The sequence below is a fragment of the Rattus norvegicus genome, chromosome 8, assembly GCF_036323735.1.
Source record: "Rattus norvegicus strain BN/NHsdMcwi chromosome 8, GRCr8, whole genome shotgun sequence".
Lineage (NCBI taxonomy): Eukaryota > Metazoa > Chordata > Mammalia > Rodentia > Muridae > Rattus > Rattus norvegicus.
In genome coordinates, this window is record NC_086026.1 from 29,018,032 (window position 1) to 29,090,120 (window position 72,089).

Sequence of the window (72,089 nt, forward strand, 5' to 3'; positions counted from 1 at the left end):
AATCTCCATCAAAATTCCAACTCAATTCTTCATTGAGTTACAAAGAAAAATTTGCAAATTCATTTGGAATAACAAAAAACCCAGGATAGTGAAAACTATCCTTAACAATAAAAGAACTTCTGGGGGAATCACCATCCCTGACCTCAAGCTGTATTACAGAGCAATAGTGATAAAAACTGTATGTTATTGGTACAGAGACAGGGGAGGCAGATCAATGGAATAGAACTGAAGACCTAGAAATGAACCCACACACCTATGGGTACTTGATCTTTGACAAAGGAGTTGAAAATTATCCAGTGGGAAAAAGACAGCATTTTCAACAAATGATGCTGGTTCAACTGGAAGTCAGCATGTAGAAGAATGCAGATCGATCCATCCTTATCACCCTGTACAAAGCTTAAGTCCAAGTGAATCAAGGACCTCCACATCAAACCAGACACACTCAAACTAATAGAAGAAAAAGTGGGGAAGAGCCTCAAACACATGGGCACTGGGGAAATTTTTCTGAACAGAACACCAATGGCTTATGCTCTAAGATCAAGAATCAACAAACGAGATCTCATAAAACTGCAAAGCTTCTGTAAAGCAAAGGACACTGTCATTAGGACAAAATGGCAACCAATAGATTGGGGAAAGATCTTTACCAATCCTATATCTGATAGAGGGCTAATATCCAATATATACAAAGAACTCAAGAAGTTAGACTTATGAGGATAAAACACCCTATTAAAAATGAGGTACTTATCTACACAAAGAATTCTCAGCTGGGAATATCAAATGGCTGAGAAGTACCTAAAGAAATGGTCAACATCCTTAGTCATCAGGGAAATGCAAATCAAAACAACCCTGAGATTCCACCTAACACCAGTCAGAATGGCCAAGATAAAAAAAAACAAAAAAACAAAACAAAACAACAACAAAAAAAAACAAAACAAACAAACTCAGGTGACAATGGATACTGGCAAGGATGTGGAGAAAGAGGAACACTCCTCCATTGTTGGTGGTATTGCAAGCTGGTACAACCATTCTGGAAATCAGTCTGGAGGTTCCTCAGCAAATTGGACATAGTACTACCTGAGGACCCAGCTATACCACTCCTGGGCATTTACCCAAAAGAGATGCTCCAACATATAACAAGGGTACATGCTCCATTATGTTCATAGCAGCCTTATTTATAATAGATAGAAGCTGGAAAGAACACAGATGTCTTTCAACAGAGGAATGGATACAGAAAATGTGGTACATTTACACAATGGAGTACTATTCAGCTATTAAAAACAATGACTTTATGAACTTCATAGGCAAATGGATGGAACTAGAAAATGTCATCCTGAGTGAGGTAACCCAATCATAAAAAACCACACATGGTATGCACTCACTGATAAGTGGATATTAGCCCAAAAGCTTGGATTACCCAAGATACAATCCACGTACCTCATGAAGCTCAAGAAGAAGGACTATCAAAGTGTAGATGTTTCAGTCATTCTTAGAAGGGCAAACAAAAATACTCATAGGAGGAGATATGGAGACAAAGTTTGGAACAGAGACTAAAGTAATGGCCATTCAGAGCCTGCCCCACCTGGGGATCCAGTCCATATATATACAGCCACAAAACCCAAACAATATTGCTGCTGATGAGAAGTGCATGCTGACAGGAGCCTGATATAGCTGTCTTCTGAGAGGCTCTGCCAGAGTGTCACAAATACAGAGGTGCACGCTTTCAGCCAACCATTGAACTGAGAACGTGGTTCCCATTGGAGGAGTTAGAGAAAGGATTGAAGGAGCTGGAAGAGTTTGCGACCCCAAAAGAACAACAATACCAAACAAACAGAGCTCCCAAGGACTAAACCACTAGCCAAAGAGTACACATGGAGCGACTCATGGCTCCAGCTTCATATGTAGCAGAGGATGGCTTGTTGGGCACCAAAGTGAGGAGAAGCCCTTGTTCCTACCAAGGCTGGACCCCCCAGTGTAGGGGAATGTCAGGGTGGGGAGCAGGGTGGGTGGTTGGGTGAGGGAAAAGGGATAACATTTGAAATGTAGATAAAAAATATCCCAATTAAAAAAGATATAATGAATCATGAGATGTTAGGGTAAAAGCATGCATCAGAAAAACAAAATCCTTACTGAGGTAACCCAGACCCCAAACAACAAATACAGTATGAATTCTCTTATATGTAGATGTTACCTTTTAAGCCTTTGATAGGCATAAACACAGAGAATACGTGCAGAGTGAAGGCAAGGGGAAGGGGAGGATGTCCCAAGGAAGGGAAAATAGAAATACAATTATGGAGATTCAGGGGCAGCCTGGAAAAGGACAATTAAATGGGGACAAGAGGGAAAGGGGGATTCAGAAGGCAATAAAGGAAGGGATACCTAATACTAATTGCCCATTGATGGATCATATGGAAACTTACTACTATAAAAGTTTAAGGAGCTAGAGAGACGGCTCAGAGGTTAAGAGCACTGACTGATGGGGTTGGGGATTTAGCTCAGTGGTAGAGCGCTTGCCTAGGAAGCGCAAGGCCCTGGGTTCAATCCCCAGCTCCGAAAAAAAGAACCAAAAAAAAAAAAAAAAAAAAAAAAAGAGAGCACTGACTGCTCTTCCAGAGGTCCTGAGTTCAATTCCCAGCCACAACATGGTGCCTCACAACCATCTATAATGGGGTCCGATGCCCTCTTCTGGTGTGTCTGAAGACAGCAACAGTGTACCCACATACATAAAATAAATAAATACTTTTTTAAAAGCTTCTTAAAATATATTTATATATGAAGTAAATCTAGATGGAGTTCCCAAATAACAGGGGAGAAAAATGCCCCAACTATATACCTCTCATTACCAAGTAAAACTTCAAATGTCAGGAATGGGTTACATTTAATTGAATTGTTGGCCAAAAGGGAAAGAAACCTCCAAACTACTCAAACTTTTGCCAAGGCTATGGGTTGCTCTTCTCAAACTGTAGGTTAGGCTCTATTCCTGAAGACAGGACCTCCAAAACTCATTGAACATAGAGAAATGAGGCGGCTGCCTAACTGGAGCCATCTCCTCACTGGCTAAAGCTTAAGGGACTGGAAATCCAGGTGCTACCAGAACAAATAGGTAAACACTAACCAACTAGAAACCCTTCAACCTACAGTGGTGACCTGTCTGCAAAATACACAAGTGCAGCAGTGGCTCGACGTTTGTAGGAGTGACCAGCCCCTCTCCATGAGATGGAACTCATGCCTGACTCTGTTCTCCTGGCCAACAAACTGAGACTAGGTAGGCCATGGTCCTGGGGAAATCCAAATACTATTGTTCCACTCAAGGGACATAGCAGTAAAATTATTCAGAATGATATCCTGCTAATCCCATAGATCAACATCTTGCTCAGCCATGATCAGAGAAGCCTCCTCTTGCAGCAGAGGGGAACTAACAGAGACCTGCACAGCCAATGTGCAGAAAGTGAGAGATTGTGGAACAGTCAGGATCCTTAAATAGGATGTCTTTGCCAACCCCTCCCCTCGGGGTTCAGGAAGATATATAGAAGAGGTAGGAAGATTGTAAGAGCCAGAGGGAAGGATGGGTCTTCAAGACAGGGCAGGAGTGCTGCTCATATGCTCTCCAAGATTCTCTGGCAGTAGATACGGGGTCTGCACAGGGCCCAACCAGATGGAATCCTGGCACTGAGAGGGCAAACAGACATGAGCTCCCATCTCTAAGAAAAAAAACTATCTGCAATGGATAAACCACTTGTAGAGAAAAAAATCCTTTTTCTCCATGGAGTCTCACTGCATGTAGAAATCACACATGAGCATGCCCAGCAGTAGATGGCAACCACAAAAAGGGCCCATTGGTGCTTTTGTAGATTTTGTTTGTTTCATATTGTTTTGGGCATTTTTTAATCTTACAGGTTTTTGCTTATATATTATGGTTTCTGATACTGTATTGGTTTTTTTTTAAAGATTTATTTATTTATTTTATTTGAGTACACTGTTGCTGTCTTCAGACACACCAGAAGAGGGTATCAGATCTCATTACAGATGGTTGTGAGCCACCATGTGGTTGCTGGGAATTGAACTCAGGACCTCTGGAAGAGCAGTCAGTGCTCTTAACCACTGAGCCATCTCTCCAGCCCCGTATTGTTATTGGCATGTTTTATGTGTCCATATGTGTTTCTTGTGTTATTTTGCTGTGGTCCCACTGCCACCCATTTTTATATATTTGCCTGATTGTGTTTTAATGAGAGGCAGAAGACATGGGTATAGGTGGGTGGAAAGGTGGGGAAGATCTGAGGAGATGTGTGAGAGGAAACCATGGTCAGAATATTGTTTATGAATTTTCAATAAAAATAAAAACTCTTGTATGAAAATATTTCAAATAAAAACAAAAAAGAGAGTGACAACAATAATAGCAACAACAGCAGCAACAATAGTGACAATAGCAGCAATAATAGTGACAACAGCAACAACAACAACAGCAACAACAGCAACAACAGCAACAACAGCAACAACAATAGTGACAACAGCAGCAATAATAGTGACAACAGCAACAACAATAGTGACAACAGCAGCAACAACAACAGCAACAACAATAGTGACAGCAGCAGCAACAACAGCAATAACAACAGCAGCAACAACAACAACAGCAACAACAATAGTGACAACAGCAGCAATAATAGTGACAACAGCAGCAACAACAGCAGCAACAACAATAGTGACAGCAGCAGCAACAACAGCAATAACAACAGCAGCAACAACAACAACAGCAACAACAGCAGCAACAACAGCAACAATAGTGACAGCAGCAGCAACAACAGCAATAACAACAGCAGCAACAACAACAACAGCAACAACAATAGTGACAACAGCAGCAATAATAGTGACAACAGCAGCAACAACAGCAACAACAATAGTGACAGCAGCAGCAACAACAGCAATAACAACAGCAGCAACAACAACAACAGCAACAACAGCAGCAACAACAGCAACAACAATAGCAACAACAGTAATAACAACAGCAACAACAGCAACAGCAACAATAATAGTGACAACAGCAGCAACAATAGTGACAACAGCAGCAACAACAGCAGCAACAACAGCAACAAAAGCAGCAACAACAACAGTAACAACAATAGTGACAACAGCAACAACAGCAACAACGACAGCAATGACAAAAACAACAACAGCAACACATCTTATCTTCATAATTCCTCGACTGCTTTCCCCATAACACTCATATGGAAACTATGATTCTGTTCTAAACTTCCAAGACTTTCTCGTTCTTTCATGCACATATGTACGATATGGGACTTCCTGACTTTCAGCTCCAAAAGTTCTGGAAAGCACCACTGTATTCCTCTCACCACACCATCAACAGAGGTCACACTGGCAGATCTCTATGACTGTGGAACACAAAAATTCCCAGAGAAGGAAAATGCTTCTGTATGGTAGGGTGGGAGGTTATATATGTCGTCATATATATTTTTGTAACTATATGTACACACACACACACACACACACACACACACACACACACACGTGGATAGAGAAGCAACCAAACATATTCTAAACTAACACTTTTTAGTGACTAGTGAATTTCATGGCTAAGACTATACCTCTGGTAGACTGTCTTGTATGAACAAATTCTAGCCTTGAACTTTAGTTCCACAGAAAGTAATATTAGTGTATTGACACTGTGTCACCAGGGTTTGCATGTAGCACACTTAAGCAGAATGTTAAGAGAGAAAGCGGGGGTGGGGGGAGATGACTGAGTAAACATGATAAATGGGAAAACAGTATACTTTCCATTATTACTTTAAAACAGACACTGACTTCTGTAAAACTACTATGTCTTCAGAAGTAAAGTCACTTACGACGACGACTACTACTACTACTGCTGCTACTACTACTGCTACTGCTACTATTACTACTACTATTGCTGCTGCTGCTGCTGCTGCTACTACTACTACTACTACTACTGCCGCTACTACTACTACTACTACTGCCGCTACCACCACCTACTAAATAAACAAGTGCTTAGCAGTTAAAAGTGTGCATTGATTTTAGTGAGGACCAGAGTTTTGTTCTCAGTACCCACATCAGGTGGCCACCACTGCCTGTAATCTGAGCTCCAGTGATTTGATGCCACCTTCTGGCCTCTTTGGGTACTGCATTGATGTGCACAAACCCACTTGTGTGCACACATATATACATAATTAAAATTAAAATAGACAAAAACTCACCAGGCATGGTAGTGCACACCTTTAATCTCAGCACTTGAGAGGCAGAGGCAAGTGGATCTCTGGGAGTTCAAGGCCAGCCTGGTCTAAAAGATAGAGAAATATTGTCTTGAAAAGAACCAAACAAAACAACAACAAAAACAAAAAGAAACAAACATTGTTTAGTCACTTAGCACCTCTCTCATGGAGCATTGAAACTGTGGGATATGCAAGCATGGATTGTATATGTGTAACACACATTGAATAACACATTTTTGTGAAAAAAAGTGAATACGACATAATTGTATATGTACCCCTGTTTATGATTATGAGAATTTGACACTAGGTTTCATAATATTGATACTTTTAAAACAAACGCCTAACATTGATCATTACATGATGCCTCACCTCTATGCATATCACCAACAGCATGGCCGGACATGGGATTTATTTTCTGAAAATACCAAATAACCTTAGCATCCCTCCCCACTACACACACCGCAGATCATCTATTTTAAAACATGAATTTATGTCTCCTTGATATTTGCTAGAATCTTCATCCATGGCTTCTAAATCATTATTTATTGAATTCATTTAAGAAGAGACTCACTGTGAAATAAGAGAAGTGGGGTGACTCTAACTCAAATATTACTAAGACTTGAATGGACCCAACAATCTTATCCTCTACCACAGGATGGGTAGACCAGAGAAGCTCTCACTTTTGAACTCCTGTTGTTCAGATCTGATCTCTGGGAGAACGAATCCCTGAGGCCACTCTCCTTGGGGTACTTTGTTATGTAGCCAAAGAAACAAAGACACAGAGCAGAGCCGTGAAACAGGAAAGAACACTTAGTGGGCACAGGGCAGAGGTCATGTGTGTTCCAGATGAAAGCAGTTGAGAGGGAGCGGGCTCACACGACACATGTCTTGGGGTTCCATAGTAGGTCTTCTGGCATTAGCGAGGAATGGCACCGGCATTCAAGCATTTGAGGAATGTGAAAAAGGCATGTAAACCAATCGTTTTCTTGTCCATGGTTGTGGTGTTCATCCTTTAAGAAAGAAGGTGCTTGGTTGGAGGGATGGCTCAGCGGTTCCAGAGGTCCTGAGTTCAATTCCCAGCACCCACATGGTGGCTCACAACCATCTGTAATGAGACCTGATGCCCTCTTCTAGTGTGTCTGAAGATAGCAACAGTGTACCCACATACATGAAATATAATAAATAAGTCTTTAAAGAAAATAAAAAGGGAAGAAAGTGTTTTCAAGAGTTTAGATCTTAGGAATGTAGATTGCCCCCTGGAAGTTTGGAAGGAATGTGTTCTTCTCAAATTCATAGCAAATCCATGGTAATCCAAATTATGCTTTAAAATCTTATTCCTAGTTTTATTTTAATCAATCATCACTCAATTATAAACAACTTGCGAATTATAAACATCACACAATGAGATTATCAGACTCAAGGTCTGTTAATCTCCATGAAGTTCTTTACAGTTAGGACCGCTGTTCTGAAGCCATGGAGATTCACTTTGGTTTTTTGGTCTTTTACTGCCACAAAAGACAGACAATGTGAAGATGAAAAGCCATTGACAAAGTCAGAACTAGGAAAACATCATCTTCTATGGCTCCTGTATCCTTTCTTTTATACACTATACGTAAGATCTGGATGTGTTGGGGAACATGCTGTGTTAACCTTCTTGAAATTGAGTAACCTCGCTTAATGATATACATCCCACATCTATCCATTTCCTGCAAATCTTGTGGGTTTCTTCTTTAGATCTGAATAGTATTCCACTTTATATACATGCCGGGGTTTCCTTATCCACATCTCTGCTGAGGGACCACTGGATTGGTTCCATTACCTTGCTATAAGGTAGAGCACATATAAACATGGTGTACACATACCTCTCTGGTAGGGTGTGGAATTCTCTGGGTGTATAACCAGGGCAGAAATAGCTGGCTCATATGGTAGTTCTAGTTTCAATTTTATGAGAAATCTCTAATCCGATTTCCAAAGCAGCTGCACTAATTTACACCCCTGCCAGCAGTGGGTAAGGGCTTCTCTCCACAGCCTTTCTGATATTTGTTGGGAGATTCTAATGACGGTGAGGTAGTGTCTCCAAGCAGCTTTAATTTGTGTTTCCCTTGTGGTTAGAGATATTGAATACTTAAAAAAAAACAGTTATTAAGCCCTTCTTGTTTCCCTTTTGCAAAAATTCCCAATCAATTCATTATCCCACTTGTTGATTGAAGTTGTTACTTCCTTGATATTTGATTCCTTGTAAGTTCTGGCTATCAGTCCCCTGTCTGAAGCATAGCTGGTTAAGCTTTTCTCCCATGCTGAGGGCTGTGTGCTCTGCCGGTAATTACCTTCACTGTGCAGAACGCTTTATTTCACGTGGTCTCATCCGTCGATACCAAGGGTTGATTTCTGTGCTATTGACGTTCCGATCAGAAAGTTCTTCCAACCCCAAGGTCTTGAAGAAAATTCCCTATGTTTTCTTTCTTTCTTTTCTTTTTTTTCCTTTTTCTTTTTTTGGAGCTGGGGACAGAACCCAGGGCCTTGCGCTTCCTAGGCAAGCGCTCTACCACTGAGCTAAATCCCCAACCCCTCTATGTTTTCTTTAGGTTTGGTTTTTGATGTTTTCACTACTACAATATGTCACTGAGAGTTTCTTCTGTGGCTATGTCTAGGTGAAGTTCTCTCTTGTGCTTGGATGTCTACTTTCTTCCCCTCTGGGTTTGGGAGTTTTCTACTACACTCGCTTGGGAGACTCTTGTAAAGATCTTGGGCAAATTTCCTAAATTCTTACATCTGTTCATTAGAAAGGCCCATATGACTGTTACTTCTTTTAAAAAGTAATGCTCAGAATTCTTTCTCTGACATTTCGACTGTCTCTGTAGTTGAGATTCTCTGTAGGGGAGTTAGAAGTTTAGGGACGGGTTATGGGTGGTGGTTGTACCATGTTCTTTGTTGGTTGTGTTTCCTGCCTCTGTTTCAGATTTGACCTCCTCTTCTTCAGGCCTGTTTGGACTTTTTGTTCTCTGTGACTCTTCCTAGAAAGACTGCACCAAGTTCAGCTGTGGGAACTGAAGAAACTTGGTGTTGATCATCAAATGGAGGCTCCGAGGTGACTTCCTCTTTGCATGACGAAGGATGGGTGAGGCTGGACACTAATCCTGAAGGCTTAGTGGGAATATCAGAGAAGAGCTTGGGCTCTGCCCTGCTCTCTGGGGATCTGGTGCTGGAGGGCTGCTTCAAGCTGCTTACAGATTTATGAGAGCTGGAGACCCAATATCCAGTGTACTCTTGTTCCACAGAAGACTGAGAGCCAAATCATAGTTGAAGGGTCTAGAAGCAATGTGAGTCATTCTTTCCAGCATGCACCGATGTCTTCCTCTAGCTTCCTGGGAATTAGTACGGATGCCAGGCCGGTGCCTCTGTGAAGTGTGTGAGTTGCTACCTCTGCCCTAGCCCCTGCATCCGATCACCTTCACATTGTACTGAATCAAAACGAAGTGTCAAGAGCTTCCTGACTGTGTTATTACAGTCTTTATTAAAAGCCAGTTGACATGGAGTATTATGAAAGTTTGCCATTACTCTGACAAAGTACCCACAGGAAAGCTTTAGTCTGGCCTATGGCTGTCAGCGTTTGACTTTGATCCTTTGGTGAGGAAAGACTTCTTGGAAAGAGCACACAGAGCTGCTCGACTTCTGATAGCCAGGAAGCGAAGAGAAAGCTGAGAAGCTGACAAACTAATGTCCCTTTGAGGGCATTTCCCCATGGCCTTGTTTGCTTCCACTGGGCTTTATCTGTTTAAGATCATCACAAAACGGGTGCCAAAAATTTAACATGGATCCAAAACTTAATACCAAATACCCAGGCTTCTATATTTAGATTTCCCAACCTTTGTTTTAACTTAAAGTTTTAAATTTTCATAAAATTTACAAAATTTGCTCCCCATGGCTTGCTCAGGCTGCTTTCTTATAGCACCCATGGCTACTTGCCCAGGGGTGGCACCAGCCATTAACCATGAAAGTGTCCCATAGTGCTGCTTCAAGGCCAATCTGATGCAAGCATTTTCTCCATCAGTGTTCCCACCTTACAGATAACTCTAGCTTCTGCCTATTTGACAAAGAACCAGCCAGCATGTGAGAACCGCATTTACACCATTGCGGCCTCTCCCTCCTCCAGCTACTCCAGGCCCCCTCAACTCTCTCAGATCCTCTCTCAAGATTCTAAGGTTTCTGTTAGAGCTTATGGCCTCTCCAGCCTAGGTTTCTGAATGGGTTTAGAGTGAAGCAGGCCTCAGATCCAATCAGAGCTGTTCATTGCTCACATAGAAAGACAGGCTACAATTGCACCAGTTGGCCTTTCGTGCCTGGCTGGTTGGTGTTGTAGGTTGTAGGTGTCTCAGTTCTTGTAGGTGCTGATTTCTTCCCTCCCCTCATCCTATCACCTTCATAACATCTTGATACCATGAAAGCCATACAACAGCGAAAAAGTTCCAGCTCAACTCTATTTATTTAATTTTGCAGTGCAGAAGTGAGCTATCCACAGTGACACGGTCTCACTAGCTAGTTCTGACGGTCAACCCAGAGGAGCAGCAAGAGCTCATTGTTCAGTGGGCCTCTAAGTTCTCCCTTAACAAGCTGCTCACTCGTTACTGGGATTTCTGTCACTGCTTCTAGGAGAAGCATTATTTAGCCACACAGGGTATCTCCCTTCAAAGCACTACTTGTACTGTACTTTCAATTGGCTGCAAGGTAGGTTTCCCAAATGCCCCACTACCTTCCCTGATGGAAACTTTCCACTCTGCTTTCATTTGACCCATCTTCTGGTATTCCTCTGCCATTAAGGCACCCACCACCGTCCATTTCTAATTTACTGACTTCCAGGAGTGCGCCGAGTGAAACACACAAGATTAAATACTAGGAACCAGAGTTCACAGATGAAAGAGAACACAAGCTATGGTTTTATTGCTGTGAAGAGACACCATGACCACAAAACCCTTAGAAAGGAAAGCACTTAATTGGGGCTGGCTTACAGCTCAGAGGGTCAGTCCATTATCATCATGGCAGTAGCCATGGCAGCATGCAGGCAGACAAGGTGCTGGAGGAGCTGGGAGCCCTATATCTGGATCAGCAGGTAGCAGGAAGGAAGCGCTCCCCCTGGGTCTAGGTTGAGCTTCTGAAGGCTCAAAGTCCAGCCCCATGACACACGCCCTTCAACAAGGACACAGCTACTCCAACAAGGCCACACCTCCTAATAGTGCTACTCCAAGAGTGTAAGGGGGCCATTTTCATCCAAACATCACATACAGCATTCATTTCTCTAGGTCTGGATTAGTTTAATTACCATATTTTCCACTTCCATCCATTTGCCTGTACATCCCTTTTTATCTTTGGAGCTGAATGAAAAAAACTCCATTTTGTATACATTCCACATTTTCATTATCCATCCATTCAGTAGTAGACAGACACGTCGGCTGATTATGTCTCCTGGCTGTTCTCAATGTGGTAGGATATAGAGTCCTTTGGGCAAGCATGTAGGATGAAGACAAGCTCTGTTTTCCTGATAGCCAAGCATGTCTAGCATTTGTGTAGGTGCTTGTCAGCCATGGGGAGGCCTACTTGTTTCTTTGTTTATTTATTTATGAGGTGGGTTCTGTCTATGTAGTCTTTTTTTTTTAAAGATTTATTCATTTATTATGTATAAGTACACTGTAGCTGTCTTCAGACACACCAGAAGAGGGCATCAGATCTCTTTACAGATGGTTGTGAGCCACCATGTGGTTGCTGGGAATCGAACTCAGGACCTCTGGAAGAGCAGTCGGGGCTCTTAACCACTGAGCCATTTTTCCAGCCCCCTATGTAGTCTTGGAACTTACTAAACAGACTAAATCAGTCTGGAACTCAGAGATCTGCTTGCCTTCCAGTGCCGGCATTAAAGGCATGAATGCCCTTCTTCCTTCAATGTAAATAGATTTTAGAAACTATTTACAGTCAGGGGTGTATTCGTGTGTGCTCAGTCTTGTGAACATGAGTGCAGACACCCTCAGAGGCAAGAGGTGTTGGATCTGTGGACCTGGAATTACACGTGGTGCTAAGCCATCAAATGTGGGTGCCGGGGTCAGAGCTCAGGCCCTCTGGCAGAGCAGTGAGCGCTCTTAACTCCCGAGCTGTTTCTCTGGCCTCTGTCTTTGTTTTGTAATGTTTACAGTTTTTAGTTCTTGTACATTCTCGACATTAAAGCTCTGTCGGATGCATGACTGACAGTTTGTCACAGACTTTGGGCAGCCTCTTCACTTAGCTGACATTTCCCTTTGCTGTACAAGAGGTCTGGAAGTTCAAGAAGTCCCACTGGATGATGGTTGGTTTACTTCCTGTGCTGCCAGACTTCTAAGCAGGAAGTCCTTATCTGTTCCTGTGTGTTGAAGGACATTTCACATTTCACTAGCAGTTTTAGAGAATCAGGTCTTATGAGGTTCTCAACCCTCTCAAGTTGCACTTTGTGAAGGGTGAGAGAAAAGGGCATGGTTCATTTTCATACATGTTGTAATCCAGGTTTCTCAGCACTGTATATTGAAAAAGCTCTTTCTCAGATGTATGATTGCTTTAGAGAGGATGGTAATTTACAAGACACTAACTCTTCTGATGCAGGGGCATCCAGTTTTTACTACCTTCTTCAATTTCCTCCTTCAGTGTTTCAAATTCTTTTTTTTTTTTTTTCTTTTCTTTTTTTCGGAGCTGGGGACCAAACCCAGGGCCTTGTGCTTGCTAGGCAAGCGCTCTACCACTGAGCTAGATCCCCAACCCCTCAAATTCTTTGTTATAAGGAGTCTTCCTTTTCTTTGGTCAGGCTCATTCCAGGGTGTGTTTTTAATCTACCTGCAAATGATTTTTATCAGAAAGGACTCTGTTCCTCTCCACAGTACTATCCGTCTGCATTCACATAGCCAATGCCTCAAAGTTGAACAAGAGAGTCTGAAGTTCTGCCTCACCTGGAAGGTTCCTCCCACTCACCCGCCCCCAAATCAAACTTCTGGCCTCCAGTTACTTTTGTTTTTTCTCTCTCTCAAGACAGGGTTTCTGTGTATTCCTCGCTGTCCTGGAACTCGCTCTGTAGACCAGGCTGGCCTCAAACTCAGTATAGTGAGAAACTACAAAGAAAGGCAGATAACAAGATAGAAGGAGAGGGATGAGAGTGACTCCAGTCACTCTTAACACAGACAGAAAAACAAAAACAAAAAAACCCAAAACGCTGAGGTTGGGAACACCATGGATGAAGGAAGAGGGGGCAGATATCTGGATAAAAGGTAGCTTAGCTGACCAGCTAAGTGGACAGAGCTCTGAGAAAACCACACAGCTAGTCTTTGATGGCTCTGGTCAGTTCCCATGAAGCTCCACCTGGGAGACACACAGGGGACACTGTTGTCCTTTCCTATATTCTTGCATACGATGTACCTAATCGCAAGATGCTAAATTGTAAGAACCTCTAGGGAAACGCCCAGACATGAGCTGGGGATTGAACTCAGGTCCTCTCTAAGTACAGTTTGAGTCCCTAACCACTCAGCCATCTCTTCACCCCTTCCACCCTTGCCATTTCAACTCTTAAAACCTTTACATCGATTTCGACTTACCTATTTGTTTTCCCTATGACATTATGCCTGTGCCTTCCTCAGGGATGGGTATCAGTTACCATTCTGTTGCTATGATAAAATACTATGACAAAAAGCAATGTGGAACAAGGACGGGTTGCTTTTATCTTCTGGTTCCTGAGGGATAAGAGTATATCGTGTTGGAGAGACATGGCTGCAAGTGCAGGAACAGGAAGCTGAGAGTGCGTACTTCAAGCACATGCAGGAAGCAGAGCGAACACGTGGAGATGGGCTGTATGCCTTAAAGCCTGCCTTATGTGTTTTCTCCAGTAAGGCTGAACCTTGCATGGCTCTGTAACCTCCCGTAGACAGTACCAGCAGCTGGGGCCCAGGGCTCAAATGTTTGTGCCTGTGGGGACATTTAGGGACCTACATCTCAGACCAGGAAATACTTTATTTATTTTTGCTTTTTAAAACTTTCCATTTATTCACATCTCATGACTTGTTACGCTTCCTTAATAATTTTACTTTTTTTTTTTTAGATTTATTTTTATTTTACACGTATGGGTATTTTACCAGCATGGATGTCTGTAGACCACATGTGTACATTGCTGGCAGAGGCCAGCAAGAGGTGTTGATTTAGAACTGGAGTTAGACATGTTAAGTGTAATGTGGGCACTGGAAATAGAAGCCAGATCCTCTGGAAGAACATTTATTCTCTTAACTATTGAGCCAGCTCTACCTTTGTTTTCTGAGACAGGGACTTGTGCAGCTTCCCAAGAGATCATGATTATCAAGGCTTTGAGGCCACTGAGGATGGGGGGGAGGGGAGCATACCTATTCAAACTACCACATTCTACTACCCGCCCCCCCCCCCATAGGCTTGTAACCAAAACCTAATGCAAAATGTGTTTAGTCCAACTTCAAAAAGTCCCAACAATGTTTTAAAAGTCCGAAGTTCAAAGTCTCTTCTGAGATTTCATGCGATCCCATAACTGTAATCCCCTATAAAAATCAAAATAAAAAAGCAGATCATATATTTCCAAGATATCATGGCCCAGGATATACATTTATGTTCCAAAACAGGCAAGGGAGCACGGCGAGGAAACCCTGGACCAAAGCAAGGCTGAAAACCAGCTGAGCCAACTCCATCCAGACTCTAACTCGTGTCTGATGTCAAAGGGCTCTTCAGATCTCCAACTCCTTTCAGCTGTGTTGACTGCAACAAATTTCTTTCTCCTGGGCTGGTTCCACTCCCTGGTAGCAGCTTTCCTCGGCAGGTATCCCACAGGTCTGACATCTCTGACCTCTTGGAGTATCTAGGCAATCCAGGCTTCCCCTTCTCATTCTCACAGAATAGCCTCTCTGGACTTCCATGCCAGGGACACCCCAGCCACATGCCTGGCCTCAGCTACCTTCCTTAATTGCAAAGGAGATTCAAGGTGTTCCTGGTAGCAGTGGACCTGGAAACCCAACTTGGGTCCTCTTTGCCAAGCACCAGCCTCAGCTTAGAGAGGGGTTCCTGAGAGAAGGGGTATTTGAAAAGAATAAAAATAACTCAAAGTCGGGGTTGGGGATTTAGCTCAGTGGTAGAGCGCTTGCCTAGCGAGCGCAAGGCCCTGGGTTCGGTCCCCAGCTCCAAAAAAAAAAAGAAAAAAGAAGAAAAAAAAATAACTCAAAGTCAATCATGGGGTACAAGGTGACAGACAGCCCTTTGCTCAAGGCAGCTCTCTCTTGCTTGAAACCAATACTAAAAACTCTGGATAACTCTTGTAGACCAATATTTTATTTACATATCAGTTCAGTCATTACTCCAAGTTCCCTTTTGATTATCTCATGAATCAGCATCCCCTGACAGACTCCAGACCCTTGATTCTTAAAGTACATTTCTTTTTCTTTCCTTTAAACATTGCAAATGAATTCAGAGATCTGCCTGTCTTTGTTAAGCACAGACAGTAACTTTAGCTGGGTGGGATCTGGTCCTGAGAATACCATTCCTACCTCACCGGAACCTATCCTTGCTGTCCCTGGCTGACCTTGAACTCAGGAATCTGCCTGCCTTTGTATCTTTCTGACAAGCTGGGTCATAGTGCAGCTGCCTGTGTTCATTCAGGTTTGTGAAGCCCCTCCTATAATTCATATTACATCTTTATATTTTCAGAAACTATGTATTTTGAACTCATGTTTTCAGAGTTGTTTTTCACAGCCTTGGAGTATGAAGTTTTCTCATTCTTCCCATTCACAGGGCTCTTCATCCGAGTTGTCCACTGCTGCTACTTGTGCCTTGAAGTATAAAGCTATCCTGCATTCTTCTCTTTCAAAATGCTTGCCACATGCTCCCGTTCACTGATGTAAAGTGAGCCGTGGCTTGCAGCAGAAGCCTTTCTCACATTTGCTACATTCAAACTGTTCTTATCTGTGTGAGTTATGCTTTGATTATTCTTATCTGAGTGAGCTATGCTTTGATGTCGAATGAGGTGTGGCTTGCGGGAGAAACCTTTCCCACATTCTCCGCATTTGTAGGGCCTGTCACCTGTGTGAGTTCTTCCATGGACAACGAGTTGTGACTTATAGTAGAAACATTTTCCACATTCTGTACATATATATGGGTGATCATCTGTATGTATTATCTGATGTAGAGTGAGGTGTGATTTGCAATAGAAAACCTTCTCACAGTCTGTGCATGCGTAAGGCTTCTCGCCTATATGATTCCTCTGATGTAGAGTGAGTTTTGACTTCTTGTAGAAGGCTTTCCCACACTCCGTACATTCATAGGGCTTCTCACCTGTGTGAGATCGTTGATGCACAGTGAGGTCTGACTGGCAGTAGAAGAATTTCTCACACTCTACACATTCAAAGGGCTTCTCGTTGGTATGAATCCTCTGATGTCGAGTTAGGTGTGCCTTGTAGTAGAAAGATTTCCCACATTCCATGCACTCAAAAGCCCTCTCGCCCGTGTGAGTTCGCTGATGTAGAGTAAGGTGTGACCGGCAGTGGAAAGATTTTTGGCATTCCGTACAATCGTAAGGCCTCTCGTTCGTGTGAGTTCTCTGATGCAGTGTAAGGTGCGCTAAGCGGTAGAAGGCTTTCCCACATTCAGCGCATGTGTAAGGCTTCTTGCTCATGTGAATTTTCTGATGCTGAGTGAGGTATGCCTTGTGAGAGAAGGCTTTCGCGCATTCTGGACACTCATAGGGCTTCTCACCTGTATGAACTATTTGATGTAAATTAAGTTTTCTCTGAGAGCAGAAGGCTTTCTCACATTCCTTACATGTATAGGGCCTCTTACGTACATGAGTTCTTGGGTGACTTGTGTGCTGTGTGTTGGGAGAGAAAGCTTTCTCACACTCTGTACATCCACAGAGCCTTATGTCTTTAAGAGTTTTCTGACATACTGTATCTTGTGAGTTCTGGAAGATGCTTGTCCTGCATTCCTCATACTCATGGCTCATCTCTTCGTGAGGTCTCTGACCTTTAGTCTTGTAACGGAGAGCTGTCTGACCCATAGGAAACAACTGAATCCCCGTGCACTGGGACTTCTGACAGAACGTCTTCCCATGGGCTTCCCTTACACAGGTTTTTGACCCTCGATGGACCTTCTTCTGTTGCTCCTTTAGCTCTGCCTTGAAATAAAAGAATTTGTTATATTTCTCATATCTGCAGACAGGACTTTTCCTAGCTTTTGTTCCCCCAGTCACTCTTGCATTTCTCACATGTACACACTTTGTCTACTGAGTCAACTCAGTAGGATAGGACAGAATCCTAAATAGATTAATAGCGGTTAGATAACGTCACATGTTCTGTGTCTTGGGCTATGTATATAAGTGTCACTTATTACTGAATTTACTATAACATCTTTAAAATGACACTTCACTCTGTGTTACTTGATGTAACTAACATCGAGTTAGTGTAGAATGATAGCCCTGGTCAAATACACTGAAGCTTTGCTGTGATGGAAAAGAAGACATCTTTCTTTTGATGCAAGAGAGGTTTGCCAATTGCTCTGAAAAGAGAAGGGGGGAGTGGGGAAAGGGGGTGGGAGAGACTGAGGGGAGAGGGGGGGCTGCCATCAGGATGTGAAATGAATAAATAAATAAAAAACTTTGGGTTATTCTCTCCTCTGTAATTTATGAGACTAAATATTGAGGAACAGCACATTGTTGCCTGGGTTGAGTATTTGTAAGTGTGGGGGAGAGTACATCCATGTTTGCACATGTGTGTCTGTTGGTGCACAAGTGTGCATGCACATGAGTGTGTGTCTGCAAGAAGAGACTAGAGGCTGAGATCAGGTGCCTTTCTCAATCACTCTCCACCATATCTTTTGAGAAAGGGTCTCTCACTAAAGGAGAAGATTGTTGACTTGGATAGTTTTGATGTCCTGAAGTCCTAGACATCCTTCTTCCCCATTCTTCTGAGCACTGGGACATCAGCTGCCTGTGGCCACATGCAGCTTTTTCATGGGTTCTGAGGATCAAGCTTAGGTCCTTGTGTTTGCAAGGAGTCTACCCAAGGAGCTGTTCACATTTGTCTGTAGGTTTTAAGTGAATTTCACCTGCTGTTTCCTGGTTTCTCCATTTCTCTACAATATTAACGATAGATACAAGGTGCTCTGCCCACTGAGGCTTCTTGCCAGACACCCATAACATTCTTATGGGAGAGAAGTTCCCCTATTTATGGCCAGGTTTGGATTAAGTCAAGTGCCCAAATTTAATGTTTTACTTACAATCTTTTCACTCGATGCCTTGTGTTGGGTGGTTCTACCTTGCCACACACACACTTTGTGACTTTTCTGGCTGGTCCCAATTGGTTCAGTCAATACATGAACATCTAAAATTAGAATAAAAATGTCCTTATCAACGAATCACACATCAGTCTTCTTCTTTTTTTTTTTTCCTTTTCTTTTTTTTCAGAGGTGGGGACCAAACCCAGGGCCTTGTGCTTGCTAGGCAAGCGCTCTACCACTGAGCTAAATCCCCAACCCCACATCAGTCTTCTTTATGCCATTCTAAAATAAACTGGGCTTCTTTTTCCTCATGATAGCTGTAAAATAATATTGACTAGTAATAAGTGTAAACATGTTAGAACTTCACGGATTCACGTAACAGGTGAGGCGACTACACTATACGCTGGTGATGTGTCTTGCTGCCTTGCCTTCTGGTAAAGCACAGGATGAGCTGCTCCCCTTTGTCGGTTTTAGGTGAGTCTCATCTGCTGTTTCCTGGTTTCTCCATTTCCCTAGGATATTGGATATTAACTGTACATACAAGGTCATCTACAGCACCCTCATTCACATGTCAAATAGGCTTATTTTTAAGGTCTACAGAGAGTGTAGGTATAGTCAAATGCTCTTGCCCCTAAGTCGGAAAAAACATTCCTACGTATGTATTTAAAATGCCTTACTTTACACTGGGTGAAAGCAATAGAATACCACTCCGTGGGTTTTGTTACGAAGAGCATCTTCCTCTAGAAGTAGAAGACGCCCTCTGCCAAATCCTCTTTGCTCTCGGTTACCCAGCTCCTCCACCTTCTGGACTGCTTTACTTTCCAAAGCAATGATAATTTTTTTTTATTAAAAGTAAAATAGCCAGCAGTTTATTGTGCAAGTGCATTTTTCTTGCTCATGGGTGACATTTTTGAATAGAAACAGTATATATGGAGCCAAGGTCTCGCCGACTCACTGTAGCTGGCCTGGAACTCGCTATGTAGACCTGGATGGCCACCTGCCTCTGCCTCCCAAGTACAGAAACTCACTCATACCAGATTAATTGTACAACACACTCGGCGGGTCGTCCCCTTCGGCAGGTTTGTTTCTCCTACTGTGTGCCCAATTCTGCATTCTTGGCTTCGCCTTCGCCCATGATACAGAACACAACTTTCCCATTTCAGTTCTAACCTATTTCACCTTACGTGATAAAGTGTACTCCTATCCATGTTTCTGGAAGTCCATGGACATATTTATTACTATTTTTTAAACACATTCTTTTCATTTTTTTTTTTAATATATTTTTTTTTTTGGTTCTTTTTTTTTTTTTTTTCGGAGCTGGGGACCGAACCCAGGGCCTTGCGCTTCCTAGGCAAGCGCTCTGCCACTGAGCCAAATCCCCAACCCCCTCTTTTCATTTTTTAAAGGTTTATTTATATATAAAGAAATGCATTAGGGGCTGGGGACTTAGCTCAGTGGTAGAGCGCTTACCTAGGAAGCGCAAGGCCCTGGGTTCGGTCCCCAGCTCCGAAAAAAAGAACCAAAAAAAAAAAAAAAAAAAAAAAAAAAAAGAAATGCATTATATAAACATATATACCTATATATTCACACACATATACACACATATATCTTTGAGGTTTTAAGAAAAATATATATACTTTCTTCCATTAATTTATTTGTTTATTGACTTTACATCCTGATCACCTCCCTCCCCACCCAGCTCCTCCCCCTTCTCTTCCCCCTGTTCTCCGAGAAGAGGGAGGCATGGCCTAATTCTTATTGAAGGCTGAATCACACACTTTTATTTGTTTGTTTGTTTTTTCTTTTTTTTTTCTTTTTTTTTTTTTCTTTTTTTTTTCGGAGCTGGGGACCGAACCCAGGTCCTTGCGGTTGCTAGGCAAGCGCTCTACCACTGAGCCAAATCCCCAACCCCCACACACTTTTATATAACAAGTCATCTGTGAGTCTAATGATGATAACATACCTTGGTTATTGTAATTTCTTAGTAAACGTGGGCCTACAGGTTTATCTGCTCTGTCCCTTATTTTAACTCCACCATGTATATAGACAGGTGAAGGACATCTGCCACGTTCAGTAGTTCTATTTCCCATTTTAGAGAAAAACAAATAAAAAACTTCCTGAGTGAATGGACAACTGTACATTATCAACGTGTGTGTGTGTGTGTGTGTGTGTGTGTGTGTGTGTGTGTGTGTGTGTGTGTGTGAGTGTGTGTGTCTGTGAGTATGTGAGTGTGTGTGTCTGTGTGAGTGTGTGTCTGTGTCTGTGTGTGAGTGTGTGTGTGTCTGTGTGTGAGAGTGTCTGTGTGTGTGTGTGTCTGTGTGTGAGAGTGTATTTGTGTGCCTGTGTGTCTGTGTGAGTGTGTGTGTATGTCTGTGTGTGTCTGTGTGTGAGAGTGTGTGTGTCTGTGTGTGTGAATGTGTGTGTGTTTGGAAGTCAGAAGACTAATTTCAGGAGTTAGTTCTTTTCTCCTATTTCATTGTGGTGGTTTAAAGGAAATGTCCCCAATAGACCCATCGGGAGGTGTAGCTTTGTTGGAGTAGGTGTGACATTCTTATAGGAAGTGTGTCACTGGGGCAGGGTTTGAGGTCTCAGATGCTCATGCTAGGCCTAGTGTGGCACTCTGTCCCTGGTGCAAATCCATGTGTAGAGTTCTCAGTTGCCTGGCTCTCCAGCACCCTGTCGACCTGCAGGTACCGTGTACTACCGTGCTTCCCGCCATGATGATGGATGAAACCGCTGAACTGTTAGGCAGTACCAACTAAATGTTTTCCTCTACAGTAAGAGTTGATGTGTTCATGGCATCTCTTCAAGCAATAGAAACTAATAAGAAACTAATTAAGCCACCGTTGAGCAGTTTCTCCTTATTCCCGCTGTACTGGTCCATGAGCTTCTGGGCAGTTTTTACTGACCGGAAACTCACTGTGGAGAGGAAACCAGCCTCAAATTCAGAGTGCTGAGGTTAAAGGCATTTACCACCACTCTCACTTTAAACTTTATTTTAAAGGAAAGAAGAGAAAGAATGAACACTGTATCGCTGCTCCCATTAAAGCAGATACTCTTCTTTGAGCACGAAACATAGTTTCAATCTTGTTACTTCTGGCCTTGTCAGCGTAGTTTATTATTCAGGAGTGGAATACTGAATTAACGTAAATTGGCACTTTGAGAGGAGTGTTATTTTTTAAAAACATTGGTTCACAAATCTTCAGGGTATATATATATTTACATCTGAGATCTCGCCATGATATAGCTCATAGTTTCATAACAAACAAACTTACTTCAGCTTTTCATATGCTTCAATTATTATTATAAGAAAACCTAATGTTTCAGAGGCTCAGTCCATTATCATCATGGTGGGGAGCATGACAGCATCCAAGCAGACATGGTGCTGGAGAAGCCAAGAGTTTTATATCTTGATCTGTAGGCCGCCAACAGGAGGCTCTCTTCTGCACTGGGCAGAACATGAGCCATAGGAGGGGATCCCAAAACCCTCCCCAACAGTGACACACTTCCTCTAACAAGGTTACACCTCCTCCAGGAAGGCCACCTCTTCTAATAGTGACATCATGGGCCAACCATATTCAAACCACCACATTTGTGTATGACCTGACTGGAAAGTTGAAATTACTTACATTAAGGGCTGCTATTAGAAATCAGGAATGTTTTCTTCCACATTAGAGGCTTCCTGGTTTACTAAGCTAATATTGAACATGTTCTTTGTGCCGGTGTTAATTCTAGGAGTGGAACTCATTCATCAGGAGTGGGTTTTGATAAAAGTAGGTAAAGAAAGCTCAACATGGGCAATGGCGGATGAACTTTCTTCCTGCCGACCTTCCTTGCCTTCACTGACCTGGGAGGCTCCTGCCCGAGGCTTCTGCTACATTCCATGGCCCAAGTCCTTGCTCCAACTTGAAGATCAACTCAGGTTTGTTCATACAGTGCCCTGTAAGTATGAAAGAACAGACAGATGATGCCAGAGTGCCGAGTCAGGTCTATAAAAAGCATGAATAGCTCCAATTCATAAACGGTGCTGTGATCAGTGATTAGAAACTTTTGGTGGAGTTTACTCGGTATTTGTTGACTGGAATACTATCTTCGGGGTCATTAAACTGCACCATAAATAACATAACTTGGTGGCTTTTAAGAAAACAGAAGTGGAGATTCCTTCCTGCACCCATTCCCCCGCCCACCAGGCCCTCTGGGGCACGCCCAGCTGCCTTGATCCCTGGAGCTCCACGGTCCCACCACCTCTGCCAGCCTTCATCAGACCTGCAGAACCAGAATCGTACAGGAACATCCAGGGACAGCCAGGGCAATATGACAACTTCAGACCACAGCTATCTTACTAGAGTAAGCCCTGGATATCCTAACACAATCAAAGCACAAGAAAATGGCCTTAAATTCAATCTTATAAAGATAGGGGCCTTTTAAAGAGGAAATGAATATTCCAGGGACTAAGCCACTACCTAAAGACTATATATGGGGGGCTGGGGATTTAGCTCAGTGGTAGAGCGCTTACCTAGGAAGCACAAGGCCCTGGGTTTGGTCCCCAGCTCCAAAAAAAAGAACCCCCCCCCAAAAAAAAGACTATACATGGACTGACCCTGGACTCTGACCTCATAGGTAGCATTGAATATCCTAGCAAGAGCATCAGTGGAAGGGGAAGCCCTGGGTGCTGCTAAGACTGAACCCCCCAGTGAACGTGATTGTTGTGGGGAGGGCGGCAATGGGGGGAGGATGGGGAGGGGAACACCCATATAGAAGGGGAGGGGGAGAGGTTAGGGGGATGTTGGCCCGTAAACCGGGAAAGGGAATAACACTCGAAATGTAAATAAGAAATACTCAAGTTAATAAAAAAAAAAAAAAAAAAAAAAAAGACGAAATGAATAAATCCCTTAAGAAATACAGAAAAATATAATCAAACAGGTGGAGACCTTTAAAGAAAACAAATAAATCTCTTTAAAAAAATACCTTTAAAAAAGTAAAGGAAATAAATACAACTGTTCAAGACCTGAAAATGGAAATAGAAGCAGTAAAGAAAGCACAAACTGGGGAAATCCTGGAGATGGAAAACCTAGGGAAGAAAACAGAATTGAGAGATGCAAGCATCAGCAAGACAATATAAGACATGGAAGACAGAATTTCAAGGATAGAAGACACAATAGAAGAATTTGATGCATCAATCAAAGAAAATGTTAAATCTAAAAAATTCTTGACAAAAAACATCCAGGAAATCTGGGATACCATGAAAAGACCTAACCCAAGAATAGGATTAGAAAAAGGTGAAGAGTTCCAGCTCCAAGGAAAAGAAAATATTGCAACAAAATCAGAGAAGAAAATGTTCCCAGCCTAGAGAAATACAGCATACAAGAAACCATCAATAGGACAAAATAGCTGTCGATAAAATGGGAAAAGATCTTTACCAACCCTATATCTGACAGAGGACTAAGATATTAGACACCAAAAAACCAAATAACCCAATTTAAAAATTGGGTACTTAGCTAAACAGAGAATTTTCAGTGGGGCTCTCTAATGGCCAAGAAGCACTTAAACTTGTTCAATGTCTTTAATCATCAGAAAAATGCAAATCAAAATGACTCTGAGATTAGAATGGGTAAGTTTAAAAACTCCAAGCATGAGCTGTCAAGGATACAGAGCAAGAACACTCCTCCATTACTGGTGGGATTGCACAGTGGTATAACCACTGTGGAAATTGATTTGGCAGTTTTTCAGAAAATTGGGAATAGTTCTACCCCAAGACCCAGCTAAACCACCCCTGGGCATACAACCAAAAGATGCCCTATTATACCACAAGGACACTTGCGCAACTATGCTCACAGCAGCTTTATTTGTAATAGCCAGAAACTAGACAGAACCCAGATGTCCCTCCTTTGAGGAACAAAGAAAGAAAATGTGGTACATCAATACAATGGAATACTATTCAGCTATGAAAACAAAGAAAGCATGAATTCTTCAGGCAAATGGATGGGATGGAACTAGAAAATATCCTGAGTGAGGTAACCCAAACCCAGAAAGATGTATATGGTGTTACTCACTTATAAGTGGGCATTGGCCATGAAGTACAACCATACTACAATCCACAGACCCAAAAAAACTGGATAAGGAGGTCCCAAGGCAGAATTCATGAATCTTACTCAGAGGGGAAACAAAATAGTCATCCGTGCTGGGCAGGAAGGAACTGGGTGGGAGAGGGCATGAGGAGGGGAATGGGAATCAGGTGTGGGGACAGGATGTGGGAGAGGACTGGGAGTGAGAATGGGAATCAGTGGGGAGCATCCCTAGGACTAGCTGGAGACCTGGGATGGGGGTGACCCTAGTGAAGATTTCTACCAGAGGTGGATAAGCAGCCTGAAGTGGCCACCTCCTGTAACCAGGTGAGACTTCCAGTGAGGGAGGGGAAACTACAAGCTGCCCACAAACCTGAGACCCAAAATTTGTCCTGCCTACCAGATGTACAGAGATAAAGACAGAGCAGAGATTAAAGGAATGGCCAGTCAATGACTGGCCCAACGTGACATCCATCCCAAGTAAGACAGAGAATCCCTGACACTATTGATACTCAGCTATGCTTGCTGATAGGAGCCTAGGATAACTGTCTCCTGAGACGCTTCTCCCACCTGCTTATGAAAACAGATGCAGAGACCCACAGCCAAGCCTCAGGTGGTGCTAGGGGAGTCTTGTGTGGAAGAGTGAGGGGTAGAATTAAGTGAGCTGGAGGGATTAAGAACACAAGAAGACCCACAGAGCCAACTAACCTGGTCCCATGGGGAATTCATGGAGACCAAACCACCAACCAAAGAACATGCAGGGGCTTGACTTGGGCCCCCCATACATTTGTAGCAGATGTACGTCTTTGTGTGGGTCCCCTACCTATTGGAGAGGAGCCTGTCTCTGACTCGGTTGCTTGCCACTGGAATCCTTCCCCATAAGTGGACTGCCTGGTTTTACCTCAGTGGGAGAGGATACCCTTAGGCCTATGGAGACCGAATGTCCTAGGGTGGGGTGTACCCAAGGAGGGCTTCCCCTTCTCTAAGGAGAAGAGAGGGGTTTGTAAGGATGGGACTGGGAAGGGAGGAGTGATGGGGGCCACCAGGATGTAAGATGAATAAAAAGAAAACTCGAAAACCAAAAGTAAGAACCAAAAGAGAGAATGTCAGTTTCCAGAAAGGCCTGGGCCACGGTATGATCCCTGTGTGTGGGCATGCAAGCATGTGTTTGTGTAACAAAGCTGAGCACCAGAGGATGCTTGCATGTGCACAGGCTGCACGGCCTTCCTTTAAAATACAAAACACTGGTCATTTGTTTGTATTTATCTTTTGCCAACCTGGGCACTAAATACAGGATCTTTTGTGATCAGAAGAATTAATACTGTCCAAAAGGCCACAGTACTTAAAATCACAGATTCAATAAAATTATCATTTTTCTTAAATTTTTATTCATTTATTTTATGTATATGAGTACACTGTCACTGTCTTCAGACACACCAGAAGAGGGCATCAGATCCCATTACAGATGGTTGTGAGCCACCATGTGGTTGTAGGGGATTGAACTCAGGACCTCTGGAAGAGCAGTCAGAGCTCCTAACCACTGAGCCATCTCTCCAGCCCCAAATCATCATCTTGAGAGCATAAAAAAGGATGTCTTAGTGTCTGAACAATACCAAAGACTACAATCGTGACAACAACCTTGTCACAATAAATTTGAAGTCTTCGCAAGACCAACCTTCAAAGCTTTCTACAGAGATAGGAACCAAAAGTGCGAGGTCCTAGTATAACAAGGGACATATAAACAGATGGAACACAATGGACAATCTAAATAGAAAACCTTGTATATTTAGTGTTATGTTTTGGACCTAAAATGTCCTCCAAAGATCAGGCATTAATAACATGGTCTCCATTTTCTGGAATCTATTTGTAAGAAATAATGTCATGGGGAACCACCTTAAAAGGAATATCAGCCCCATCTCTCTACTTTCTGGCTGTAGTGGTATGAGCAATTTTTGCACAATGTTCTTACACCCCAGAAGGCCAGGCTCCTCCTCATCTTTCTCTGTTCTTGTGTGAAGACGGAAATGTGCAGTTTCTCCCAGCACTCCAACATGCTTTTCTTTTCTTTAAGATGGTGTTTCTCTGTGTAGTCCTGGCTGTCTTGGAACTCACTCTGTAGACCAGGCTGGCCTGGAACTCACAGTAATCCTCCAGTCTCTGCCTCCCAAGAGCTGGGATTAAAGGCGTGTGCAACCACACCTGGCTGGCTTACCAAAGCCGAGTTCGAAAAGAGAAATCCTGGGCAGATAAACTAGTTTGTTCTCCTCAGAAGAAAAAGCACCTCAAAAAAGGGGGCAGTGAGAAGAAGCTTAAAGGGTCCACCAGGCAGTCAAATCCCAGTGGCTGGCACTGGCAGGTAGGTCTCCTGCTGATTTCACAGCCAAGAGGATTCAGAAACCGGAAGTTAAGGGAAGCTCAGTCACAGCGTGCCACAGAAAGGCCAAGATGGCGGCTAAGACGACCGCAATGGCTGTGCTCATGCCCCTACAGGAACAGCAGCACCTAAGCGAAACAGCTCGAGTCCATGGGTGCCCTCATGGGTGGAAAACATTAAATAGGCAGTTCAGACTTTTCAATAAAAATGCCTCTGTTACCCTAAGACAAATGAACTAAAAACAATACCACAAGCAAAGGCAGACCTTTATGCTTTTAAAAGAAATATTTGTCTCCAACGTTCCGTCAGTGCTTTGGACCGCTAATCCACCCACCACCTGATTTTCAACAAGTCTCACGAACTCAGTCAGAAGGAATAAGTCTCATATATAAGCCACCATGGTAAGAAACAGGGTAAGAAAAGATAGGTAATGGACGCCTCATTGCCACCATAAAAGAAGTCGACTAAAAAATTAAATAGGTGACTTGAAAACCATGAAGCGCCTAGAGTATACAGACAACATTTTGAGGCAATGATGAAGACAGTGTTTTCATTAATACATGTGAACAACAGGACACATAAGAAGATATCAACCTCAAAATCATACATCCAGAAAAGCAAGCAGTTAATAGACGAAATCAACTCACAGAATAAGAAAATATATGTTAAAGTACTCATTTAACGAGACATTCATTTCCATAACATATAAGCTCACTGAACAGTAGGAGGGGCCTCCACATTGTTTACTCTATATTTTCCCAGAACAGTCAAAGACATCAGTGAAATGAGTGTGCACCCACAGGCCTGTATCTTATCCAAGCTCCAAGATAAAGACTACAGCAGAAAAGTAGAGGTGAGAGCCATGTTTACTCTGGAGTCTGGAAAACACATGAGGGGGCAGAGAAACCATGAGTGGAATTTTCTGGGATGTACGTGGATGGAATGAGCTGCTTATATTGTACAGGACAGCAATACGTGTATGATTGGAAGCCATTAAATCCTTCAAAATATTATCAGAGAAGTTTTAAATGTTCACAAGTGGAAGGAACAATGCCCTAGCTGATAAATTTATTTCTTTTTTTTTTTTTTTTGGTTCTTTTTTTTTCCGGAGCTGGGGACCGAACCCAGGGCCTTGCGCTTCCTAGGTAAGTGCTCTACCACTGAGCTAAATCCCCAGCTCCTGATAAATTTATTTCTTAACTTCATCTGATCATTATGAACTAAGTAAGTACACTGCAAAAAGACACTGTTTCTCAAAAGCCCTTCTGCTATTACAATGTGTCTACTGAAATGTATAATACAGAATTAGGATTAGGTTCACAATGATTCATCCTACCAAGTAAAGGAGCAAGTAACTGCTACTGAGAGTTCTAGGATTCGGACTCACCCAGGAACACTAGGCTCCTGTAGTTCTCCAGCATCACGTCCCTGTACAGGGTCCTCTGGGCAGCATTCAGGTCCTGCCACTCCTCCAAGGTGAAGTCCACAGCTACGTCCTCGAATGACACCAACCCCTGGAATGACAGGTTTCTCTTCAGCCCAATCCTTCAGTTTTTGGAACAGAAAGTGGGGTCCACCCTACTCTCTATGTGTCATACCAGGGTCTCATAGCAGGTGACATTTGATTTGTCTCATGGGAGAAAGAAAACTCAGCTCTGTAACGATGTCAGAAAACATGGCTGGAGTTTTCTGAAGGATTTCAATACAGACAGCTGTTCCCAGGCTTCCCCAATTACAATCTGGTATCTGCCACTTCCTGGAAGGAGTTGTTGGCCCAAGCACCAAATGACTTCAGGTTTTTTTTTTGTTTTGTTTTGTTTTTGTTTTTCTTTTTTCTTTCTTTCTTTTCTTTTTTTTTTTTTTTTTTTTTTTTGGAGATGGGGACCGAACCCAGGGCCTTGCGCTTTCTAGGCAAGCGGCTCTACCACTGAGCTAAATCCCCAACCCCATGATATCAGTTTTAAAAGCGTTTATTGAATACGGAAAAGCCCAGAGCTCTGGAAATAAAGATATCTTCCTGGATCTCAAAAGAAGAAAAGAGTGTGTAACTGCGTCCCTGACCTGATCTTCATTTGGGATGTGGAAACGGGTGGAAAAACAGAACTCTGACTATTCACAGGCAAACACTTGGGGGCTCTCTTCCAATGGCTGTTGGCAGCTTGAATTCTAACAGACTCCAAGATATTGAATGCATCAGAGAGCAGGACTCCTAAACTCTAAACACATTTTTATTTAAAAAAAAAAAAAAAGAAAGAAAAGAAAACAGAGACAAATTAAAGTGCTTGAGAGAAAACAGGCATGCTAAAGAGGGAAGCCTTGTATTCTGTTCTTTTTTGTTAAGATTTATTTATTTATTATATAAGTACACTGTCGCTGTCTTCAGACACACCAGAAGAGGGCGCCAGATCCTATTACAGATGGTTGTGAGCCACCATGTGGTTGCTAGGAATTGAACTCAGGACCTCTGGAAGAGCAGTCAGTGCCCTTAACTGCTGAGCCACCTCTCCAGCTGTTTTTAATACAAAAGTTAATGCAAACATTTTACAAACTTACATTACAGTTCTTTAAAACCTTGAACATAGGTGTTGGGGATTTAGCTCAGCGGTAGAGCACTTGCCTAGCAAGCGCAAGGCCCTGGGTTCGGTCCCCAGCTCCGAAAAAAAAAAAAAAAAAAGAAAAAAGGGAAAACAAACAAACAAAAAAAACCAAAACAAATAAACAAAAACAAACAAACAAACAAACAAAAACCTTGAACATAGAACTACCAAAGGACCCAGGAATCACTCTGCTGGGATGTTTCGAAAGGAACAGAAATCTGAATGTCAGAAAATGGCCTCAATGAAAATTAGAGGACCAAGGTCATCCTCAGCTACAGAAGGTGGGATACATCAGAATCTGTCTCAACGAAAACAAAACAGCACGCCTTTAATCCCAGCCCTATGAGTTTGATGCTAGTCCAGTCTACATAATGAGCTCTAGGCTAACCAGGGCTACAAAGTGAGACCCAGCTGCCAAAAAAAGGGGAAAGTTTCACATCCATGTTCACAGTGACACAGATCAATCACAACGCCGACACAGAAAATGTAGGTGCTTCTTAGGTGTAGGTACAGAGTTCATACCAAAAAGAGATGGGGTTCCAGGATCCTGGGAAACGGAATAGAGCGTGACGTCCCAGGGACAGGATCGCCTGAACTGTCCCCAAACCCCAGATATGGCGTCTCAGGGAACTGGACGGCGGGAACCATCGGGGACAGAGACGTGGGGCCAAGGTGCAGAGACAACGGAGAGCAGATCGACTGGGGTTACGGTTTCCCTTCCCGCCCAGCATGAGACATGCTCTGAGTCAGAGCTACGGAAAGCGTTGCAGCAGGGCTCGGGTCTCTGCAGGGGCCTCAGACCGGACAGGACAAGCGGAGCCCGCCCAGCCCCCACCCCACGGCCGGGCAAAAAAGGCTCGGGCTTCCGGACCTGCCAGACTCACCATTTCAGGGTTCCGGGACACCCAGAGCCCTCACTGTGGTTCTCAGTGGAGAAATGGGACACGCGGCGACTTCTCCGAACTTCTGGGCGAGCGCGGAACACATACATGGACAGGACCCAAGATGGAGAGCAGGTGGGACAGTGGCGCAGGTATTCAGAAACAGGACTACGCAAGACTGAAAGCCCGCCCCTACTCTCTGTCTGTGTGTCTGATTGGACATTCGTCGTCACCTAGGTTCTCAGAGACAAGGCTTCACGTCTCACCTTCTCAGACTCTAAATGTCACCAACCATTGGTGAATTTAAAAAGATTGACAAGTTCTTGGCTGTATTTTAAGGCCGGGCTTCATGTGGAAAGACCAGACAGAACCTTACATTTAAGTAGAACCTTCTACTTAAGGTTATATCATCTAGTAAGTATTTATAAATAGAAACAGTGTCATGCCTTTTTTTTTTCTTCTGAAATACAGTCTCTCTATGTAGTCTTGCTCTGGAATTTATTATGTAGACTAGGCTGGCTCGAACTCATAGAGATTCACCTGCCTCTGAATTCCTAGTGAAGGGATTAAAAAGTGTGTGCTACGGTTATTTCCACAAATTGGAGAAGATCATCGACCTTTAATTAATTAAAGCAAGCTTTTAAAAATTCATGTCCACGGGCTGTCTCTCCCCAAAGGTAGGGTTCAAGAAAGAGTTCAGCATTTGGACACGGGGAAGATTGGGATTTTTATTATCCGGAAGCAGGGAGTTTACAAATGGAGGATTTGACAGGTCGGGGTTACAGAAGCAGAACATAAATGTAACAAGTTGGTCAGAGTAACTTTTTGAAACAAAAGCATGATCATCTTTTCCTGGAACAGACTACAGAACCATTTGTAGGCAAGGTTAAGGGTGGGACGCAGTCCAATCCTTGAAATAGGAAGGAACTGAGTTTGTCTTTACTCTAAGATCGCTTTCAAACCCAAGATGGATCCTGGCTGGTTGTGACTGTCTTTTAAGAGGTTTTTTTTTGTTTGTTTGTTTTTTTTTTTTTTTTTTTTTTGGTTCTTTTTTTTTTCCCGGAGCTGGGGACCGAACCCAGGGCCTTGCGCTTCCTAGGTAAGCGCTCTACCACTGAGCTAAATCCCCAGCCCCAAGAGTCTTTTTTATGATTATAAAAACAGACGTTTATGTAGTATGAAATAAACATACCTTGAGATAAAATTTAAGCATATACAGCATTGTTCAATACTAGAAATGGTCAAATGTGGGTTGGGGATTTAGCTCAGTGGTAGAGCGCTTGCCTAGCAAGCGCAAGGCCCTGGGTTCGGTCCCCAGCTCCGGAAAAAAAAAAAAGGATAGAAATGGTCAAATGTTAAGTGTTTTATGTCTTAATGATTCTTGGCTAACAGACTATAAGTGAACAATTTATTTTTTCTGACAATAAATGATGTGACATTTCCCCCAGTTCCAGAGAGAGAGAGAGAGAGAGAGAGAGAGAGAGAGAATGAGAGAGAGAGAATTTTCTGCCAGGCTAATTGCATTCTGCACTTGCTGGTTTAACACCACAGTCTTGAGGTGGAGCGTGCCTACGTCTGAAACAAACATGAATAAGATGAAGAGAACGAAAGTAGGAATGAGGTCAGGGTACGTTTTTTAGTGCCAGGTGCCGCACCTGAGAACCATTTTTTTTTTAATAATCTCTTTTGGTTTCCTTTGGAAGGGTGGACACAAGGAACTCCATCTTGCAGGTTTGAGACAAGGTCTCATCCTGAAGCCCATGCTGACCTCAAACTTACAATCCTCCTGTTTCAGCGTCCCAGGTGCTGGGATTGCAGGCAAGTGTTACCTTGTCAGTACGACTGTGAGTCCTGTCCCTGCCCCTTGTCTCTGACACTGCTGATTCTCTATCTGGGGCTTTGCCCCAGGATGCCTGGTTGATCTGATTTGATCCCACACTTGGGGGAGGTGTAATTGACAGACATGGAGAAATTAGTGCCAGGAAATCCCTTAGGCTTACTTAAAGCATCTGAGGTGTAGAGATGGCTCCTTGAGGTACTCTGGAGTCCACTCTGCTTGACTTGTTCTTAAACATGTTTGTGTCTGTCAGAGCAGCTCTTCTCCGGGATGTTGGCACATTGGCTTTTCAAAACCACAGTGAACAAGGGGAAAGCTGTTTCAAAAATTAAGTAATTGTGTGCAGACATTATCCAACACCTATTAATCTTTACAAGGTTTACGTAGCTTATGAGGCTCTGCACACAATTAGCATAACACAGAAGAACACAAAAGCCATTCCCAAAACAAAATTTAGAAATTTTAACTTGGCGGACTAAGTCTATTCAAAATTTTAAACCTCTCACAAAATTGAGAATGATGGGGTTGGGGATTTAGCTCAGTGGTAGAGCGCTTGCCTAGCAAGCACAAGGCCCTGGGTTCGGTCCCCTGCTCTGAAAAAAAGAAAAGGAAAAAAAATTGAGAATGATATTAGTTATGCTACATGGATTATACATATTATGTTGGTCAGCCCTGGGTGGTTTCCATCTGGAGCTGAGGACCTGGAGGATCCCCAGAGAGCTGCTGGTCTTCAGTCTTCACTGGAATGCCCAGGAAGACATCTGCAACAATAGGGTGGGGAACTTGCTAGCAATTATGAGGGCAAAAATGCAAAAACAGTTTCCCTCTTCCATGTCCTTTTAAATGGGATGCTAGAAGGTGCTATCCACGTTTAAGGTGGATCAACCAGCTTCAAATAATGCAACCAAGAAAAGCCCTCAAGGGAGTGCCGAGCGCTTAGTTGGGTCTAGATTCAGTCACGTTGATAACCAAAATCAGTCATAATACAGAGCGTGGTGGTTCATGCCTGAAATCTTAAGACTAACTGGTTTGGTAGAGGCAGGAGGATAGAAAGTTAAAGATCACCCCCAGCTATATAGGAACGTCAAGGTTAGCCTGGACCACATGACAACCCATCTTAAAGAGACAACACAAACCCCATAGCTGAGGAAGGAAACAATGATCCCTGAACTTTACATCTGTGATCACATGGCTATCCACAGGCTGTCTGGAATGGCTAGTGTATCTGCTTAGAGCTGGACCAGTACACCTAGATGGCAGGCCACATCACAGGAAGCACCGTAGCCCAAAGCCCTTAGATCCTTGAGACTAGAGCTTGTGATAATAAACTGAGTTCCTATTGGTGGGTAGGATGAGATCATCCATTAAGACCTGATACAGGCCCAGGTTTGACTATGGCTCCCACTGCTTTCAAGGCTCACCACACAGTAGAATGTGGCTATGAACACTTAGAATAAAGAAAGATTCTGAGCTTGGTGCATTTGTAGGGAGCGTGTGGCTGAGGTGATGATGTAATTAGGTACGGGGGGGGGGGGGAGAGGGGCTGGTAGAAGTGTGAAGGTGCATGGGGTTGAAGATAGAAGACAGACAGACCCCTTGGTGGCATCCAGACCGCTCACTGTTGACACACAGCTCAGAGGGACTTAGAGACTCACCTTCCTCACAGAGCATCAAGTGTTGCTGCTTCTCACTCCATGACTCAAAGGACAAAGATGGGCAGCTCCTAGTACCTCAGGCCTGATTCAACCAAGCTGTCACCCTTAGTGCTGACCCTGATTTCCACGTTTCTCCAGCTATTGCTGTCTGCAGTTGTAACTTCCCTTTTAGTCTCCAATCTCAATTAAAACCAATGTGGATTCCTACTGATGATTCCAAAATATAAAGGGGCATATAAGGCTCCCAGGTATGGTGGTGAAGCAGGCTCCAGAAATCTGCTGTGGACTTCATAGACAGTGCTGTCAGGATCCTTAACTCTCACCCTCATGAGAAAGCACGGATGGTAGTGTACCCTTTGTGTAGTTACTGAATATGTTTCTCCTTTGCTCAGTTCACACCTCTCATCATTCCTTCCTCAATGGCCATGTAGTACATACACAGTAGGCCCATCTGTCTTTATTTTGAATCTACTGCAATTCTCTCAAAATCCTAGTAATTTTAATTGACTACAGCAATACTGGGACTGTCATACATACGTCAATGGGTTTTGATGACTGTGTAGAATGTGTCCTCTTCCATACTTCCTCCTTACTTCCTGCATACTTCCTCCTTACTTCCTGCATACTTCCTCCTTACTTCCTGCATACTTCCTCCTTACTTCCTGCATACTTCCTCCATACTTCCTGCATACTTCCTCCTTACTTCCTGCATACTTCCTCCATACTTCCACAGAGAATATTTCTTTTTTTTTTTTTTTTTAGGATTTATTTATTATATATAAGTTCACTGTAGCTGTCTTCAGACACACCAGAAGAGGGCATCAGATCCCATTTCAGATGGCTGTGAGCCACCATGTGGTTGCTGGGAATTGACCTCAGGACTTCTGGAAGAGCAGTCAGAGCTCCTAACCGTTGAGTCATCTCTCCAGGCCCACAGAGAATATTTCTTCACCCTCTGTTCCAAAGAGCTTCCCCATGTCCTACTGTTAGGGATGTAGTAAACTATAGAGACACAGGGCCTGGCTTCCTTAGAATTGCTGGGCTAATTTGTAGAAATTAGTTACCATGACTACATGAGTGGTACAAGCCTGAAGATAGACCAGAATAGAACAAGAGAGCTTTCTCTTTTCTTTTCTCTTCTCTTCTCTTCTTTTCTTGATCTTATTCTAACATAAACACAATATAGTGGCTCTGATTCCAGCCGTACTTTTTTTAAATGCCCCGAGGTCCTGATAGTGCTACAGTGTATTCACATCCTGGACTGCTGCCGTCACATTCACAGAGTGTCTCTGGTTATGGTCACCAGCTGCTCTGTACTCCTCGAGTTGCTCAGGGTTTGTTGTTCTCCATGTTTTTTCCTGACTTCATATAGAGTATAGAGATGGCTGACAAACTATTTTCACAGGACACGATAGGGTTCTTTCTGTCAGCAAGCCAACTGAATAGGTCTCTCTTCAAAGGTGACTGGGTTGGAACCTCTGCTAGAACATTGAGATATGCTTTTTACACAAAAGGGGGTAAAATAGCATTTGGTTTTTGTTGTTTTTTCTTTTGGTTCTTTTTTTTCGGAGCTGGGGACCGAACCCAGGGCCTTGTGCTTCCTAGGCAAGCGCTCTACCACTGAGCTAAATCCCCAACCCCTGGTTTTTGTTGTTTTAATTCTATCTATCTATCTATCTATCTATCTATCTATCTATCTATCTATCTATCTATCTATCACCTACCGATCTTTGTATCTGAGTGCTTGAGGAGGCCAATGTAGGGCATCCCCGGGAACAGAAGTACAGTTACAGTTTTGAGGTTCCCATTCTGGGTTATAGAAGCTGATTTTGGGTCCTCTGGAAGAGCGGTTTGTGATCTGAACCACTGAGACACCTCTCCAGCCCCAAATCTTACCTTTCCACTACTGAGCCTCCAATGGTTTTAATGCCTGTTAAAACATGTAGTGAGGGGCTGGGGATTTAGCTCAGTGGTAGAGCGCTTACCTAGGAAGCGCAAGGCCCTGGGTTCGGTCCCCAGCTCCGAAAAAAAGAACCAAAAAAAAAAACAAAAAACATGTAGTGAAATAGCAGGTATAGCAGTTTATGAGCTTTAATTCTTTTTAAGAAAATAGAAATCAAATAGTTTTGAGTACATATTCTGTTTTATAATGTATCAGGGAAGGGGAGATAAATTAGCATTTCATTTGTAGTTAATACTCTTGTTTTCCCATATGTAGAAGGCCTGTTGGGGAAATATACAAACCTTGTGAAACATAGACCTCAAGTTAAATGGAGGCATCATTTCCCCTGTATCCAAAGTGCAGGAGTAAAAGATGGGCACTTGTGGGGGAGGTGATTGCTATGCACAAAGTTTAAATGCTCATCTCGCTCTCTCTGGTTATGGTTCATTCTCTAATTATGTGAGGGTTCCACAAAGTACCATGTCTTCATCCAAGAGCTCAAGCCAGGGTGAGATCTCAAAGGCTATAGAGGAATCCAAACAGTCATGCTTTCAATTCTGTTCAACCAATTCCTTCCAAATGTCTGTTTGGCCTCCAGCTAGCTACCATTTGAGCTCTGGTTAAACTGTATTTTCTTTCTTTAAAAAAATATTTACTTATTTTATGTATTTGAGTACACTGTTTCTTGTCTTCAGACACACCAGAAGAGGGCATCGGATCCCATTACAGATGGTTGTGAGCCACCATGTGGTTGCTGGGATTTGAACTTAAGACCTCTGGAAGAGCAGTCAGTGCTCTTAACCACTGAGCCATCTCTCCAGCCCTAAACTGTACTTTCAAATAGAGAGATATCCAGATGCCATCGAGATGACTCAGTGGGTCTCGGGGCTTCATGGGCAAGCCTGACAACTCGACTTTGAGGCCCAGGGTCTACGTAAAGGTGGAAGGAGAGACCTGACTTAGCAAAAGTGTCCTCTGACTGTCACAGGCACATTCCTGAGCACAGGGACATGGTAATAAACAACTTCCATCATTTGTTCTTCTAGGTGAAGGTGCCCTCCCATCAGAAATACCACTCGGGAACAAAACAAAGCATGATCTTGAGAGAAAATATTTTATTAACTATGCTGAATGAGGACACAGCAACATATGCAGCAATGAAGAGAAATCATGGAATTTTTTTATAATGTGACTTCCTCCTTTGCTCTTACTATAGTGTCTTTACCTGCTGTCAGCGGTGTAATTAATTAAGTGTATAAACACAGTTGTTTGACACTATAAAAAAATCTCAAAATGAAGGACCCTAGTTCTTACTGAAGTGTAAGAGCTATTAAGTAGGTAGGTTATGGAGTTCCAGGGAAGGACCCTAAGGGCTTTCACCAGCCTTACACCCACCACCTCAGGTCAAGATTAGGCCAAGTTACATTCTCCACCCACAGTTCTTGGGAGGAGCAGGGACATTCTTGAAAAACCACAGAATGCACTGACTGATAGGCACCTGACCCTCTGGTCCCAGATAGAGTTCGAATGCATGTCATATGCTTGCTAGCCAATAGATTCAAAGGTCAATATGTTTAGCCAATAAGTTTAAACTGTAACCTTGCTGATGTAACCTGTACCCCTAAAAAGTATAAAAACTGCTTGTTATAGTCATTTGGGGTTGCCTTCTAGTCACTTGCCACGAGGGTCTGATTGAAGGTCAATCCCGATGCGCCTGAAAATAAATCTTTTGCGTTTGCATTAAACTCCGTTCTCATGTCTCCTGGTAGTTAAGACTTGAAAGGAGAATTATACGAATTCTAGGTTTGGAGATACAAAATTAAAAGAATAAACCCCAAAAGGCCACAGATACAAAATTAAAAGAATAAACCCCAGAAGGCCACAGACCGAGGGCTAAGCCCTACAGCCAGGACTAGCAGGCCATAAAGATAAAGGAGCACAGGAAACACTGTCTAGGCAGGACTGGCAAGCCATAAAGATAAGGAAAGGAATGCAGAACAGACCAGGAGTACCGGATCTGACTCACAGGCCACCTGGCAGGAAGAGATAAGCCCCCAGCCCCCGACATCCAGGACGCCCCAAACCTGCCAATGTGTGTAGCTATACCTTATTACCTCATCATGTGAAATAGCCAATCATATGTGAACATGTCTATGTGCCTCGTTTGAATCCACCAATCCCCGTAACTATGCATCTGCTTCTGTACGCCCGCTTCTGCTTCCCCAATCCCTATAAAAGCCCCATGCTGGAGCTGCTGGGCACGCAAGTCCTCCGAAGAGACTGTGTGCCCGCAGGTACCTGTGTTTTCCAATAAACCCTCTCGCTGATTGCATCCGAGTGGACTCGGCTCGGTCATTGGGCGCTTGGGACTCCTCCTGAGGGAAAGGTCCTCTCTGGGGGTCTTTCAGACTCACTTCCAGCCTTACAGAAACACCAGGGTGGAGGCAGAAATCACAAAGTGCTGTATCATACATACAATAAGGAACAAATATTTAATAATGTTTTGGAAAGAGGAAGTTGGTGGCTAGAATAGAGACAGTTTGGTAGTTTACAAAATTGTTGCCAGACTTAGGAGGACCTGGGTTCGGGGACTATGGTTTTGTTACTCAACTTGGAGTCATAGCCTGTACCCTAAGAAGTCAGTGACCTACTCTAGTCCCCCTTCAGCAACCTGAAATGAGATTGAAATTTAAATAGGAGGTATGGGATATGCACACATGAGCAGCCCTGGTCAAGGTATGTTCTGCCCACCACCAACCCACTTATGGTGTGATGTTGTCTCCAGCAAGGTGGCCTGACAAGTCGCCAGCACTGTGGGAACTTTGAGGCAAGGTTCCTGCTACAATCTACTACTGAGTTGTAGTCACAGCCATGGTACCTGTATTACTAAAGAGTATAGTTCTTGGTTCCCTTTTTGTACTATAAATCCTGAGTTTGCACAGCTATTCAACACTTTCCTTCTCCCAGCATGAGATTCCTGGAAGGGTAATTCTATTTTGGAGGTTGTTTCACTAATCTCATGGCCAGGTTAAGGGACACAAATGTCTCCTTAGAATATTTGTTCCTGCCAGGCTGATCACAGTTATAAACCTAAGATATTTCCCAAACATTTTGAAAATTCAGGGTGAACAAGTGACCCATTCTGAGAAAGGAGAGCTATTTCTCTCTAATATATCATTACTATTATATAACGGACCACTCTAATATCTCATCTTTTTTTTTTTTCAGAGCTGACGACTGAACCCAGGACCTTGCGCTTGCTGGGCAAGCGCTCTACTCCGAACCCATAATATCTCATCTTTATTTGTAGTCACTTATCTTTAAAAAAATTATTTTAGTCCCTGAGCGGTGCACCACATAAGCCATTGGCCCATGAAAGTCATCAAAGTGGCAGTAGCTCCCCGCCTTCCCCCGTGCACCCACAGTAAAATGTCCAAGATGGCGGCTCCTGTCAAAATGGCGGTACCACATCTCCTCAGTCTGCAGCCCTCACAGGAGCACAGGAGCTGTCCATGATGGTGCACTGCCTTTCCTGCCTCAGCCTACAGTTTTCCTGAAACACCACTGCAGGAGCTGCCCCACAGGAGCTGTCCACAGTGACGCCACTTCCTCTCCAGCCTCCCCACCTACCCCCAGCAGGCACACAGAGATGGTGCCTCAACAAAAACTGCAGTGGGGAAGGATTTCCGACACCAACCCATGGGTCAGCTACAGGGAAAAGGGGGTGAAAAAAGCCACCAATCCCTGAGCTCCCTCAAGCTCAGGACTTGAAATCCCACCAATCCTCACTCTGGAAATCTCTGCCCTGAGAAGCTACACCCCCTCAGAAATCCTATATAAGCACTGCCCCTTTCACCAGTTCCCCGTTGTCCATCCCTGGATTCATCCCTCTGCATCATGGACCCTCCAATAAATCATTTTCATGAGATTTCCTGCCTGGTGTGAGTCTTTCATCAGAAGAACCCAAGAAGAAAGGAAGCAATGAAGAGAAGAAGTGAAAAAAGGAGAAGTGGGGTTATCTTAGTCAGGGTTTCTATTCCTGCACAAACATGACCAAGAAGCAAGTTGGGGAGGAAAGGGTTTATTCAGCTTACACCTCCACCACCTCCACGGTGCTTTTTCATCACCAAAGGAAATCAGGACTGGAACTCCAGCAGGTCAGGAAGCAGGAGCCAATGCAGAGGACATGGAGGGATGTTTCTTACTGGCTTGCTCAGCTTGCTCTCTTATAGAACCCAAGATCACCAGCCCAGGGATGGCACCACCCACAATAGGCTGGGTCCTCCCACCTTGACCACTAGTTGAGAAAACGCCTTAGAGTTGGGTCTCATGGAGGCATTTCCTCAACTGAGGCTCCTTTCTCTGTGATAACTCCAGCCTGTGTCAAGTTGACACACAAAACCAGCCAGTACAGGGGCTGAGGCTCCTGAGCTCCTGAGCTCCTGAGCTCTTGAGCTCCTGAGCTCCTGAGCTCAGCTAGGAATGCCCTCCCCTGGGAGCTGCAATGCTTCTGCTAAAGAGGCTTCCTCTCAGAGCTGTGTGGTTCCTGAGTTCCCGTGTCTCAGGATGTGCACGGAGCCATATTGGATTTGGGCCTAGCCGCTTTTTGACTGCATGGTTCAAAGTGACTCTGGGCTGTTTGGCCACAGAGACTCACCCCGAAGATGACTGCCATAAATCTTAAGATTGTTGGATAAAGCCTCTCCCATGAATTTACGGCACAGGAGTATAACATTCAAGGGATGCCTCAGCTCGAGCAGATACCAGTTATCTCCTCAGTCAACACCCAGTGTCTCCACCACCTGACCTCATCGCCTGACTTCTTTGCCTCCAGCTATCACTGCCTATACCCTCATCTCCCCCTCCTTCATATTTCACAAAGGTCACTCCCCCTACCTGAAAGCCTTAAAAGCTGCAATGTTCATCCCAATAAACGAGACCTTGACAACAGAACTTTTGCTTGGTCTCCTTCTTCTCTTCACCCCCATTTTGGCCCACAGGTAGAAAGCCTCTTCGGGACCCTGAATAACTGGGTCCCCGCTGGCGGGGACAAGTGGCGCCCGAACACAGGGACCCCGAAGCAAGGCCGACTACAGGACGATGGAGATAAGAGAGCTGCAGCGGGAATCAAGGACTCTTCAGGCCGCATCGCTCGTGCGTTGCTGGAGAAGGAGGTAAGGACCGGTCGAATAATTGTCGTCTAATTGCCATGGGGAAGGTATGGATTTAGGAGGCTTGTTTCATAGGAGAGATCAAGCGCTCACTCAGGGAGAGAGGATTAAGAGTTAAGAAAAAGGATTTAATCAAGTTTTTTTGTTTTATTGATGAAAGGTGTCCCTGGTTAATTTTAAGCAGTGTGGGGCTAGCTTAAGTAAAACTTGTAATAAATAAGGGACAAGGTAATGGTAAAGTGTTTTTGCATATGCGTTCTTTTAGAGTTATATTTTAGTCTTTGGATCCTGACTAGAGATAGTTTACACCCTAGACATGAGAGAGAATGGGTTTGGGAAAAACAGTCCTCCCGGACTCTCCACGGATGCTTTGGAGAAAGAGAAAAACTTTTCAGGGCTCTCCTGGGAACAGAAGAAAGGCAGGAGACGTCCTGCCTCTCTGCTGGCTCCTATTGGAGAAATGCTTATTTCTAGTTCTGGGTTCCATAGGTAGGATATGTGGGTCCCTATCGTGGGACACCATCTAGTTTTTTCCCTCTATGTCTATTGTGTGTCCTTGGTGCACCAAGCTATCCATGTCTGTCAGTTTATGTCTGTGGTCTTTGTTTCTCGTTGTTTAAATGTTTTATGTTTCGTGTTCAAAAGAAAAAAAATGATAAAAACTTTATCTGCCAGTCGTTCACACCTTGACTTGGTTTTAACTCGTTTCAAGAAGGGAACAATGCATAAAAAACAGTTTCAATTGGCTTTTGGAGCCTACATCTGTAGCTAGAAGCCTAAGTCTGCTGGACAAGCTCCCCAGGGGCTGGCTAAATGTTTATACTAGCTGATCCTAAAGACACCAGGAGCTTTCACAGCTTAAAAGGTGTAACATTGGTAACAGAAAGTTGGCTTAAAACTGTAATTTGGATATGAGCCAACCTAGGGAAACAGGTCCAAATTGAGGTAATATTTTTATGGAATTCTTATTCTAAAAACCAGGCTTCTAAAAGATTTTAGGGCAATGTCTCTTTGTTGAGGTATTGGAGACCGCACCATCGTGCGTTCGTATGTAGGAATTGGCAGTCATAGCCAAAGTTGTGGTTTGCCCTAAAGTTACTGTATTTTGATGCTAATTCCACTGCCCCAAGAACAGCTGCCTAGTCACATACTCAGAACTCAGGTGACTTTCCAAAGTTGTGGCTGTGCTCTGGTGTTACAAAGAGATCTTAAAGATTGTGATTAAAGATTGTCAGTGTTACATTGACTAACTCAAACTTATTTATAATTAAGAAAAAAATCAAACAGGTAGAGATTGTTACAGGATTTAAAAAGGATTGATGAGGTTTTAGAAGTTGTGAGAACATTACAGCCAGTTTGCTTACTCCAACTGCCATTTCAAGATAGATTTAGAGGATTATTTTTATACAATTTGTTTACGTCTTGGCGATTGTGAGTTTTCATTTCGTGAGCTTGCTTATAATTTTAGAGAGCCCATAAAGTGATATCATTAAAATTTTTACTAAAGAATGGATAATAGCCTTATATTATGTAATTTTGTCGCTTCTTCAATGTAAGAAGTTAGAACTTTAAATCTTTAAGTGTATATAGAAATTTTTACTACAAACTTTTGCTCTCTAAATGAGCTTTAATATTTGGGGAGTAGCTGTTAGACTACTCCAGAAAAGAGTATTTAAAACTAATTTTAAGCTACTAAGGATATGTTAGTTGGCTAAGTACCTCACCTTACCAGAGGACTTAGGTCTTTGTTTGTTATCCTCATTGGAGATAAAGCTTCAGTTGTGTTAATACAGAATTGTAGGCTAGAGTCATGGAAGTATTTTAAAAAGCCAAACAACAGTTAATTGGTTATTACAAAATACTGATATTTGGCCTATTACATATACAAATTTTTCAGGCAAAATTGATAATTTTACTCTTTACATGTTTTTGTATTTCCTGTATATTTGTGCATACAACCCATAGGAAATGCGCTTACTGTATTTATAGGTGGTTCATCTAATGAAAAGGCTACATGTATGATTGGATCACTTGTTTATTCTCTTGAGTTTCTGCTGCTTCAGCACAGATTATTAAATTCCTGGCTTTAGCCACTGTTTTTATAATGTTAAAAAAATCAAGCTTTCAATTCACATACTGATAGCCAATGTGTGGCTTGTGGTTTACGATTGATTTCAATTACTTAATGCTTTATTAGAGACAAGTTTTCTACATGAAATCAGTGAGTGATTTCAGCGTAAATTGTCTGACAACTCACTGTCCTTTCAGTGCTCTGGCTCAGACAACTAAACAAAACCATAGACCCAGCTCTTTGAAAATGATAATGGAGTTGATAACACTCCCTCACAAATAGAGGAAGACTCCATTTGCTTACTTTCAACTCCCAGCCTCACCTTGCCGGCTCAGGGATTTCTAGTACAGTATTTATAGGATTTGGCATCTCTAATTAATGCTTATGTTTAGGTAAATAAAGCTGGTAAGGGGCTGGAGAGATGGCTTAGTGGTTAAGAGCACTAAGTACTGTTCCTTTATAGGCCATTTAAGAACTCAAACTGGATTGCCTGGACACCTTACTTAGCAAGGGAGGACAATGATACCAGGCAGATTATAGGCCTTATATAGAAACAGTTAGTCAAAAAATCTCATTCTTTATATATCCAAAACAATAATGCTGGAGACAATAATTTGGTATAAAAGTCAATTTATAAATACAAGTGCTCAGTGTCCTCAATTTAATCCTTAAGGACTTATCTTAATAAATAATATTTTAACAATATTTTAATAAATAAAAAAGGGGAGTTATCCCTGTATGCTAAAATATGCTCCTTTTATTTCAATTTTAAAATTTGGATGCCAAGGAACACTCTGAGTTTATGGCACCCTACAACTAGGCATACTTCTGCCAAGGTGAAATAGAAAGATCCACATATTGGCATGATCCTGTTCAGATATTTTATATGGGGAAGAGGGAATCTTTGTGTTTTTTCTACAGGATGCTACAGGAGTGTGCCAGCTGCCCGAGTGGCTGGTGAGACTTGCTAATCCTGGGAGCATGAAGATTCAGCTCTCCTGGTTCGGGTCCCTGGAGTCATTCCTGTGTCCTTGGAGGAATATGGAGGATTCCCACTCATCTTTTGTCATCACAGAAATTCTGGCGTTGCTGCAGTCATTGTGTCCCGTCCCACCACGGCCTGCGCTCCGACCCTCTGTGCACTGTTGCTTGGTGGAAGCTGCTGTGGACTGGGGAACTCTGCCCTGTTTTGCAGATCTCAGACATGGTTCCATTGCCTGCTGGTTGTTCCAGAGAAGAATGACCGATCCTGAACTGTCCTGGGAAAGACCTTGGCATTTTCGCTGCTATTGTAGCAGCCATTACTGCTGCAGCCATTGTGTCTGCAGTGTCTGGAGCTACCCTCCCCCAATCTATTGTTAGGCAAGCACAGTGGGTGAACTTTCTGGAGTAGTTGCTAACAATTGGGAATTCTAAATTTTATTACAGGAGAGGCTTGACTAGGTCCTTGGTGGTATGGCCATAGCAGCTGAGGAGAACCAGATGAGGTGCCTACAACTTATCGGGAGAGGCTCAATTTCCACAATCTCTTATATTAATGCCATCTGGCTCCTGCTCCTTCGCCCCTGGGCTCAAGTAAGAGGAATGAGAAGATGATCCAATGTAGCTTTCCTCAGTGACGGGCAACTTCCTCTGACCCTTGACCAATCTAGACATGGAGCCTTGAGGGCGACAAGGTGGTCCTATGACAGAGAGGCTGGGGTTTGAGAGGTCGATCCTAAGACAGAGGTGGCTACACCCCGTTTAAACGTGCGGGCCGGTCAAATGCTCCTCTGCCCAGTTTCTCCCCCAATAACACACACGTATAGCCCAGAACGGTGTGTTACAGCATAAGTTCATTCCTAGCCATTGGGGTGCAGTCCTAACTGCAAGAGTGGCTCGCCATGGCCGAGCTGGGCACTCTGTGAGGCATGTCTGATCTCTCTCAGACCACTACTTCCACCTAATGGTTTTTTTTTTTTTTAAAGAAAAATGGGGGAGATGCATGGAGCCATATTGGATTTGGGCCTAGCCGCTTTTTGACTGCATGGTTCAAAGTGACTCTGGGCTGTTTGGCCACAGAGACTCACCCCGAAGATGACTGCCATAAATCTTAAGATTGTTGGATAAAGCCTCTCCCATGAATTTACGGCACAGGAGTATAACATTCAAGGGATGCCTCAGCTCAAGCAGATACCAGTTATCTCCTCAGTCAACACCCAGTGTCTCCACCACCTGACCTCATCGCCTGACTTCTTTGCCTCCAGCTATCACTGCCTATACCCTCATCTCCCCCTCCTTCATATTTCACAAAGGTCACTCCCCCTACCTGAAAGCCTTAAAAGCTGCAATGTTCATCCCAATAAACGAGACCTTGACAACAGAACTTTTGCTTGGTCTCCTTCTTCTCTTCACCCCCATTTTGGCCCACAGGTAGAAAGCCTCTTCGGGACCCTGAATAACTGGGTCCCCGCTGGCGGGGACAAGGATGCCCTTCCACTGGGACACTGCCTACCCCAGAGATGTGAGGTTCCTGGGCTTTGGAGTCCCAGGATACCTACTCGTCCAAGCAGAAATACTTACATTTTGGTGCCCTGACTCCCATAGGCTCTCCTGGTGCCTGTGCTTCCCCTACTCCTGGGGTCTGAGCTCTACCAGACCCCAATCCCTTATCTCCAGCTGACCTGCACTAATCTCACCCTCTGATCACTCCACACCTCATCCACCAATGACAATTAGGTAAACTTTCCCTTCTGGTTGGTGTAAATTCTTCCCTGAGACTGAGAAAGTAAGCATTGAGTGTCTAGCACCCCTCTGATACTCTTGGAGGTAGAAGTACCCCCAGGCATGGTCTTTAAGGTTACAACTGGCCCTCATCACCTGACCCCATTCTCTTATGCAATTCTGCAGTTCCCTTAGCCCTCCATCCCCCAGGCCACTGCACCACTACCTGCCCTTTTCTCCCCTTCTCTTCAGAGCTGCCTACCCCACAGCTCCTCTAGGCCTTTGTTGCTTTTTGGTGCAGTTTTCTTAGGCACCACAGGGATGCTGGAACCTTTCCTCTCCTGACTCCACCCCTGGAACTGAAACCCTACAGCTTCCTTAGGCCATATTGGGCTATTGCGACCCTCTCTACCCTATACTCCCACTCTTACTTTAGAACTGCCCTAAATTCCACAACTCCTTTATGCCCTCGTGGCTTTTGCTACCCCATCCCAAACCTTTCCTATGGATGGGCTCTTTCCTCTAGGAGAGCTAGGTTCTCCTTTTTCTATGAATGTCCTGGTACCAGGCACAGAGACTCTATCTTAGCCAGGCTAAGCTGACCCCAGTTGAGTTGTGGTGATGACTCACTGAACAGCTTGGTCCTTGCTTTGTCTGCCATGAGTCGGAGAACACCCATGGCTACTGGCTAAAGTGACATTCCACGTCCCCTTTCCCAGCCATGGGAATGGTATTCTTCCTACCCTCTCTTTCCCTTGAGATGCCTCTTAGAAAACCTCCAACTTGTACACCTGAAACCAGACCTAAAGAGCCCTAAATTTATTCACTTGACCAATAAAATTTGGCCTCAATATCCTTTAGGTAGTCAATATGAATGGTCACCTAACAGCACACTTGATCCTAATATTAATCGGGCTGTTTACAAATACTATGAATGATCAGGAAAATGGAAAGGGATTCCCCATCCCATATTTCTTTTTTCTTCAAACCCTGTTGGTCTCTACCTGACCCTCACTCGATGTCTTTTAAGTTACCACTGATGGCTCTGTAAGTTTGTTGCAAAATGAATCAGAGGCCCAACCTAGCAAGATCCGGGGAATGGGGATGGAGGGAGGGGGATAAAGGAGTAGGGCAGCTGCAGCATGCACACACCCAGCATGGACTCCTCGCTGGCTGGTCAGTCTCTCAGCTCCCTCCGGTGGTGTCCTCTGTCTATAGTCAGATATTGCGACTTCTGTATCTTCCGGCCCTCAATGATCTTACGGGATTCAGTTTCATAGGATTTCAAGTGTCTTTTAGGTATGAGTAGCATTAGACTGTTTTATGCTGTTCCACTTCAATTAAAATCTGGCTCTGGAGTTGGGTATGGCTCCCCCCTCCCAAGTATGGCCGTTTAAATGTTCCCTCCGATATCTCTGTCCCCTATCAGGTGAGCCACCGAGCCATGAGACAGAGATAGGAGAGAAAAGCAAAATAAAGGGACAGATGAGTCACAATAGGGCCTATTGTGGCTCATCTCTACACTGTAGGCTTGGGTTTAATTCTCAACACTTGCTAAGGTATATGACTAAACCCTGTAAAATCTCTAAGAAAGGCGTTAACTTAAAGTTTGTGATACCAGGGTTGACAGCTAAAAATCTACCGGTAGGTAATCTTAAAGAAAACACGCAGTTTGTTGCTGTCTTAGCCACGGTGCCCATGGCCACCCCAAATCAGGATGGAAGCAGTCTTTGCTAGGGGTTCTGAAAGGACGGGCTTTTGCAATCTCCCAACTCGATTAACAAGTGACCACATGGCATAAGCCAACCAAGGGGGAAAACAGCTCCTAGCCATGAGCCCAAACCAGATAATTCTTCCACTATTTTTGATCACAGTAACAAACCCAGATTCCTGCCCTTCCTCTTCAGCCTCATCTCCCTAGGACTAAGAACCTCAGTGTCCCTGCTCCAAATGTGGTCACGAGTGTCACTAGGCGTGGGTCTGTCTAAACCACCCAGACCATGTTCCAGATGCCAACCAGAAACATTGGGTGTTGCCTGCCTCCATGTCCCTCGTGGCATGGGGACGTAAAAACCTGATCACCTTTCAGCCAATCTCCTTGGTCTAGCCATGGACAGCTGAGGGGCCTAGGCTCCCTTGGCCTGTCCACTGGCATCTCTGACATGGAGCCTCGGGTAATTATCACAGTATCAGGGTGTTCAATCTCCTTCCTTCTGGACACAGGAGCCACTCTTGTAGTCTTGACAACATTCTGGGGACCCACGTCTCCTTTCCATTCCTCTATTGTTGGAGCAGGGGGACAGCCTTACCAGGTTCGCCAAACCCCACCACTTAACTGTATATTTAGGGGTATCCCTTACCCATTCCTTACTAGCAGTACCAACCTGCCCCATCCCCTTACTGAAGAGACCCCTCCTAGATGAAACGGGAGCTTCTATTTCCTTTGCTCCCACATCTCCTTGACCACAGACTGACCAGGTATTCCTCTCCCCTGCCGCTCCTCCAATCTACACATGCTAAGCCAGGTGTGGCCTCGGTGGGGACAGAATGACAAGGTTTCTGCCCCGGGACAGGGTCCCAGTGTGAGCCTCCACGAGTGTCCACAGCTGCTGTTGGGAGTACGGCTTGTTTGTGTAATATGTTAATAACTGTTAACGTTAGAGACTCCATGAACTTTAGAAACAGCACAAGTCCAGGAGTCAAGGGAGTGTGTATGTCTCAGCAAAACGGTGAACACTGGGTCCTTCGGGAAAATACATGTGTTTAAAATATATAATTTTTCAACAATGCAAAAAATAAGGATGTAATATGAATTCTATGAGGGGCTTCACGATTCTAAAGGAACAAAGGCAGCTACACCAAGAGCAAGCTTGTCAGAAAGATACAAAGACAGGCAGATCCCAGAGTTCAAGGTCAGCTTAGGACAGAGTGAAATTAGGCCCAGGTGTGATAGAAATGGTAATTTTAGGACAGGGTCCCACCCAGATAGTTTATCCTCAGTGCTTAACAAAAGCAGACAAATCTCTGAAATCTTTTGCAATGATAAGAAAAAAAAAAAAGTATGCTTGCTGTCTCTTTAGAATCAAAGGTTGGCCTGGAGAGATGGCTCAGTGGTTAAGAGCATTGACTGCTCTTCCAGAGGTCCTGAGTTCAAACCCCAGCAACCACATGGTGGCTCACAACCATCTGTAATGAGACTGGATGCCCTCTTCTGGTGTGTCTGAAGATAGTTACAATGTTCTCATAATAAATAAATGAATAAATAGATAACTAAATCTTAAAAAAAAAAGAATCAAAGGTTACAAGATGCTGGTCCATAAGATAATCAAAAGGAAACCCTGAGTAAATGACTGGATTGAAAAATAAAATAAAAGGCTGGACCTGTCCTCTGGAGGAGATGAACTATCCAGATAATATTTTAGGATGAAAAAATTGAATTATGCCCCCCCCAAATTAATTAGGGGACTTAAACCTCTTATGTCTGTCATCTTAGGAAAGAGTGTTCTTCCCACCGTACTGGCAATTTAAAGAAATCCTATGGAGCCTATCACTTGATTCAGGATCTCCGACTTACAAATTCAGTAGGAGTTCCCTTTGACCCCTTAGGATTAACCGTTGTACTCTCCTCTCCAATCATCCCCCTCAGAGACCTCCCATTTCTCTGTCTTAGATCTCAAGGATGCAGTTGTTTTTCTCTTTGGACCTCCAGTCACAAAACATCTTTGCCTTTACCTGGAGTGACTCAGACACACATTTCTATTCAACTCCCTTGGACCATCCTACCTCAGGGGTTCAAGAAAGCCCAGATTTATTTGGTTAGGCTCTGGTCTCTGACCTACTTCCTTTATTGTTTCCAAAATCCAATACAACGATGGCCTCCTTCTTCACAGACCATCCTGCACTTATCCAGGCAAACACCTCTGTCCAGTCAGGGATATAGGTTCTTTTCTAAGGGTCCAAAAATCACTGAAGACCCCCAGAAGCGCGCGCGCGTGTGCGTGTGCGTGTGTGTGTGTGTGTGTGTGTGCGCGCGCGTGTGTGTGTGTGTGTGTGTGTGTGTGTGTGTGTGTGTGTGTGTGTGGTGTCAACCATTCTCTAAAGTTGCTACCCCAGACAAAGGCAGGCAGTCCTTCTGATAAGGAACCAGAGGGAACTCTCTAGGAGGATTAGGCAATCTGCATTTCTGTCATGAATGTTTAACCATAGGATGGGACAGAGCTGCAGTGCAGATGGCCCAGTCAGAGATAAGATATTTACCCATTTTTGTGGCTATCCCCAGGCTGTTCTTTGGGAGAGGGTTTTATGATCCCGTTCTGGAATTTATGGTCTGTTCCTAGAGCTGGTGTCTCACGACCTAGCTTCTGGGATTTATGGTCTATTCTTGGAGATTTTGCCTTTGGCCTTTTTTGAAATCAGGCCTGGTTAAAAGGAGACAAATGGGGTTCATATTGTCCAATTGTCCACTCCTCCGGTTACTTATCTGGGAGTAGATATAATTCCTACACACAAGGCCATCACAATAAATAAATAAATAAATAAATAAATAAATAAATAAGCAAACCCTCCCCCAAACATCTAATCTAGTCACTCAGTCTCCACCACCAAAGATGAAATTCTATCATTTCTAGGGATGGCTGGCTTCTTATGCTCTTGGAGTCTCTCTTACTCTCTTCTTACTCACCCCTTACATGAGGTGACCCATGGCCTCTCTCATGAACCACTCCTTGTGCCCATTACCAAGTCCCTTCATAGATGTCATCAGGCTCCTCCCAGCTCCAGCTGTTCACCTTACAGACTTAACACCTGCTTCTCTCTCCACGTCACTAAAAAGGAGGGATATGTTCTGGGAGTCTTGGATCACCAGCTATGACCTTCCTTTGCACTTGGAAAAATTAGAACACACTATACAAGGATGGGTACCCTGTCTGCTAGCCCTGTCTGCAGCTGAACTTCCTAGACATGAACCAAAGAAGTTCAGCCATCACTGTCTTATCTCCTCCCAACCTATCCCACCTCCTGACATACAGGGCTCTCTAAAACTACTGCTTTCTGCATTCTCTCCCTTTGTAGCATCACTAAAGGACGCTGCACTTACCTTTCAGCCATGCTCATGTCTCAACATAACAAACTCTAATCACTGAGTTGGCTTCCTTAGAATACAGAAGATTCACCTGTTTCTGCTGGTTTCTGACGCCTATCATCTTAGTTTCCAAATTGAGGAGGCTACCTCTACAGCAGATTCTTCCCTCATTTGTCTCTCCTTGCCTACTGAGTAAGGAGCCCTTCTCTGGTTCCTGGAGCCTGCTTTGTTCTCCAAAACCTCACAATGTGAGCAACTCTTTAGTTACTAAAGCACTTGCTCCTTCCCTCTACTAGAACTGGCCCTGTTTCCTTTCCTTCTCCCCCGTGGAGCTGCCTAATAAGCCTGCAGCTTCTTTCAGCCCTTTGGGGCCTCTGTGACCTTGTCTCTCGTGACTCTCAGCTCTGTCCTGGAAGTTTCATAGCGTCTCCATGCGCTCCTGGGCTTCTTTGTCTCTCAGCTCCCACTTGGATTTCATAGAAACTGAACTCTGTCCAGCAGAGTTAATTTTTGACCATTTCTCTCTTCCTCCACAGACTCAGATTTTATTAAAGTCTCACTCTGTTACCATGCTTTGCTTCAGTTCAGTTAAAATGGCTGAAATGGGCTTGCTCGATTTTCAATGACAGCATCTTCTGTCATTGCACAAACAAATGATCCCAAAAAACTCCTTTTATATTCTAATTAAGGACCCATGTCACCCCAGATGGGACACAGGGGCCATTGGTAAGCTTGACTATAGCACTTACCACAGCTGCTCGTCAGGCATAAAATACAGAGAGTGCACATCCCACTCTTTCAACTCCTAGGTTTAGACATGGTAACCGTGGTCCAAAGCTCCTCCAAAGTCCGTACATCCATAATAACACCTCTTTAATGATACCGATCCCACTTCCCTGTCATAGCATCTTTTATTTCAGACCTTATCCTCTGTACATCAGCTAGATTTACTAAAAGCAGAGAGAGGTGGTGTTGACTGTGTATTAGAAAGGAATGCCACTTTGTGTTAACAAATCAGGTATCATTGTAAGGGTCCATGATTCACTGAAGAATGATATCCCGGACCACATAGTGTGTAAATGCAGAGTGTTTTATTCTGCAGAATCCAGCACACTGGGGTCTTCTAATACCAGGATAGAGAGACCCCAAAGTGAGCTTGCAGGCCAGGTTAAAGCACATTAGGGGAATTCTGGGGTAGGTGGCCTCTATCTGTCGTGTCCATCTCCACGGAAATCCCACCAACTATTACTGGAGCACCTTTTGTGTTATAAGTCTGATCCTGAGTACTGCGAACTACATTAAAAGCATAGATCCACAATCACAGTAATATACAAAATTTTCTGTCCTGAAATTTCCTCCAGTTCTGGAGCTAGAGCTTGTCCAGTATGACCTAGTCCTTAAGGCTTTTGTTTTGTTTTGTTTTTGTGGTAGCAATATAACGATGCTTTCCCAGAGGCTGTGGCACTGGATTAGAATGCAGGAAGATTCCAGTCAGCTCATGCTCATACGAAAGCACAGATAATTGCCGAATCAAGAAGGGAAACACAGAAATGAACCACCAGAGTGCTGGAGCAGGAGGATCACATTATCTGGAAATCATGAAGAATTTTCAGGGGGTTTGGGATTTAGCTCAGTGGTAGAGTGCTTGCCTAGAAAGCGCAAGGCCCTGGGTTCAGTCCCCAGCTCCGAAAAAAAAGAAAAAGAAAAAAAAAAGAATTTTCAGGACTCACAAATACATTCATAATTCCATAATTTCAGTTGATAATCGTGGTAGTTTGAATAAGCTTGGCTCATGGGAAATGGCACTATCAAGGGGTGTGGCCTTGGGATAGGTGTGGCCTTGTTGGAGGAAGTGAGTCACTGTGTAGGTGGGCTTTGAGGTCCTATGTCTAGGCTCTGCTCTGTGTAGAAGAGACCTCCCTCCTAGCTGCCCATGAGACAGTCTTCTCCTGGATGCAGTCAGACCAAGATGTAGAATTCTCAGCTTCTCCAGCACTATGCCTGCCCGAATGCTGCCATGCTTCCTGCCATGATGATAATGGACTGAACTATAAGCCAGCCCCAATTAAATGTCTTTTTTATAAGAGTTGCCTTAATCATAGTATCTCTTCACAGCAGTGGAAATCCCAACTAAGAAAGTAATCAACAGAATTTGAATAACCAGAGTTTTGAGAACTTCAGAAGTGGCTGGTATACAGACATGTATACATGTTACAAAGAAGTTCCAGTGACTGCTTTGGACCATGCATGAGGCTCCTTCTCTGTCTGGAACGTTAGACAACTTGATGTAGTTAACTCATGACTGGCATAGGAGCAACATGGACTCCATCCCTTCACCTCACACTTTACCCTGCACCCACTTGACTCACTCCTAATGATGTGTATGCAATAGGCTGAAAAATCCAACTTGGATCATTCTTGGACAAAAGTACTTAATCACTCAACACTTCCTGTACACAAATGTGAATGAAATGTTGCTTCCTAAAGAAAATCCTCAAACATATCTTCCAGCTTCTATTTTCTTCCGAAAAGGCTGTGACAAACATCAAGTGTTGTAGACTCTTTCAGGAGAGTTGAGGGTGGCTGTTCATACAATTGCAGCATGCTTGGCCTCTGATTATCAAAATAACATACACACTCACAAACACCACTCCCTGTGAACCTATGGAACCCATGCTGGACATCTCAACTCCATTCAAAGACAGTGATCTTCAGACTCCTGATTGCCCTGTGGGTTTTCATGTTGCCAAGTCTGCAGCTTTTCCTTCCCGGTTTCTGATGCTCTTCTTTCTTTTTCTTCCTTTTAAGTGGTAAGCAGAGCCCTGGCAAAACACTTTTACAGTTCTTGGCAACCAAACACTGCCTTACATAAATATCATTTCCTTCACCAATAAAAATACTTCCTTTTGCCTGATATTTTGTTGATCTGTCTCATTTAAAGGTCTATTTAAGCATCCCCATATTTTATATCGCACAATTGCTAGTGGGAACTCAAACAGCCATGAAAACCTCTTAGAGTTTCAAGCATGTGCTTTCCAAGGACACACAAGTGTTTCCTACGCATACGTCTGGAGACAAGCACATGCTAAGGCACACTGGCCCCTGAGTTAGAGAACTCAGTGTTTAAAAATAAAATAAATTAAAAATTAAAAGTCGGGGTTGGGGATTTGGCTCAGTGGCAGAGCGCTTGCCTAGGAAGCGCAAGGCCCTGGGTTCGGTCCCCAGCTCCGAAAAAAAAAAAAAATTAAAAGTCTTTCCTATTCAGGTCACAGTGGCTTCGGGGACATAAAAGACAAGCACCTGCTTCTCCCCAGAAATGACAGACACCTATTAATCTGACTCTAGCAAACTTGTCCTCAACTACTACTAACATTTTGTGATTTGGGGGCTTGCCTCAGCATAGTTCATGGATAGTGTGTACCCTGCTAAAGTTTTTCACATCTTATTAATTCATTTTATGTATTTTTATGTGCATGTATGTTTTGCCTGAGTGTATGTAAGTGCACTGTGTATGCTCCTGGTGCCTGCTGAGGCCAGAATAGGAAATCGGAGCTCCTGGAGCTGGAGCTATGAGTTGTGAGCTGCCGTGTGGGTGCTAGGAACAAAACCCAAGTCCCCTACAGGTGCAGCCAGTGCTCTTAAGTCACCTTTCTAGCCTCTCCTTGAGGATATTTCTTAAAATTATATGTTTAAATGTCAGAAATACACACTGGAAAAATGACAACATCTTCAACAAACTGTGCTGGGAAAGTAGAGGTCTGTGAGGAGAGGAATCCAAACAGATCCATACTTACCACTCTGCACCAAACACGAGTTCAAATGGATCAAACACTGTAAGGTCATGTGAGGCCAGTAACACTGAATCTGATAGAAACTGGGGGATAGCCTTGAGCTCACTGGCCCAGGAATCATTCTAAACAGAACGACACTAAGACCAACAATTAATAAATGAGGTCACATGAGACAGGAAAGCTTCTGAATCACAAAAGACACCATCACTGGGACAGAGCAGCACGCTGCAGATGGGGAAAAGTTTGTTTTTTCCCCAATTACATACCTGATAGAATGCTAACATCTAAAATCTAAAATAAATGGACATCAAGAAAACAAATAAAATTAAAAATGGGTACAGATTTAAATAGAGTAGTCTCAGAGAAACTCTTTTTTTCTTCTTTAAAAACTTATTTATTCCATGTATGGGAGAACACAGTCACTGACTTCAGACACAGCAGAAGAGGGCATCAGATCCCATTACAGATGGTTGTGAGCCACCATGTGGGTGCTGGGATTTGAACTCAGGACCTCTGGAAGGGCAGCCAGTGCTCTAACCACTGAGCCATGTCTCCAGCCCCCATCTGTGTGCTTCTTGGGCTCTTTGTTTATCGGCTCATGTGTTGTCCTATTCAGGTTTATTTGTTTTTATTTTAACTTATTTTCTAATGTTCTTTTTAAAAGATGCCTATTTGTTTTCTAATGAGAGAGCAGGGAAAGATGTGGATTTGCAAGGGTGGAAGAATCTGGAAGGGGGGAGGGAACCATAATTCAAAAAAATTGTATGACCTCCAATCAGTTTGATCTTAAAAAAGAAAAAAAATTTCAATCACAGTAAAAAAACAAAACAAAACAAAACAAAACAAAACTCCAGTCGGACACAGCAGCTCTGTTCTGTGAACACATTAGTAATAAATTCTTATTCTCACTTATGGGATAGTTTCTAACAGTGCATCCATGTACATTTAGATATGCATGAATAAAGAAAAAACATAAGTTATAAAGGCATCGTATTCAAGAATTTATAAATAAAATTTTATTAAAGGTTGATATTTGTAGTGTATTTTGGTTTTATTTAATTTTGTTTATTTTTTTAATTTAAAAATTCATGACAGGGTTTCTTTGTGTAGTCTTGGTTGTCTTGGAACTAGTTCTATAAGCCAGGCTGGCCTCAAATTACAGATTCCCAGACTCTCGCTCCCAAGCACTGGGGTTCAAAGTGTGTGCCACCACTGCCTGGCATGTGTGTTGGTTTTTGCATGAAATCTCTCCCACAGAACTTGAATTCAAATATGAGCACTGATACAAACTTTGGAAGGTAGTGTCTAGTTAAATTTATATAATCAGGGTGACACATTAGAAGATGTAATAGGTACATGGTCTATTCTTTGGTCCATTTCCCGACATGATGTGCGGAATCTCTTCTATCACAACTACTGCCACCACAGTACTGTTCATATTGCTCTGGCAAAGTAACCATGAACAAAATCCTTTGAAACCACAATCCAACACAATTACTTCAAACTTCATTTGTGTCTGATACTTACAGTGACAGAAAGATAATAAATAGAATAAGTTGCAATATCTATCTATCTATCTATCTATCTATCTATCTATCTATCTATCTATCTATCTGTTACAGTCTATGCATCTCACTTACGTATACTGAACATCCAATCAGAACTACACACATACAAAGGCATGCACCATGCCACTTCCACCTTCCTCCATTATTACATCGTATACAAAGTATACATGTTTCCTGTATTGTCAGGCTGAGTGCTCTGGAGACAAAATTTGAATACATATAATAACATATAGAAAAAAACCATGTCATGAGAAGAAATTCTGTAGGAAGAGATGTTAATTAGCATTGCTGGTTTTGTCTACTATGTTCACTAACTTCTACCAAACTAGTTATGAGAAGAAGAAATGCCCAAAGAAGCAGCTTACTGTCCAGTGGCTGGGAATATCGTTGTGTTTATTTGGTAGCATCATGGAGTTGGGATGCTTCATTTCCATCTCAAACAATTCCACCTGGAAATTAACATGCAACGTACACAGACTGATATATACAGAGTTGCACGGAAGACAATTTTCACTAATCCAAGATCTCAAGAGCATGAATCAGTATGACCGTGAATAGGAGAACTGGCCACGATGCTAAGAGTTCAAAGTCAGTCTGGCCTGCATATGTAGATCTGGTCTCACTGTACAAGGTGTGATTTCACTGACAGTGCTCAAAAAGGCATGATCGATTTTTTGCAACTTCTTCCAGACTGCTTATACTTTTCAAAAATAGGCATGGGTGTTGAAAATCCAGGTGATGTGTAAGAAGTCTCAAACCCAGAAGAACAGGAAATGCATGTGCTTCACAGGCACATGTGACTGAACCACAGTCAACCTCAATTCAGTTTCTAAATCCAAACGTGTTCTCAACCTTCACACTTGATGTCATGCTTGCTAAAGTGTGAGTGCTGCTTTTCTAACCTGTGGACTGATGGGGTTTCTACTGTGTGTGTCTACAGCTCAACACTGAAGTCCTTATACTGACGATGTAGTGTGGCCCCTGTACTCTCTCATATCGCACTCCTGTGCTTTACTGCATTTTTGTTGTGTTTCTGATGTCAGCTGAGTTTCAAGTACTATTTAAAAAGTCGCTGCATTCTCTTATGGTGGGTTTTGGTTCTTTTTTTTTTTTTTTTTTCGGAGCTGGGGACTGAACCCAGGGCCTTGCGCTTCCTAGGTAAGCGCTCTACCACTGAGCTAAATCCCCAGCCCCTTATGGTGGGTTTTATTGCCACTTAACATTTCCTCACTTTTTTCATCACAGAATTTCACTGTAATCCCTAAGCTGGCCCAGAACACACTCTGTTAAAGAGGTTGGCCACAAACTCATACTGATCCCTACAATGCTGCCCCCCTGAGTACCCGTATTAAAGCTGACCACCACCATCTGAGCTTTCCCGTCTTTTGATTTCATGGCTTGCTATGCTGTTGAACATCAGGTGCAAATGAGTCTTGCCAAGGTCACCCACAAGAGTCAGGATGAAAAGCCGTACCTGGCTAAATCATTTGCTGTATACTACTATACCTTAGGAGTTTTCCTGCAGACTGAGACCTGACTTAGGTATTGAAAGTTTCCATGTCATATATATTGAAAAAGTCTGGATAAGATTTCCTGCCCACTGAATGTGCACTTTATGATTTTTATAAAAATGCTCTAGTATTCTTTATATTCAAAGGGAAATTCACCTGTATATACTACATGATGTCACAAAAGATTTGAGCACACAGTTTTCACATTCCCTAAATGTATTGGTCTACACATGGAGATGAGCTAGAGACTTTTCTGACATCAATGGTTTCTTGCATGTGTCTGAATTCTCTGAGATTAAGTCTAACTTCATGGTAAGTTTTTAAGTGTGTTCTCTGATGTCAGTTAAGGACGACTTATTAAATACTACTGTCTCCTATATCTTCAGGGTTTGTCATCTGTATGAATTTTTAGATGTCGAGAGAGATCTGACTTGGTGTAAAAACCTTTCTGGCACTCCATACATGTATACGGTTTCTCACCTGTGTGTGTTCTGTGATGCCGAGTGAGTTCATATTTGCACTGAAAGGCTTTCCCACAGTCTTTACACTCATAAGGCTTCTCCCCTGTGTGCTGTCTTTGATGGACAGTGAGCTGTGAATTGCAGTAGAAGGCTTTTCTGCACTCTTTGCATTCGTAGGGCTTCTCGCCTGTGTGTGTCCTCTGATGCACTGTGAGGTCTGACTTGCGGTAGAAAGCCTTCCTGCACTCCGTACATCCATAGGGCCTCTCGCCTGTATGAGTTCTCAGATGCCGAGTGAGGTCTGACCTGCACTGGAATGCCTTCCTGCATTCCTGACATTGATAAGGCTTCTCCCCCGTATGGGTCCTGTGATGGACAGCAAGCTGTGACTTGCAGTAGAAGGCTTTATTGCACACTTGACATTCATAAGGCTTCTCCCCTGTATGGGTCCTGTGATGGACAGTGAGCTGTGAATTGCAGTAGAAGGCTTTACTGCACACTTTGCATTCGTAGGGCTTCTCGCCTGTGTGAGTCCTCTGATGCACTGTGAGGTCAGAATTGCGGTAGAAAGTCTTCCTGCACTCCTTACATTCATAGGGTTTCTCACCTGTATGAGTTCTCAGATGCACATTGAGCTGGGACCTGCTGTAGAAAGCCTTCTTGCAGTCATTACATTCGTAGGGCTTCTCCCCTGTGTGGGTCCTCTGATGCACAGTGAGGTGAGACTTGCAATAGAAGGATTTCCCACACTCTATACATGCGTGGGGTTTCTCACCTCTCTCGAGCCTCTGACACGGTCTGAAGGTCGACTTAGAATAGAAAGCCCCTCTAAATTTTTTACAGTTGTATGGATTCTCGCATGTGTGGTATCTCTGGTCAGTGCTATACTGTGGCTTCAGATAAAATGCTTCCAAACATACTTCACATTCATAGGACTTTGTCCCTTGATGGATTTCCTCATGAATCTTCAGTTCTGCCTTAAGATAAAAAAATTTGTTACAGTCCTCATATCCATAGGAGCATCCTGTAGACTTTACTGTCTGAGCTTTGCTTGTCGTGATTTCCTAATGAGATTTCAAACAATGACTACATTAAAATATTTCGCTCCACTGTTAAATATAACTTCATTTTCTGAATTTAGTCAAAGAATGTTATCTCCCATACACTGTAAAGAAACTTTGCTTCCTAATCTGCACCTTGACTTGAATAAATGATGCCTCATCAAAGGATTTCCCGAATTTACTGAGCTCATTACAGCTCCCCGGAAATGACAACTTCTGTGTTAAGAGCCCCCCTTTGTAGGTTTTCCTTGATTATAAATAGTTAAAAAGACATGATTAACTGCTGTTAAGGATACTCAGAGACTTGGGCTAACTGAAGGGTTTCAATTACTAGCCTACATCTTACCAGGTTCACCAATGAGAAGTTCATCTTTCCATAGACTAAGTTTCTGAGAAAATATTTCTAAAATAGTTTCCACTCTTTATATTCAACTATGAAATACAATTTTGAGAGACTTGGAGTTAGACAGTTACTTGGTTGATGGACAGTTGGGAGAATGGCTCTAACTAGGTAATAAAGATAGTGAACTTCCAAGATGGCAGCTTCTTTCTCACTCTCTTGATTTGAATAAAGCATGGCAGCTCTAAAGAGAGGCCTGATGGGCTTCTTTGCCTCTAGTATGGCCCCTTGCTGATGGATCTCCAACAAGTTCAATAGTGGATCAGAACATGTTCACACCAAAGCATTGGCTCTATTAGCCATTCTTTGTTTAGACTGAAAAACCTTAAGTTAGGGGAGGGAGATCCCTCAAACACCCTGGAAACCCCTGGACTCTCAATGAGAAGCTGGGCTTCAGGCTTCTGAGTCCCCTCAGCTCTGCAGAGGTATTTCTCCGTGTGCGTTGTGTCTCCTCACCCTAATGATAACGTTTGCTCACTGGTTGATTTGTCTGCTCTGTCTGAGACTTCCTTTGATGCCAATTGTTTTTTTGTTTTGTTTTGTTTTTTTTTTTTTTTTTTTGGTTCTTTTTTTTGGAGCTGGGGACCGAACCCAGGGCCTTGCGCTTGCTAGGCAAGCGCTCTACCACTGAGCTAACTCCCCAACCCCCGTTTTGTTTTTTTGTTTTTTGTTTGTTTTTTTATGCTAATTGTTATACTCATGCTGTTTGCTGTTTCCTAAACTGGAGGAGAAAATGAACCCAGTCAAGAACCCTACATATAGCCACAGTTTATGCCCACATCAATTTTACTTACTTCAACCAGTTCTTCATTTGATGTACGGCTGTTGATTTCAATTTGCCAGAAATGTCTGCTATCATTTTCCTGGATGGTATCAACCAGGCTATTCCCTTTGTCGATACCTGAAAATATTTAAAGATTCAATTTCTATGAATTAGACACAAGCTTTATGAAATTCAAACACAAAAGCAAAAGAGTGCCTTCTTGAATCACGCTTGAACTTTTTTTTTTTTTTTTTTTTTTTGGTTCTTTTTTTCGGAGCTGGGGACCGAACCCAGGGCCTTGCGCTTCCTAGGTAAGCGCTCTACCACTGAGCTAAATCCCCAGCCCCACGCTTGAACTTTTACGATATCCTCTTAGAACTGTACATGTCCTGGTCTTCAGTGAACTGGAAAGAAACTGTACACGAACACATACTGAGGTGCTGAGTTCTAGCTCTCTGCATTGCTGTGCTGTTGAGACACAGGGCAAGAAAACTCTCGTTTCTACATGTTTCCCTTTCACCCTTCTGCCCGTCCGGTTTCTTTATTATCTGAATGTAGAATGTCTTCCCTTCTTCTACTAGCTATGTATCGGACTTTGGTGCTGCCATAATTCTCTTTCCCAAGTACAACACAGTTATGTTTCCATTAGTGTACTTTCTCTAACAAAGAACAGCAGGATCCTCTCAGGGCTTTGTGGGACTTATTTTTATGAGAAATGTTGCCTGTGGTTGCCTATACGCAAAGGAATTTAGTTACTTTATTTTTTTACATGTCTTCTGTAATAGCTGTTTGAAATTCATGGAGTGCTTCTGTCTGTGCTTGTGAGGTTTGAATAGGAATGGCCCCCACAGGTCATGTGTTTGAATGTTTGGCCCATGGAGAGTGGCACTGTTACATGTGGCCTTGTTGGAAGAAGTGGGGCCGGCCATGAGGTTCACCCAGCATGGCTCACAGTCCCTTGTGTAGCCTGAAGAGCAAGATGTAGAACATTAGCTCCTTTTCTGGCATCATGTCCTCCTGCACACTGACGTATTTCCCATCATGACAAGACTGGTCTAAACTTTGGAATAATAATCCAGTCCTAATTAAATATTTTCTCTTATAAGTGTTTCTGTGGTCATGGTGTCTCTTCATAGTAGTAGAAAACCTAACTAAGACCATGTTTATTGTAGCAATTCATAATGTTCTCTGGTTTTGACTTTGCTACATAGAATAATCTTGATTGGCAGGGTTTGTTTGTTTGTTTGTTTGTTTTTCCCCTTGGGCTTAAAACACCTAAGACTATACATTCTGAAATTCAGTTTCTGTTAAGATATCAAGTATGGGGCTGGAGAGATGGCTGAGCGATTAAAAGCACTAACTGTTCTTCCAGAGATCCTGAGTTCAATTCCCAGCAACCACATGGTGGCTCACAACCATCTGTAGTGAGATCTAATGCCCTCTTCTGGTGTGTCTGAAGACAATGACAGTGTAGTCATAAAATCAATAAATAATTATTTTAAAAAAAGATATTAACTATGATAGTACACATATATCACCTAGCAAAGTAACGATGTATCATAAGAGCAAAGTAATGATATGTCATAATGAGACAAGCAACATAGGGATGCTAATCAGGAGCAGAGGGTGACATATGAAAGGAAAGTATTTTAAGAGTAGATACATTTGTGTGCTTACTAAGTATCATGATAATTGCAAAGATAACCAATAGTCAAAAGGACATTGAGGAGCTAAAGTCAATAAATATCTAACTTAAACCAGACGGTGAGAAAAGGAAGAAAGGAAGCACCACTGTGCCCCGGGTACAGTCACCAAATTATTCCCAAAGAAAAGACACTCTTCAACATCACAAAACTGGTAATTTAATGCAAAGAACTTTGGGACAATGGAATAAACTGATTGTCTGGTCCATGAGACCAACTGTCTCAAGACTGGGCTTAGCCCAGGATGACCAACATCTGATGCCTCTGTTACTATTCTCTCTTGCTTGTAGCATTCACTGACCTGAGAGGTTCCAGACCGAGGTTCCTGCTGTACTCACTGGTCCAAGTCCCTGTTCTAAGTTTAAGATCAACTCAGGTTTGACCATGCAGTGCCCTGTGAAAGAAACATAATGTATAGATTGTGTCCATCTACTGATAATCTACGCTAGAAGGCAACAGTTACACCTTGGGAACTACACGATGGTGAATGACTCAGCAACTGTCTTCTGTCTTTCTCTCCTCCTCCTCCTCCTCCTGCTCCTCCTCACACCTCCTCCTCCTGCTCCTCCTCTACCTCCTCCTTCTCCTCTTCCTTCTACTCCACCTCCACCTCCTTCTCCTCCTCCACCTTCTTCTCCTGCTCCTCTCCACCTGCTCCTCCACCTGCTCCTCCACCTTCTCCTCCTCCTCCACCTCTTCCTCCTCCTCTTCTTCCTCCACCTCTTCCTCCTCCTCTTCCTCCTCCTCTTCCTCCTCCTCCACCTTTCTCTTCTACTTGTTTATTTTGGTGGACTGGAGGCTGCACATGCTCAGAGAATACTCTGACAACTGAGCTGTAACCCCAGCTCTATGTAAATTACAAACTGTTACTACAGTAGGTTTCACTCATGTTTTCTCCATGATTGGAATGTTGTCCACGAGGGGCTTTAACTAATGATTTTAAGAAACTTCGAAAGGGAGACTGGTTGGTGGCACAGTGGGCAAAAGTGTGTGCTATGCAAATGTGAGGACCTGACTTCGAATCCCCAGAATGCATTTAAAGTACTGGCTTTGCTGCACACTTACCTCCTGTAACCCAGTGCTAGGGGTAGGGATGAGAAAATAATGGCAAAGCATTTACTCAGCGAGAGAGTAACTTCTAGACTATCTAAGGACCTCACTTACCTGAAGTCGGGGAAGAAAAAGAGCTCATTAGATCTGGACAGATAGCCCGAATTGACAGTTCTCAAATACGATACAAAGATATGGTCACAAGAAAAAACTAAATATGATTTCCCCAAAATGACCTATCCCCGGACTCTAGACAGAATATTTTTATGATACAAAATGAAAAAGCAATAAAAAAAACACTTCACAAATATATGGTAGCACTTATATTAAGGCAGCCACTCAGAAATACTATGATGGTTTCTAAAATCTGAAACTAGAACTACAATAACACTATCCTGTGGGGGAAGGAGCGTATACTAAAGTCTGATTCCCTAATTGGGTTCTTGATTGTGTCAATCGAGAAGGCAGAAGCCAATTCCTGGGAAAAGGGAAAAGGTGGGGTTTCCTGGCCAGAGAGGAAGAGAAGGGACACAGGGAGGGAGGAGGCTTTCTGGCCAGGCTGTGGACCGTGGAGGATGCTGCGGGCACGTCTTAGGGCAGCCAGAACCAGCAGTTGGCTGAAATAGGTTAGCTGATAAGAGCCTAACTGTTGTGCTACCTGGCTAGTTTTAAAATAATGAAACTGTCTAGTGCTTTCCTTCTGCTCAGCTAAGGTGGGCAGGGGAGAGAGAATACGGGGTGGCTGTGGGCGGCTTGGCAAAGCTAGCTGGGAAGAACGGGCAATTTGGGAGTGAGGCCAACAGCAGAGGTCAGAGCGCTGGCCGAACTCTGGCAGCCACCTGGCAATAGCGTGCTTTTTCAATTACATGCAACTCTATTATAAGCATAATTTAATAAAGGAATGTCGGTGGAGAAATGTGGCAAATGTAAATTCATAACAATAGAATATTCTATCACAGTGACAGCATAAGGGATCAACACCATCTTTTTTTTTTGGTTCTTTTTTTTTTTTTGGTGGATCAACACCATCTTTTTTTTTTTTTAAATTTTTTTTTTATTTATTCATTTATTATATATAAGTACACTGTAGCTGTCTTCAGATACACCAGAAGAGGGCATCAGATCTCTTTACAGATGGTTGTGAGCCACCATGTGGTTGCTGGGAATTGAACTCATGACCTCTGGAAGAGCAGTCGGGTGCTCTTAACCACTGAGCCATCTCTCCAGCCCATCAACACCATCTTATAACGCAGGATGTCCTGGCACAATCACGGCGATGAAATGAGCAAACTCCGCAGATCTCTGGGTCCGTGGATGCTAAGCAGATAGGTAGCACTCTCTGACAAGACTATCCTGAATTTCTCGGCTGAGATTCCAGTCTGGACACAGGTTTGCCCAAGTGTAGGTTGGTAAATCTGTGCATAAAAACTAACGGGGGTTGGGTTTATTGTTTGTTTGTCCAGTGGTTGGCTTTTTGTTTTGTTTTGGAAATCTGAGAGTCATTTACTGAATAAATCCAACAAACCTGGATATCTACCAAGCGTTAATGAAATCTATCTTTGGGCAATAAAACTCTATCCATATTTGGAGTGAACACACTTTTCTTATGTCTCCCTAGGAGTTTTCAATATGCAGATGAAGTATGTCAGGCACAAGATGAAAATCCTCCATGTTTTCATTATACTGGCAAACAAAACGTGGCCTCAAACAGTAAAAACAATACTTAGTACCGTGAGGGAACGATACAGGGATGGAGGGGTGGAAAAGGGAAGGGGAGTGTTTCTTGGAATATTAGGAGGGGAGGATGTTCTATAACATGTGTTCTGCATTTCTACAGCAAGCATAAGGATGCCGCCCACTGAGGATTTCAAAACAGCATCCGAGAGATTTTTGATGCTCCCAGTACAAACAAGTGCTCCCAGAGCTCACACTCTATCGGTTAACATCAATCTGATCATTATACACTACATGCGTGACAAGGCCACACTGTTCTTCAAAAATTGCCATGTCAATTAAAATGTATACTATCAAATCAGTATTAAAAGTAAGCAACACCTCTACGGTTGGTACCACTGAGATTTACACAGGAGTCGGACTCACCCAGGAACACTAGGCTCCTGTAGTTCTCCAGCATCACGTCCCTGTACAGGGTCCTCTGGGCAGCATTCAGGTCCTGCCACTCCTCCCAGGTGAAGTCCACAGCTACGTCCTCGAAAGACACCAACACCTGGAATGACACATTTGTCCCCAATCCTTAGGAACAGAAACTGGGAGTGCACTGTTTTATGTGTATCTATGTCCTATCAGTGCCATATTAAAAATGTAGCTTGTTTTGGATCCTGTATCACATAGAAAAATCAACACACAAATCTTATCTATGTGTTACGATTCCAAAAAATATGATTAGAAGTTTTCCAAGGGATTACAACAGAAACAAAAGTCCACAGATGAATACATATATGTGCATGGCTTGTAGAATTATGAACAAAGATATATATAGATATATATGTATATGTGTGTATATATACACACACACCCACACACACACACACACATAATCATGAAAAATGACATTAAATCTATAAAGTACAGACAAAACGATGAAAAGGCAGAGGTTGGGGGCTGTTGTGGTTTGCCCTGGAGTTATCTGCATTTTAATGCTAATTCCACTGCCCCAAGGACAGCTGCCCAGTCACTACTCAGGACTCAGGTGACTTCACCAGAACCTTCTCCCCATTGAATTTATAAAATACAAGTGAGGGGCAGGTACAGGATAGAAGGAGGTCTGTCATTGGATGAGAAGGAAGGATGGGCAGGAGAGAAGTTTAAGGAAGAGGAGGAGACTGGAACGGAAAGGAAAAGAGACAGGAGGGAGAGAGAGAGAAGCTGTGGCAGGACAACAATGGAGGCAGATGTTAAGATTCCGCTGTGTAATTACAGGTTGTTATTAATGTTCTTAAGGGATGGATGGTACTGGGCTTTGTATGTTTAGGTGGGCAATTATCTTATCAACTGGGCCAAAGGTTATTGTGTTGTGTGTTCTTTCATGTGACGGTTTGAGTGTAGGAAAGTGTGCGGCAGCTGGAGACAATGGGCCACCGCGGAGTTGGGATGTGTTTCTGCCAAGATATCCAGCAGATGCCTTGGGGCACTAAGGTGCCAGACCTAGTGGGGACAAAAGACAATTATACTTTTTTCATTTTTTGTATTTTTACAACAACAGGGGGCTGCCGCACCCGTGTAGCACGCTACTGTGATACGGGGCATGTAGAGAGGGACAGGCCCCTGAGCTTGATTCTAGGAGCCTGGTGAGGAAGAAGCACAGTGTGAAAGATTGTCACGCTGAGGCTTCCTCGGTATGTGATAACTAAACGTCAACTCTGAATCAATGTGGGGGTCCAGGGTGTCTGTGGCAGTGCTCACCCATGCTGCAAAGGTGACTCTGGCGTAGCTGTTGTGAGAGCACACGCATCCCCTTCCCAACATGGTCCCATCAGAGCACTCAACTCCAGGAAACACGATGGCCCGAAATGCCTTGGCCCACAGGTATGTCTTAAAACTGCAGGGTTTTTACTGCAAATGTATTTCCCTCTCTCTCAGAGATGTGATGAGGAAAAGAAAGCATTTTCCATAGCCTTCATTTAAGCATCAAAGTAATGTATATTGACATTGTATTGTTAGAAGCATAGGCTTGTTCATTTCTGAGTATGCAACCGTGCTTTCACATCTAATGTTAAATTATATGCACAACAAAGAATTATTTTAAAATAACTTCTTTTTTATTTCTCATCAGTATAAATGCTTGAGTCATCTGTATCATAGACAAATATCTTAGATGAGTAGTGGTCATGCATGGAAAATGACTTAAATGCCCTAATAGGAAAGGATTGATTTTTCCTTTATGTACACAAACAATACATATCTTGCATAGCCCAGGTCCTCCTGAAAAGTGTACACAGATTGGATTGACAGACTTCTATATTCTGTATAATTTACAGAATAACCATATAAAAATGATTTATAATTATATAGTACAGTGGGCCAATGTACTACCTAATTATAAAATGATTGCAAACCACCTAATGTCACCCTGCGGAGTCAAGGACGGGCTACCCAAACTGCTGTGCCACTCAGATGAGTCTACATGAGTCAGGAGCACAGGCCAAACCTGGGCATTCTGTCCATGTAATGAGAGCTTCCCCTGGCTCCCTCCCAGGAGATCAGGGTAGAAGTTAAAACGTACTGAATTGTCCCTGGAAGGAACGGCCAGCATCGCTTGCTCACTACTTGTCTAATAGTTAGGGTCACTATTGCTGCAATGAAACACCATGACCAAAAAGCAAGCAGGGGAGGAATGGGTTTATTTGGCTTCAGATTTCTACATTGCTGTTCATCACCAAAGGAAGTCAGGAAAGGAACTCACACAGGGCAGGATCCTGGAGCCAGGAGCTGATGCAGAGGCCATGGAAGGGTGCTGCTTACTGGCTTGTTCTCCATGGCTTGTTCGGTATGCTTCCTTACTGAACCCAGGTTATCAGCTCCCAGATGGCACAATGGGCAGGGTACTCGTCCATGGATCACTTACTAAGAGACTGCCTTACAGCTGGATCTCATGGAGTCATTTCCTCAACTGAGGCTCCTTCCTCTCTGATGACTCTAGCTTGTGTCAAGTTGACACAAAACCAGTACACTGCTGATGCCAATACTCAAGCTTTTATATGGCTTGTCCAAAGGAGTGAACAGGGCAGAGTGAGGGGAGAGCTCCAGTAGCCTGATGCATCTCAGCCCTTCCTCAGCCTATGCCCTTCCTAGTCTGCAGAGTGCATCAGCTTCAACAAAGCCTACTGAGGGAATACAGATTAAATCCCCAAGCCCTGGAGGAAAGGGGCCTGGGTGCATGCCAGTCTCCATGGAGCTCAGACGAGGAAATGATTTGGGAGGATCATGTGAGCACTTCCATGGTCTCCAGTCCCTAGCAGTATGACAGAAGAGGAGAAACAAAACAGATCACTGCGATTTCTTTGGTGGCTCAGTTGTGTGGGTCTGATCCATTTGGAGTGGGCAGATATGGGTCTCATTTACTTCTTCTATATGTAGACATCCAGCTTTGCCCAGCAACATTTGTTGAAGATGCTGTGTTTTACCCAAGTATGTTTTGGGCATCTTTGTCAGATCGGAGACGCCTGTAATCACATATAGTCGTGTTTAGACCTGCTTTGTTTTACTGACCTATATGTCTGTCTTCACACCAGTGCCACGGCTCTCTAAGATTGCTGTGGGGATTTCTGACTGAGATTCTGCAGAAGCTGTGGCTTCTAGTAGGAGGGCCATCCTCATACCTTTAATTCTACTAACCCATGAGCACGAGCACGGGGGTGTGGGGGTGTTTCCATTTTCTTTGGTCTGCTTCAATGTCTTTGAAAAATTTTTTAAAGATTTCATGGTGAAGACTTATTTCATGGCTTAGGATTATTCCGTGTGTGTGTGTGTGTGTGTGTGTGTGTGTGTGTGTGTATGTGAGAGAGAGAGAGAGAGAGAGAGAGAGAGAGAGAGAGAGAGAGAGAGACAGACATTTGTAAGTGGGAGTGTTGCTCTTATCTCTTTCTCAACCTCTCTCTGTGGTTGATACGTAGAGCAGCTACTGGTTTTTTTTTTTTTAATATTTATTTATTTATTATGTATACATCATACAGCTTTCTGTCTGCATGTGTGCCTGCAGGCCAGAAGATGACCCCAGATCTCATTATAGATGGTTGTGAGCCACCATGTGGTTGCTGGGAATTGAACTCAGGTCCTCTGGAAGAGCAGTCAGTGCTCTTAACCACTGAGCCATCTCTCCAGCGCCCGCAGCTACTGGTTTTAAGTTGGATTTTAATCCTGCCACTTTTCTGAAAGTGTAGAACTCTGTAAAACTTTGTAGAATTATTGGCGTCTCCTATGTAGTATATCATATCATCTGCAAATAAGGATAATTCGACTGTTTTCCTCATTTGCTTCCCGTTAATTTCATGCTCTTGCTCTCTCACAATCCATGTAGAATGCAGTTGGCTGTAGGTTTGTTGTAGTTTATGTTGGGGTACAGCCCTCCTAGCCCCACTCTTTTATCATGAAGGAAATGAAGGAAGGCATGCTGGGTATTGCCAAAGGCCTTTCTGCATCTACTGAGATGACCGTTTCACGCTTGCATATGCCTTTGTAAGTTACCTTCAAGCGGAGGGAGGGAGGGAGAGAGAGGGAGAGAGGGAGGCGGGGAAGGAGAGAGAGAGAGAGAGAGAGAGAGAGAGAGAGAGACAGACAGACAGACAGACAGACAGACAGACAGACAGGTATTGGCATGCTTTATCTAGCAAAACTACTTCCACCTCCACTGGAGACCAAGTGTTTGAAAGCGTAAGCTGATGAGGGTTTTTCTCATTCAAACCACCACAGCATCCATCTGGACCTGGATATTTGTGAGTCTTGTAGATTTTTAGTCTTTCAATCTCCTTACTTTTAGGGATTTGTTTGGGTTTCATATCTTCTCTTTAACTTTAGTGGTTCAGACAAATCGAGGGACTCATCCATTCTTTAAGCTTTAGGTTTGTAAAGTATCCCCTTACAATATTCTGAATTTCTTTTCTGTCTGTTTTAATGTTTCCCCATTTATTTCTGATTTGATCACTTGGGTCCTGTTTCATTTGGTTAACTGGGCAAAGGGTCTATCAATCTTGTTAACCTTCTCAAAGACTCAGCTCTTAGATTTGTCAATTATTTGTATTGTTTTCATTACCTATACTTCACTAAATTCTTCTCTGATTTTATATTGTTTTTGCTCATCTATTAGATTTGGTTTGTTATTCTTTTTCCAAATTCTTGAATTGTATCATTAAATAACTTATTTGTGCTCACTCTTTTTATGTGGTTTTTGTTTGTTTGTTTGTTTTACTAGAATTTATTACATCAAGATATAGAGACAAGCTAGTGTCTCGGAAACAAGTTGTGTTTTCTGTGGAGAGTTAGAGCTGAAGAAGTGCCACTACCCTGTCCCCTGGAGCACAGAGGGTGGTGAGTCCCAGATGCCACTGCCCTGGTCCCCTGGAGCACAGAGGGTGGTGAGTCCCAGATGCCACTGCCCTGGTCCCCTGGAGCACAGAGGGTGGTGAGTCCCAGATGCCACTGCCCTGGTCCCCTGGAGCACAGAGGGTGGTGAGTCCCAGATGCCACTGCCCTGGTCCCCTGGAGCACAGAGGGTGGTGAGTCCCAGATGCCACTGCCCTGGTCCCCTGGAGCACAGAGGATGGTGGGTGAGTCCCAGCTGCCACTGCCCTGGTCCCCTGGAGCACAGAGGGTGGTGAATGACACCAAACTTTTTATCCTGCTGGACTTCAGTTCTGCTTTGATCTGCCTGTGACTGTGCCCTGACTCTTCTCTCTTGGAATAAGGAAGTATTTAACTTATTATTTCTTTCACAGAAGCCAATAGTGAAGTACTCTGAATGTTTAGAGAAGCTTTGGATGTTTTAAACGAACTGGAATTTTAAGGCGTGTGAATTTATAAAGACTCTGAAACTTTAAAAATTCAGAATGTTTTATATTGTCATATTAATAGAACATCTTGGTGACAAGAAAGGAAAGGTTTTAGGTTAACAGTGACATGTTTATGTATCAGGTTGATGGGGGTAAATTGCTCTCCCTAGCTGTACATCAACAAGACACAGCTAGGAGTCATTTTTAAAGAGGGAACCTCAATTGAGAAATTCTGCAACAAGATTTGTCTGTGAACGAGACTGTGATTCATTTTCCTGACTGATAATCGATGGAAGAGAGCCCATTATTGTTGGTGGTGACACTGCTGGGGCTGGTAGTCTTGGGTGGCATGAGAAGGCAGGCTGAGCAAGCTGGTAAACAGTATTCCTCCACAGCATGTATGTATGTCCTGCCTCAAGGTTCCTTCTTAAAAGTCCCTTCCCTGGTTTCCCCTCAAGATGCATTGCCATGGGGCAGGGAAGCTGAAATTAACCCTTTCTTCTCCAAGTTGCTGTTGGTCATGGTGTTTTATCACAGCAACAGAAACCCTAAGACAGATACTTCCAAGGCTAGCCTGGCACTCAGGCTGTATGACCAAGGCTAGGTCTAAGGATTGCGGATGGCACAGGCAGGAGAAGTTCCCAGGATTGACCAGGCTGGGATGGCCCACAAATACATTCTCTAAGCTAGACCTGAAGCTGAATCTATGTTCACAATTGTACTGGCTGGTTTTGTGTGTAAACTTGACACAAGCTGGAGTTATCACAGAGAAAGCTGAGTCTCAGTTGAGGAAATGCCTTTGAGACCCAGCTGTAAGGCGTTTTCTCAACTAGTGGTCAAGGTGGGAGGACCCAGCCCATTGTGGGTGGTGCTATCCCTGGGCTGGTGGTCCTGGGTTCTATAAGAGAGCAAGTTGAACAAGCCAGGGGAAGCAAACCAGTAAGTAGTATCCCTCAATGGCCTCTGCATCAGCTCCTGCTTCCTGACCTGCTTGAGTTCCAGTCCTAACTTCCTTTGGTGATGAACAGCACCGTGGACGTGTAAGCTGAGTAAACCCTTTCCTCCCCAACTTGCTTCTTGGTCATGATGTTTGTGCAGGAATAGAAACCCTGACTAAGATACCAAGTCATTGTCACTCACATGGTATCTTCTCTGTAAAGTTAGAGATGTTTTTTCTAATTAAGTTTTAAAACATTCTTATTCTTTGACAATTTCGTAGATATGTTACAATGTGTTTTATCTATCCAGCCAGCTCACCCTTCCACTCCCATTGAACACTACTCCATCACAACTTCATGGCCTTCCTCATTTTTAAAAACAATCCCATATGTGCATGGTGCTGGTGGTGGTGGGGAAATCCAGGGGAGCATGGGGCCGTA

The 72,089-nt window shown here is 43.3% G+C and overlaps 2 protein-coding genes across 15 annotated transcripts in view; both read right to left on the reverse strand.

The window, feature by feature from the left end:
* Positions 1–14,234: 14,234 nt before the first annotated feature.
* Zfp599 (zinc finger protein 599) lies at positions 14,235–30,627 on the reverse strand. The gene is made up of 5 exons (XM_006242700.5): positions 30,442–30,627; positions 28,348–28,474; positions 22,369–22,461; positions 18,522–18,625; positions 14,235–17,421 (listed from the first exon to the last, which is right to left on the reverse strand). The coding sequence occupies exons 1-5, from the start codon at positions 30,442–30,444 to the stop codon at positions 16,096–16,098; spliced, it is 1,653 nt and encodes a 550-aa protein (XP_006242762.2). The 5' UTR covers positions 30,445–30,627; the 3' UTR covers positions 14,235–16,095.
* Positions 30,628–55,681: 25,054 nt separating this feature from the next.
* Positions 55,682–72,089, reverse strand: part of Zfp717 (zinc finger protein 717) — a 35,821-nt gene continuing 19,413 nt past the window's right edge. For 12 of the 14 annotated variants that reach the window (XM_039082264.2, XM_008766014.4, XM_039082263.2 and 9 more), the window contains 4 exons: positions 65,306–65,432; positions 62,457–62,549; positions 60,484–60,590; positions 55,682–59,205 (listed from right to left, as the gene is read on the reverse strand). In XM_039082264.2, coding sequence (XP_038938192.1) covers positions 58,150–59,205; positions 60,484–60,590; positions 62,457–62,549; positions 65,306–65,432 — 1,383 coding nt within the window. In that variant the 3' untranslated portion in view covers positions 55,682–58,149. Of the gene's footprint in view, positions 59,206–60,483; positions 60,591–62,456; positions 62,550–65,305; positions 65,433–66,962; positions 68,389–72,089 lie in introns of those variants that run through there. The other 2 variants (XM_063266373.1, XR_005487989.2) reach the window with 2 other exon arrangements.

Bases quoted from the DNA above. Each gene is read 5' to 3' on its own strand.
- Zfp599 (XM_006242700.5), bottom strand. The intron at 18,626-22,368 runs GTCAGTGAAGGC...TTCTAATTTTAG, and splicing joins CTCGGGCAGGAGCCTCCCAG to ATGTTCATGTATTGACTGAA. The intron at 17,422-18,521 runs GTAAGTAAAACA...TTTTATTTCAAG, and splicing joins AGGCATCGAGTGAAAAGATT to GCAGAGCTAAAGGAGCAACA.